The sequence below is a fragment of the Ceratosolen solmsi genome, unplaced genomic scaffold (assembly GCF_000503995.2).
Source record: "Ceratosolen solmsi marchali unplaced genomic scaffold, CerSol_1.0 scaffold47, whole genome shotgun sequence".
NCBI classification, from domain to species: domain Eukaryota; kingdom Metazoa; phylum Arthropoda; class Insecta; order Hymenoptera; family Agaonidae; genus Ceratosolen; species Ceratosolen solmsi.
In genome coordinates, this window is record NW_011948419.1 from 4,569,479 (window position 1) to 4,639,165 (window position 69,687).

General features: G+C 26.8%; 5 protein-coding genes across 5 annotated transcripts; 4 read left to right on the forward strand and 1 right to left on the reverse strand.

Annotated features, from left to right (window-relative positions):
* Window positions 1-4,914: 4,914 nt before the first annotated feature.
* On the forward strand, window positions 4,915-6,703 carry LOC105360580 (GTP-binding protein 10 homolog). Its single transcript, XM_011497521.1, has 4 exons — window positions 4,915-5,011; window positions 5,122-5,425; window positions 5,799-6,017; window positions 6,094-6,703. The coding sequence occupies exons 1-4, from the start codon at window positions 4,964-4,966 to the stop codon at window positions 6,693-6,695; spliced, it is 1,173 nt and encodes a 390-aa protein (XP_011495823.1). The 5' UTR covers window positions 4,915-4,963; the 3' UTR covers window positions 6,696-6,703.
* A 116-nt stretch (window positions 6,704-6,819) lies between these two features.
* Tcs4 (Threonyl-carbamoyl synthesis 4) lies at window positions 6,820-8,725 on the reverse strand. The gene is made up of 5 exons (XM_011497788.1): window positions 8,443-8,725; window positions 8,057-8,315; window positions 7,852-7,980; window positions 7,227-7,583; window positions 6,820-7,125 (listed from the first exon to the last, which is right to left on the reverse strand). Exons 1-5 carry the CDS (start codon window positions 8,667-8,669, stop codon window positions 6,820-6,822), a joined length of 1,278 nt encoding a protein of 425 aa, XP_011496090.1. The 5' UTR covers window positions 8,670-8,725.
* Window positions 8,726-13,941: 5,216 nt separating this feature from the next.
* LOC105360581 (myomesin and myosin binding protein) lies at window positions 13,942-27,912 on the forward strand. The gene is made up of 11 exons (XM_011497522.1): window positions 13,942-14,244; window positions 19,506-19,885; window positions 20,432-20,654; window positions 20,780-21,070; window positions 21,255-21,382; window positions 21,910-22,082; window positions 22,358-22,686; window positions 23,053-23,415; window positions 23,922-24,604; window positions 25,553-26,034; window positions 26,504-27,912. The coding sequence occupies exons 1-11, from the start codon at window positions 14,151-14,153 to the stop codon at window positions 27,840-27,842; spliced, it is 4,485 nt and encodes a 1,494-aa protein (XP_011495824.1). The 5' UTR covers window positions 13,942-14,150; the 3' UTR covers window positions 27,843-27,912.
* A 16,192-nt stretch (window positions 27,913-44,104) lies between these two features.
* LOC105360789 (muscle M-line assembly protein unc-89-like) lies at window positions 44,105-59,517 on the forward strand. The gene is made up of 13 exons (XM_011497789.1): window positions 44,105-44,238; window positions 50,199-50,508; window positions 53,033-53,213; window positions 54,436-54,686; window positions 54,799-54,943; window positions 55,055-55,267; window positions 55,352-55,534; window positions 55,604-55,801; window positions 55,888-56,361; window positions 56,759-57,058; window positions 57,193-58,361; window positions 58,791-59,366; window positions 59,491-59,517. Exons 1-13 carry the CDS (start codon window positions 44,165-44,167, stop codon window positions 59,515-59,517), a joined length of 4,101 nt encoding a protein of 1,366 aa, XP_011496091.1. The 5' UTR covers window positions 44,105-44,164.
* A 101-nt stretch (window positions 59,518-59,618) lies between these two features.
* On the forward strand, window positions 59,619-60,040 carry LOC105360790 (uncharacterized; the record flags this gene model as incomplete). Its single annotated transcript, XM_011497790.1, has 2 exons — window positions 59,619-59,956; window positions 60,031-60,040. Coding segments are annotated over 2 exons (348 nt in total), but the record flags the coding sequence as incomplete, so codon positions are not given.
* Window positions 60,041-69,687: the final 9,647 nt, after the last annotated feature.

Below are 69,687 nucleotides of genomic sequence, written 5' to 3' on the forward strand. Positions count from 1 at the left end.
TACAATTTATCAAATTTAAATTAAATTCAGGAATTTTTGCATTTTAATTTACTATTTTAATTTTTTTAAATATGGTTTATTTTATGAGCATTAAAAAATGAGCGTAACATGAATGTAATTTTATCAAATTAAAACAAATATTTTTTTGGAATGAAATCGATTCGTTCTATAAATCAAATTCACGATTGGAGGCATTTTAATGTCATCTATTGTTATCGATTTATTTTTCAATAATCTATATCTATATTTCTTTTTATTTTTAACAAAATCATTATACGCTTTATTGTTATGTACTGTAGCCGTTTATGTACTCAATGAATTCATATATTTAAACTAAATATGACTAAGATGAAGTTACGTTTTCGAAATGCACTATGATAATTACTAATTAAATACAGATTTGAATTTGTTGATTAAATTATTATTTAAGTTATAATTTAAAAAATTTATCATTTTATTTCTTAATATAACTTATTTAAATTAATATAAGTAGTACTTTTGTTCACGTACTAACTGGCATTGCTGTATTATTTAATTTCTAAATGTTGAATTTTTAAACTCCAAGAAGTTTAATATAATTATGTAAATAGAAGATGTTAAAAAGATCGAATAAAAATTAATTCAATTAGTTTATAAAGTTAATGTTATAGGATTTTGGATAGTTACTTCATATTTTTTAATGTATAAAATACAATTCACTTTAAACATATGAGTGTTGAATTATTTGTCGAAAATTTTATTTGAATATGTAAATGAAGTAGTAAAATTCTTATAGTTTTCAATTCATATTTAAATAAGTATAAGTATGTGTTTATTCGATATTCGCAGGAGATATATAGTTTTCACAATTTCCATATCTAATTAACGAATTATAAGACATAATAAGATCGATTGATATTACTATTGTTACAGCTGAATAAGAAATATTACTTATATCTTAAGTTAGAAGGAATGAAAAACCAAGGTGAGTTTGTGTTTGACATGTTTATCTCACATCTTTCATAAACGTACGTAGTTTGGAATCCACCAGAAAGTCAAGCAATAGATACTTGACTTACTCCGAAAAATATTGGGATCCGTCCTCCAGATAGGCAGACGAATTAATAGATCAACTTCTAATACCGATTATGTCAACCGTGGGCAAAGAATAAAAGGAAAGAATTGAAGCTTAAACATTTTTTCTTTATAAAGCGGCCGCGCGAATAGCGATTGTTCTTGAGACTGAGGCCAAAGAACGGTACTGCACCATGTTCACATCATCAGTCGCGTTCAACATTGCAACCCCGCTAGATTTAATTTTAACGCATTCCTCCTCTAGTCTTCGGATACATCTATAAGTTTGAGAGGCGCGCACGTGCAGCCCCCGGCAATCGCGGTACTTCCTTCTCTGCACCCAATACCATTTTTCTTTACTACTGACAGTTGTAGAATAGTTTGTTTTAATTTAATATCTATCACATTGTGAAAAGAAAAAAAACTTATATAAAAATTTCGTCAATTCAGAATATTAAATAAATATTAATTCCAATGAAGAAATGTTTATTTCAATTTGTTAAAATCAATATAATAAATGTCAAAACATTATGAAATTCAATATCTAACAACTGATGCTTAAGTTACAAATATAACTTTGCACTAAGATTATGCTTCGTTGAAATCATGATGAACATCCTACATTAATAGTCTTTCATACTGAGCAAGATTTCTGTTTGTAAAATGTTTCTTTTTTTTTTATTCTATTCTATTTGTATTTATTTTAATTCTTTTATAATTCTTTTTGAAGACAGGTTCTACTAAAAAATTTATATCTTTTTCTTTGAGTATTGCTAAGTATTATAAAAGAAAAATTATTTCTAATCGTTACCTTATTTATAATGTTATTGTATAATTAGTATAACAATCAATATACAAATTGGCATAGTACGGCAAATATGACAATAACAACACGCACTACATGATTAGTTAACCACACATTAGTTATTATAAGATTTAAAATAATTTAAATATGATTCACTGCTTGTTATTAATATTATTGTACAAGCAAAAAATAAAATAAATTAAAATATTAATTTACAATAATGAAAATAAATTTTTTTGCAATTATATGAAATTTTTTATAGAATTATATATAGAATTTCACAATAAATATAATGTGTAAATTAAAATATATATCCGGATATATATATATATATATATATATATATATATGTACAATTTTAATTATTTTCCGGATATCTGAAATTTGATTATTCATAAAACACAATAAAATTAATTTGAATTTTTAAAACATATTAGTGAAAATGGTAATTGTAAAATTTTAATTGAAAACATTTGATAATTTATTTATTTCTTCTGATAAATATGAATGCATACATAAAATTAGAATTTGTTAATTTTCTATTTATCTTAGTTACTTTTTGAATGCATTAGTATTATATATATATACATTTATGTTTTTAAAGACCTCAACGATAATTCAACGTTTGCCGTATTATTTATTCTTATTGCTCAGAAACATGAGATTCCAGTATACATACTATTCGTAAACACTTTAGTTATTATGATAAAACTATTAAAATCAAGAAACATACAATAAAAGTGTCTATAGGTTTGTATGAGTTTCTAATAAATCTAATTTTGAATTATTGAAGTGAATTTGAAAGTATTTTAATACAAAAAACCGTGTAAATATTCATTGAAACTAACTATTTATACAATAGATTTGTTTTTCTACATAAAATTGATGTATGAGCATATATCAAACATTATTGATATTAGTGATTGAATGATTTTTATTAAATAAAATATCTAGATACATCATCTTTAAATTAAGTGATAAGGCTCACAAATGTTTATTTTGTCATTTCATAAATTGATTATGTATAAAAGATATTAATTTACATATGTAAATAAAGTACTATTAGGGAATATGATAAAAACATTCAATAAAGAAAAACATTGAAAATATACAAAAAACTATACAAAGCCAGTAAAAATTAGTACACAAATTATGGTTATCGAAATAAAAATACAATTTTATTGTTGATTTTTTAATATAATTTTTTTTACTATATTTTTTGACTATATAATTTCTTTTTTTATGGAATTTAATAAATTAATAATCAAATTCTTGAAATTATAAAAAGTACTAGTATACTAATATATATTATATTAAACAAATTGTTTCTATTGTAATATGTAAGTATGTGGAAATGTTTCGCTTGAAGTATTTCATAAAATTATTACAATAAATAGGATAAAAAATATTTGATGCCTATGAAAATATAAATTTATTAGATTAAATAATTCATATCTTTGTCGAGAAATTGAAATAAAAGGTATAAATAGTGCTATGTATTATGCTATATATAACAAATTATATCTGGGTATTTCTAAATTTAATTATAAAGTATGTTTATAATTATAATTATAATAAAATAAATATCAAATTTATATAAATATTAAAATTTTAAGAATACTGTTCATTTATCATATTTAGGAAGATTTATCATATTTAGAAAACATTTTTAAGATTTCAAATTTTCTAAACTGTAAAAATGAAATATATGTTCTTTGCTATATATTATATTTTTAAATTTTCAAATAAGAAAATCAATCTTTTATATTTGAATATTTGAAAACAGAAGAAATACTTTATCACTTATTTTTTAAGTTTTACTATCGAATTATGTATTGATATTTTATATTTAACATTAAGTTTTATATTATATTTGTATTTATTAAATATATTATTGAATATACATTAAGAAAGTCTATTATAATATATTATTTATTAAATTTTATTAATATATGTGAGTTAATAGTAATTTTTTAGTCACATAAAATATATATTTATTGAAAAAAAATTATGAAAAGAGATCTGTTATGTAAAGATCTGATGTAATGATTATAGTTTTCGATAAAAATTAATTTTGATATCCATTTGATATTTATTTTTATATACATTTATATTTATATTGTTGCAATATTAATTTATACAAATGATTGGAAATTTGCTCTACATAATACATAATTAGTCTATAATTTAAAATTTCATCAGAAAATCTTATTGAATATAAGAAAGAAAATATGTAAAATATAAAAACTACCGATGCAAATAATATTTTAATCTTTGACACTAGAGTACTTGTAATATATATATTTTTGTTGTCATCTATTCTTGAGTGATTTTAGTACATATTATATATATGAATGCTGTGTTTGTCGTTTTCTTTTATTTATATTTTTACTAATTTTTAATAATATTAGTTTACTAGTACGATTCAATTTAATCAATTTATATATTTTTGATTTTTTGTTTTTTTTTCACATTTGTATTTTATTATAAATTTATATATTTTTAATTTTTTGTTTTTTTTTCTCATATGTTTGCGCCAATTTTGAAACGCATCTGTCTTATTAAATTTGTTCAATATTTCTATTTAATATGTGCATTTCATGGCGAACTTTACTCTCATTTAAACTTTTTATATATTTGTCTTCAGATATTGACTTAGAAATATTCATTTAAAAAAATTATTGATCGAAGCATACGAACGAGAGCAATAATATTAAATGATGAATCAAGCTATTTTATACAATACGACAGAAACTTTATATTTATAATAACATTAGATTTACACGAAGTACATAGCAAACATTACAAATTTAAATTAACGTATTACGTTTATATATTTGCATTTCTGGCCACCTGGTCTATATAATTAATGATATACATATCTTCTAGTAGGCATATATTATTTCTATGGTACAAATAAATATTTTCCAGTTGAGATATCTATTGAAGTACAGTGGCATGTTTATATTATTAATTTCCATTTAGTACATTATTACTTTTTAATCAATAAAATAAACAGTATAATGAAATGAAAATTCAGAAAAGAAAATGTTAAAAATAATTTTTTAATTAAAATTAATTTCTAAATTTTTTTCAGACAAAAAAATGGTTTATCTTACTTGTATTTTAGGTTATGCTAAAAAGAAATCTATTGTGAGTATATTTTTTAGTTATTCAATAAATTGAGTACAATTTATATTACTTTTCGTATTTTAGTACAATTTATTATGTATTAAAAAATTTAAATATTATCAATTTAATAGCCTATGAGAAATTATCTTATGAGTGGATTCTTTGATAAACTTCGATTTCACATAAGAGCTGGTACAGGAGGTTCTGGATTAAGTAAATATGGTGGTAGAGGTGGTAGAGGAGGAAATATATATGTGAAATCTAAAGACAATGTTTCATTAAAGGATTTATCCAAATATGTAAGAAATAATACAATAGTTGCTGGTACTGGTTATGACAGTTCCAAACATGGATTATTGGGTGCAGCTGGAGAAGATATAATAATCAATGTACCTGCAGGAGTTATAGTCTACCATGAAGATGGTAACTTGATAGGTATAAAAATTTAAAAACATTTTTTATTTAATTTAATTGTTTTTAATAAGAATTGTACAAAATATATTTACACAAATTTGTAACAATTAGATTTCAATGATTTTCAACTCATTATTTTAACATATTAATTAAATGGGTATTTATTATGTGTTTTTTATATTAATTTTAAAATACAAATTGTTTAATAACAGAAATTAAATTTAGTATTTTAAATAATCTAGAATAAAATAAAATAAAGAATGTATAATAAAATTGCATTAAATGTTTAAAATTAATAAATATAATTTATTCTAATTATAAAATATTTTATTTTAAGTATTTATTTATTAAGTTTAACATTAAATATGTAATAAATAATTAATAAATGTTATAGGTGAAGTAAATGAATGTGATAAAAAATTGTTAGTAGCATTAGGAGGAATTGGAGGTTGTGAAGAAACAAATTATACAGGTCAAAAAGGAGAATCTCATAGTATAATTTTAGACTTAAAATTAATATCTGACATTATATTAGTTGGTTTTCCTAATGCAGGAAAAAGTTCATTGATACGTTGTGTATCAAATGCAAAACCTAAAATAGCTGCATATGCATGTAAAAGATTTTTATTTCTTTTATTTGTAATATCATTTTATTATACTTCATACATGTGTAATTATATTATTTGTAGTTACAACTGTAAGACCTCATCTTGGAAAAATCATGTATGATGACTTTCGGGAAATTACAATAGCAGATTTACCAGGACTTATTGAAGGAGCTCATAAAAATGTTGGAATGGGACAGAATGTTTTAAAACATTTAGAAAGATCAAATATGTTACTGTTTGTCATTGACATTCAAGGATTTATATTAAATTCAAATCATAAATGGAGGAATTGTTTAGAAACTATTTTATTATTAAATAAGGAAATAGAACTTTATAAGCCAGAATTATTAGATAAACCTGCTATGCTTATATTAAACAAAATGGATACAGAAAATGCTGAGAAAATTTGTAACGATGTTTTACCAAAATTGAAAAATTTAGAAAATTTAAAAATTGATTTTCCAGAAAGTATGTTTCCTAAAAAATGTTTAAATTTTCAAAATATTCTACCAATGTCTTTAATTAACAAAGATAAACATGAAATTGCTGTTCTCAAAAAACTTATAAGAGAAAATTTAGATAAAATAGCAGAGTTAGCAAAACTGGAAGAAAATGAAGCAATGAAGGAGGAGTTAACAAAAAAACTAAAAAAAGAACTTAAGATAACTACTTCATTTCTTTAAATAAGATATTTTATAACTATATTTAATAAATATTGTAAATAAAATTTTATTAGTTATTTTTATAGTATAATAAATTTATATTCTTTTTTTTTTTGTACAATATAGTTTAAGATTATCAATGGATCTATGATAGTAAATTATTAAATTTTATTTTAAAACGATACCTTTCTATATTTTTACTTTTTACAATATCACACCAATCTTCGCCAATAAGTGATTTTCCTTTAATATCAAGTTTATTTATTTCATCTCTATTTCTTATTATTTCTATATTAGCCATATATTTTTCTATGCCATTCCATGCTATCATGACTCCATTGTCTGTACAAAGATTTGGAGGAGTTCTAATTAATTTAAATCCTCTTTCTAAACAGAGTATATCCAAAGCTTTAGCTATAAGGTTATTTGATGCCACTCCACCAGAAATAATCTATTATTAATTTAAACAGTTATATAATTCGGAAAAAATATATAATTACAAGACAAATTAATTAAATAAATGAACAAATATCTTTTAAATATAGTAAGTACCAAAATTTTATTATTCTCAGGAATAAGTTTTTCATTTTCAACAAATTGCATTGCTCTTTCCAACCTTGTACAAATATGTTTTATGGTTGCCATTATAAGTCCAGCACATAGATTATTTACTCCTGGAATTATCTCATCTAATATGATATTATATTTGTCTTCCTCTTTATCGATATGATATGTGCTTGAACTTGTTAAACAACTAAAACTAAAATTACAGTTTCTGAAATGCACTAAAGGTGTAGGAAAGTGAAACTGATCGGGATTATCTGCTTTCATAGCAGCTAATTCAATGGCTTTTCCACCACTAATATTTGAATATTCAAAAATATTTATTAATTTTAATCTTCTTGCAACCTACAATAAAAATTTATTTTTAAATTAATCAATTCATACAAGTATTTTATATAAACATAATATGAACATATGAATATGTATTATTTTAGTTTAAAATATGTATTATCTTTATAAAGCTGTATTTTATGTTTAAAATATATAAATTTATGAATTTCTATATCTTTGAATATTAATTTATACATTTAATAAATTCACTTTTAATAAAATATTTTATAAAGTTTTATAACATTATGAATTAAATGTATATTGAATTATTACAAATAAATACCTTATCAAAACATTGACCAGGTGTTGCATCTATAGTTTCACCAAGTAATTTAAATTGATTCACAGATTGTGCAAGAACTATTGAACAATGGCCTCCTGACATAAGAAGAACGAGAAATGGAAAATTCACCTACAAAATTAATTTCGAACTTGTTTAATTAATCTGAAACAAATACAGATACTTTAAATAAGAATTTGATAAATACTTTTTCATTTAATCTTGCTGTTAATGCATGAGCTTGCATGTGATGAACGGGAATAATTGGTTTATTATATTTGCTTGATAACTTTAAACTAAAATTTTTTCCAACAACTAAAGATAAGGGTAAACCGGGTTCTAATGTTATCGCAATTGCATCAACGTTGTTTATATCAATATTTGCAGATTTTAAACATTCTTGATACACACTTTCAATATTTTGTAAATGCAAATCTCGAGCAACTGCAGGGTCTATTCCACCTTCTCTAAAAATAAAATGTTTCTTAGACTTTAATGTATTATATTGATTAAAAAAAAAAAAAAAATATATATATATATATATATGTATCTTTCTTATACATATATATGTATAGTATATACCAAATTAATTACGGTAAATGAACATGAAGTTGTGAATTAAGAGCTTCGCCTAAAATCTTGCCATTACTATCAACAATTGCCATACCAGTATCATCGCAACTAGTTTCTATGCCTAAAATAATTGCTGGATTATTTTTAGAAGAAAAATTCAATTTTGTCACAATATTTGAACACTGATTATAGTAGTGCTGTTTAACAAATTTGTTGGAAAATCTTATAAATTTATACACCTGTGTCATTTTCCAATTTACTGGAATACAAATTTAAATATTGTTCATATACCGAAGAAAAATTAATTCAATCATTGAAGTAATTGATAAAACTTTACTTTTAATATTTCATGTAATTACATATAAGAAAATATTTTATAATTACAGTTCATGTATAAAACTATAAAATAGTGAATAACGTATGTACAACGTGAGTTGTATGGTTAAGGTTAGGTATGGTAAGAGTTCGCTTTGCTATTATAATCACCCAGCAGCCAAACATTACCATTACGAAAAAATAAGACGATTCAAAAGAATAGTACTCTAATATAAATTTCAAACAAAGTTGATTAATAAAGTAAACTTCTATTTTATCATTTTATATCTAAAAAATTGCTAAATGCAGAACTTATTTTACTAATTATATTAATTTTATCTACCTGTAAAATATTGATTTTAGTTTATTAGTAGAAATCTATTTGTAATCAACACTTGATTGTTATATTGAAACTTGATTGTTATTAAAGAAATGTAAATATTATAATTTCCACATTCGTAAGTATAATCCTAACATTAATTACATGATATTCATGTTTAATATAAAAAAGTATACTAGGCATGTTTAAAGGGAGTAATCGATTTCATAGTATTTAATTTTTTTTTTAATTTTATGATTAAATTATCTTATAATTCGACTGAATAATTATAAAATATATTTCCATTTACTAAATTTCAAAGATCCATATTTATATATACAAGATTTTTAATTATATAGATTTACTCCAAGTTAATAGAATAGTTTTCTAGTTAGATACTGGTTAAATAGAAATCACAACTTGAATTTGTACGTATGTTTTTCTTAGAATTTTAAACAGTAATATTCTCGTATAAATTAGTACAGTTCTCTTGAATAGCATATCTATAAACTTTTTAAGACTTATGGTAACTTCAATCAAATACAAATAATTTGTTTATCATCAAATTCAAATACAGTTGGTAAGTAAGATACGAAATATTCAAATTATCTATGTAACCAAAAGATGGAGCTAGTAGTAATACCGATAATAGCCAATAATTATAAAGATATTTATAATAAATATTATAATATAATAAATATTATAAACATTTACAAAGGAAAAATGATGAAACGCATTAATGGTAGAATAATTTCTTCTATTGATAAAATTTTATCTTAAGTTTAATTTATATTTAACTAGCTTCGTTGTCTTCATGATTACATCAATCTTATTTTTGAACGAAGAATACGGAGGAATAAAATCATTAAATTTGAAAGTATACTATATTTGTGTAATATTTAATTGTATGATTGACAAGCTCATAAAGTCTAATCTTAACTCAAGTTATTCTAGTTAAATGCAATTGTTCCATCATAATACTTTAAGATCTGGTAAACTTGCGAGTATTATGAATTACAACTATTGATGAACTACTATTTATTTTACTAAATTATCTTTTGTGATTTGTCACTTTAGAAACATATGCTTGCTAAACTAGTCACAGCGTATATCGTTAAAACTAAAAATTTTGGAAATTGGACTCCTTTTTTACCAGACAAACTATATTTAAATAATTTAAATAATACATATAATCAAAATTGTACATATAGTCAAGTATAAAATTTAAATTTTATGTATACATTTAATCTATATTTACATTTTTTAAAACTATTATATAATATGTAATTTCGTGTATGTAATTATATAATATTGTTTATTATAATCGTTTATAAAATATTACACCGATTCTCTTTAATTAAATTCGGCTTATAATTTTGCTATAAATTTACTTTTTATACCTAATCCTGAATAAAATTGATTCTGAAGTTTTTCTTTACTATTTTTTACTATTTCAAGGTTCAATATAGATGCTCGATAATTTCAGCGTTTACATTAGTATTGGTAATCCTATTGTTATCTTCCATGTATACGGATGTTATTTTAATTTTTTATAATCTTTGCTAGATGGAGTCTGATAATTCATTCTTTCAATTGTAAAATCTGAAATAATAATTTGCACTACAATTTCAAAATCTATTCTTAATTTAATTAGAATAATGCCTTAGGTTATTAAATATTACACTGATCGCAAATGTAAATATAATAATGTACTAAAAATGCTACGTTTTAGATTGTCGAGAATAAGCTCGTTATATAGTATATTATGGATTCATTCGAATAATTATATCGTACAATTATAATAAAATAATTAGAAATGAAATTGAATGATTTTTGTAGAATTTGAAATTTTTTAATACAATTTTCTAGTTTCATATTAGTAACAATCTTTTTAATTAAAATGATTTAATATTTTAATTAACATTATTTAATTAAAATAGATAAAATTTATATATTAATAATATGGTATAATAAATTTGCAACCATAATAACGAGTGTTCAAAGTAAAAGGTTTATTTATAATTATCAAATAGATAAATTGCATGTAATCATGTTATTAAACATGAAAAGATTTATTATTCCAAAATTTTTGTATTATTAAGTATTTATGTACTTATTAAATATATTAACTGATTAGTTCGAACAAATAAATGTTTCTTGTTTCAATAACTTCATGTTCAGTAATAATTATAAGCCAAATACCTTATTCAATTATTCAATAAATGATTGAATAATAAACATTTTTATAGATTCCATTTTAAATATATATGCATGTATACACGAGCTCACAAGAAAAATGTTAGAAAGTTGAATGTCTTTTAAACATATAAAAAAAATAGAAATCTTCTAATGAATTAGCGAATATTAGGATTTTATCAATATATAGAAAATTTAAAAGTTGCCAGTAAAATTAAAAGTATATAATTTTTTATTATAATTTTCATGACACTTTTCAAAATTTTATTATATTATTAATAGATAAAATTTTATAAATATATATATTATTGAAATTTTTTCAATTTCTTTATTTGAATTTCGTTTTAATTTTAATTTCATTTTTAAAGTGAAATTTTAATTTCTCATTTAATTTAATTTTTAATTGCATATTTAAATTTCGTGTTACAGTGCAACAAATTCTTATTATCAAAATATTTTAGATTAAAGATTCAATTATTAATTTTTTTGTAATAGTCAATATAATTTATATGTTAAGTATTATCAAACGAGACTATATAAATAAAGTAAAAAAAATATCTAAAAATTTTCATTTCTATGTAAAACATTTTCCATTAATGAAAATACAATTTTAAATTATTGATCGAATGCTCATATACAGGAATAATTTAATCTTCCTAATTTGTGTACATTATTAATATTTTACTAGTAGAAATCTTGAATCGATGAAAATGAGATTCATGTAAATTTTTATTAATAAGAATTATTTTTACAAGATTAAATTTTTAATAGAAGTCATTATTATGAGGTTGAATTACTATTGCTAACTATTTAATACTTTTTTCATATTAAATTTAATTTTCTAACAGAATAATTTTTCAACTTGTATATGTATATTAAATATATTTAATTTAAGAAAATATTATAAGTATATTAATTACATTGAATTGGAATTGATTTTTGGTAAAAATTAATATTTACATAATTTTTTTTATACAATAAGAATAGGGTAGATAGTAAATTGATAATGTTTATGATTTATGAATGTATGATTTGTGAATAGAAGGCATTTATATTCTTTATTTTATCTATATTATCAGATTATTTTTTGCTAATTTACATAGCAGTATTCAAGATAATAAAATTCATTTATATGATATGATATTGATATAATATTAATAAAAATATAAATAAGATATTTAAAGATATTTAAAATATAGAAAACAATAAATAAATCTGACCGAATAAAAAAACAACAATAAATACGCTGTACAGTTTTTACATATGTATTTTACAATATGTACAATATGCAAATGTTTACATAAACATATGTTTTATATCAAATTATTTTTGTAGAATGTATCATTTGAAAAAATTATCAATTTTTATATTAATGAAAATTAATTATTTTAATTATTTTATTTATAAAATTAGAAAAAATTAGAAAAAATGTACAAAATTTTGTGGTTTAGATATATTTTTAAATTAAATAATAATATAATACTTATTTTATATCACTTAATTTCAATCTTAAATATTTTCAAAGTGATTTTAAATCGAAAGGTAATTTAATTTATAAATCACCATAAGTAAAACAGTTTATATATTAATTGTCAAATACAGATAGGTAAGATGGAATAGATGATCCATTAACTATATTCTGAAAGAAATGTTTATTCTTTGCTAACGAACAAATACAATTAAACTAGCAATATCTTTTTTATATCTATTATAACATGGTTATAAAAATAAAATGAATGAATCTTCAATTAATAAATATTTCTCATGTATTAATTTTCATTTAAATTGAATTACGAATAGTTATATTAGTATTTTAAAAAGGTATTCGTAAATGAATAATAAAATTAAAATTTTTAATTTAAATGTAATTTACATTTAAGATATGTTTATAAATTTTGATTGATAAGTAAATATATGTAATAAATGTTTAAATTTTGATATATATATTCTTTTATATAAATATATACAAATATTATTTTTGTTAAATATAGTTTTTATTATCTTTCTTCATTTTAAGTTTATTTAATATTAATTTCTAATTAAAGCGATTAAAAATGAAGATTATCATATTGTTGTATAATAATTGGTTGTAATTGTTTTCAATTGCGTTGTACTACTTCAATCGACCATTTAACTTTATTAATACATATAGTTTAAGCTGTCTATACTTTAAATTGAGTCTATACATTTCATCCTTCTTATTCGTCTATAGGGAATTTGGTCAGTAGATTACGTAGAAAATATTTGGGATTTGAATAAAATCAGCTGTGGCGAAGTGGTTTTAACGTACATGGCTTTAAGTAAAATAAACTTTTCGGGGATAAAAAAATAGGGAAATAAGATGACAAAGATAAAAGAAGGAAGAAAAAGAAAAAGCTGTAGTCATTTGCTTGTTCGCGTGCCTTTCGAAAATTCGGCAACAAGTGCGGTGCGGGAAAAAGGGAAAAGCAGCCTGCCGATGACACGCACTCCCTACCTAGAGGCTTGCACTCTAAAACTGCCGTCGCTCTCCTCTTATTCCTCCTCGGGCCGAGGCTGTACGGCAGTTCGGCATCGGAACCACGGAAGAGGCGTCCGCTCGCGCTATATCGAGAGCCCGACTTCTCTCTCTCTCTCTCTCTCTCTCTCTCTCTCACTCTTACTCAAACACTCACTCATTTTACTCTTTCTCTCTTGGTCTGTCTCCGTCTCGCCCGGCGCAATGTCCAAGGAGGGAAAATAGTGAGCGACGGAGGTCGCGGGGTGAGGAAGGACGGTAAACGAGGAGAATCCGAGACGTCGTCGCCGTCTGGTGCTCTTCTGTTGCGTGCGGCCGGTAACTTCCGCTAGCGGGGTACCTGTCGAAGAGGAAGCCGACGAGCCCGCCGTGAGATCGAGGCTCAAGGCGCCCCGCGATATTATGGGTAACGCCCAGAAGAAGGCTGCCCAACATCCGTCCAGGGGCATCTACGCGCCCAGCGGTACCGTCAAGAAGGTGCACTGGGACGGTCCAGGTAACAAGCGCTTGCTGCGAGTCCGCGAATATCACGAGCCCCGCTGGATTTATTTACCTTCCGCGAGTTCGGCTCTTGTAATCGCCTCATCCACCGGCCTTGTATATCCCTCCCTCCATCCCCCCCTCTCCCCACCGACTTCATCACCTCCTCCGCCTCCAACACCCCACCCCTGTCCATCATTCTTTCTCACTCGCTTGCTCACTCGCGAACTATCGACTTCATTGAGGAAGATGCTGCGAGAGGAAAAATTGCGCCCTCGAGCGAGAACTAGAGTAAGACGAAGAAGAAGACGATGAAGAAGAAGAGAAACACGCAGGGGAAGGCGCTGCTCACGGACGATCAGCGAATCGACGCAACGGAAATAACGAGGCTTTCGGACGGGTATCTTCGTCGGCACTATCCCCGTCTATTTTCTATCTCATGTCTCTGTATGTGTGTGCGTACGCGCGCTTGTGCGTGCACGACTCCGCTTAGCCACACGTTCGCCCCGTGCACCCGTACTTCTGGCTGAGGTTATGGGGTGAAGGCGCCCAGACCAACTTTAAGGTTCGCGCGTGATTTCCCCTGCCGCTTAGCGAGTTGACTGACTGTACGGATCACGCGATTTATTGCGCTTTCCTTTTCATTCCTCATAATCGCTCCGTCGATTATCTTACATCCTTTGCTGCATTCTAAGGGAATGCTCATTGACTTTTTCATGCTTAACCGAAGAGTGTGCTAAAAGTGCCGCATAGCTTATGAAATCCAAGCATTCAGCGTGTATGCGATAGTATTGGGGATTCGATGTTTAAGCCGTTCGATTTAATTTTACTCCATTCACAAAATAAATGACATAACAAATGAAAACATAAACAAAGCAAAAAAAGTAGACATGAAAAGTAGTAAATAATATCAAGTAGTAAAGAAACGAGGAAGAACTTTTCTCTCGATGGAATCGTAGTCCAAATTTTCAGCGAGAGAGAAGCGAGGCAGACGCTCTGCCCGCGTTTCGATGTTTCTTTTTTGATTGTTTCGCCGCGTTATGTCGCAGACGGAGAAACAGGGTCAGATGCTCGGCCCGTTGTGCATGCGATGGGTCGTGCTTCGCAACTGTCACTGCTCGCGAATTCGTGGAAATCGTCTCTTTTATGTTTCGGTTCATGAGTAATCATTGTACAGGCAACTCGGCCTTAATCGATGAATTCAGTTGCTTATAGAGTAAGCTAATTGAGATACTGATATGGGAAAGGATCGTTCACTTCTTAACATTTGATTAATTAGGCTCTCAGACTGATTTATTAGGCATTTTTATATAAAAATAACTTCTTATAACTCGTCTTGATTTGCTTTACTTATTTATTGCAGTGGCAATAAAGAAAATTTTATTTTCATACTTTTTATCTTTATGTTAAGTACTTAAAAACTACATAATTTCTGCACATTTCGTATTGAGTATTTCTGAATAAACACGTGGAAGAATATGATTTAAAAATATTTCTATTTAAGGAAGTTGTCTCTCCGTTTTGATAATTATATAAAGTATTTATACTTTTATTATTTATTCGTTTTTTTTTTTGAACAATTAACTTTATTTTAGGACAATAAAAATTATTCAAACACACGGCAGCTTATTTGCTATTGCATTATAATTAAACATTTATTTTATTTTCTTAAAATATTATAATAAAATTTATATTAGCTGTTGTAAATGAAGGCTTTTATTTTACAATATCTAAATTTGAATACTGCACGAAAAGTTGAATGAAAAGTTGAAGAAAGCCCGAGTGATTTTGTTGGTGTGGGATTCTATACAGGTCGAGTTTAATATAAAAAAAAAATTTTTTTTTAACTAGTATTAATCGGCCGTAAAATTTATTTAAAAACAGTACTTTTAATTAATTCTATTTGTTCTTACATTCTTTGTTTTTAGGTTACATATAATTAAGTAATATCTAAAATAAAAATTTTTGTAGAATTTATTTGGTTTATTATTAATTATCATTTGGCTACAAGTTAATTATTTTTGTTATATATAATTTATTATTTCAATGGGATCTTTTCCACTATATAAGATTAAGAAATTAATTAAAATTATAGAAAAGTAATTAATTAATTTATTGAATATTACTAATTTATTTATAAATGTCTTATTATTAGTGAAATAAATGAAATAAATATAAGTTTATTTATACTTCAAGTGTAATTTTATCAAAAATTAAGATTGCATGTAATTATAAATTAAAAAGAAAAAAAATTAAGAAAAACAGTATTTTGCAACAAAATGAAAAAGTCAATGTAATATTGGACTTTTATTTAGATATCCACTCATATTTGACTAGAGCGTTACAATTTTAGAGCATGAAACTGATGATTTACAAGGCCGTAAAAGAAAATTGGAAAACAAATGTCTTCCTGCGCAATGGTATGTGGATAAAAAGAATGTAGCAGTGGTGTAAATAATATGCGAGCTGCCGAGGAAGCTGCAAAACTTATTTGTCATCCCTCGCTCCTGACCTCTCCTCCTTAACGGTCCTCTTCTTGCATCATAGTATCTTGAATCATGAAAATACAAATCACAAAACACGTGTATCGCATAACAAGTTAGGCATTTATCTAGGCGCCGTAAAATTTGTATCGAGGCGCCGCGGACTAGGCCACTTGAGCCAATTAATGATTTATCGGCAGTCACGGGGGGGACGTTCGCCGAACAAAGCCGACCAGGGGGCGAGGATTCGCGGATTGCCAAACAGCGGTTTCGCGCTTTATTTCGGGAGTGACACGTGCAGCTGCTGCCGCCGGACATTTTTCAAAACAAAAAGACTGAGACGTAGATACTCATCGCTGTTCCTCCTCGCTGATGCTATCGTCGCCACCGCGGCCGTCATCACCGCCATCATTGCCGCCGTCGCTCGACGCCTTGAGGATGCCGAAGGTGCTTTCATCGTGTTCGTACTATCGCGTTGTGCCCTACCTGTATCATCTTATCCTGTCACCTCTCCCAGTCATGTGTTTATGCATCTCTTGTGCTGGACATCTAAGACAGAGCATACTGATGTTCGATTTCACGGGGGATCGGACGATTACAAGCGAAGTGCCAAAACGAACGTTCTACGTGCGACTTTGACAGGAAAGGTTGAGATTAGTGTATTTGAGCTTATCTCCCCCAACGTTTCTGGTATAAAAATTTAATGTTTTTACCTAGCATAAAGTGAAGAACACGAGTCTATACTCATAATAAAGATGTATCGTCTTTATGTATATTAGCACAGAAATCTCACGTCGAATGGTGCGTTTGGCATTTTGTTCTTATCTATTGAATTCCTTAATCTCGTACTACGGCATGTCCGGGATGGGCAATTTATGTATTCGTATAAATACATATATATGTAATCAAATGTGTAAAAATTAAATTTCTTGTTTGCTTTTATTCTATCAAATAAATGGATTTTATTAGTTGAATTAGTATTAATGATTAATCATAGGATTGTAAAAATAGGTGACGTTTGGAAATTATATTTGCTTATTGTACTATCCTATTAAAAACTGCAATTTTAATAATTAATAATTTCTTTTAAATTATCTTAATCGATATACATTTTAATATTTTGATATTTCAGTAGATAACAGTATAATATTAGTGTATAATATCAAATTACTAATAGTTTGTTTTAATTCAAACGCTATCTGATTAATATATATTTGTACAAAATAAATAAATCGAATCGTGTTTAAAATATTTTTTTATATGCATACATTAATTTACCTTCGAAGCAGAGTCTTCTCTGTATATTTATAGTTTTACGTATGTGAGTGTGTAAACACGAGTGCAAATATGTATGTGAAGGACTGTAGTAGGGCCGCAGACTAGCTCTTGTGATTTCAAGCCAACTTGAAGTAATAATGATAAATAAAAGCTTTGGACTTATGATATTAATATGATAACAAAATTTAATAATTATGAGAAATTAGTTTTTCATATTTGTAGCATGCAATTTATAATATTAGCTCAATTTTATTAATGTATATGAAATTCCATTTTCATTTACTAGTAAAATAAAATATATAAGTATATATATATTTTTTAAATAACAAAAAATTCTTAATTCACAATAAAATAATAAAAAAAACTTCTATTGTTTTTAATAATAAACATATTACTATTATAAAATTATAATCGAGTTATTGTTTGTTATTATTTCAGTACGCATGCGTATGCGTGAAAAAGTTCTTTACTTAATTATTTTGCCTATATTTTCTAAATTTAATTCACATTTATCCGTGTAGATTATAATTTAAATATTATTTAAACAATAATTATGTTAGTTCTAACAATAACATACTTAACAAATAAATTAACTATAAAAAGACTTAAAAATTCGCATTATTTTGTAGTCTATTTAAGATATGAATATATTAAGTTTTTTTATATTAATTTTGTAGTAATCGATAACTCAAATGGAAGATCGGTTAATGTGTTACGGATTTATTTCGTAATATTTTATGCAATTGTTTGTAGAATCATATTTGAGTTGTTTCACAATATCAATCGTATAACGTTGACGCGATTCTTTTGTAGGACTTGGCGCTCAATTGTAATATCCATAATAAAACAATTATAAATTAATGAAACAATTGTAATTTAATTATTCATATAACAGTACAGAATTTCAAGTAAAAACAGATACAAAATTCATTGTTTTAAGAATAAAATATTTCGTTGTTAATCAGAGTTATTATTCTTAATAAATATTTGGAGCATTTAAAAAACATCTACGTAACATGTATTTGTAATGTAGTGATTATATAGTTTTTATGTTTAAGATAACAATCATTAATTGCCAGTATTTAATAAGAAATAGATATTGTATGCAAATTTGATAAACCTTTACATCGATATCTGGTACTCTCTAAATGATAATGTAAATGTTTTTGTGTAACAGCATTTAATATCTTTATTTCGTATATGAAACTTTAGTCACATATGTGAATAGATTTAACATATCATTCTCAGCTATTATTCATTACATAAATAAAACATACCCAACGGATAGCTCGTTATCTTAATACCTGTGACTAAATATCGGGTTTCCGACAAAAATCACCGGAGAGTGAATCCTGAAAGGTTGGCAGAACTGACGGAGTCGACTCCACGCTAACCTCCCCACAAAAACATTTACAGGGTACTCAGAGTGAATCACCTGGTGATTCGGTGCGGGAACTCGCGAGGCGCATGCACACCGACTTAAGCCGCATCCTTATTTTCATTTCCCGGCTGCAAGGATTGCCCGCGCCTCCGGGCAAGCCAATCCTCATCCCAGGCGAGGAGGACTCACAGCCCGATGTCGTCGGCATACGGTGGGAGCGCTCACCTTTCAATGGTGGCTCCTCTATTATTGGCTACCACGTGGAGCACCGTAAAATGGGCTCGCCCAATTGGGTCAGGTCAGCACCCGTACTTTGCACCTTTCCCGAGCTGACGCTCAGTGGTCTTGAGCCCGGTTGGCGATATCAGTTCCGCATTAGAGCTCAGAATGCGCTCGGACTCTCCGAGCCCAGTGAGCTCTCGGATCCGCTCACTGTCACACTCCAGAGAACAGCATCAATCGCGCCCCGATTTGACATGGAGCTTAGGGACTTCGTTGCGCTCGAGGGTGAACAGGTTGGTTTTTAATCGATAACCAGCATTTAACTTACCTATATTATTTGATCTGTAATTATTTTTGTAGGCAGCATTGTAAATTTCATAATAACGAAAATGTAATAGCGAGCGATATTCATTAAAAGATTTTTTATGTAAAAGTGCTCTCTGTATGTTTTACGACTTTTGCGAAATTTGAATGTCGAAGAAAGTGAATCTGAAGGAAGTTAAATTTTTTAAAGCGTATTGATCGCTAACTATATATAATCATTATGCATAATATCCACTAAGTTCAATTGGTTTTAAAGTCTACATAAAGCCTTGATCGAGAAAATCTTTGGTTTCATACATTACTTTACTTAGCAGTAATTTACTAAGCCCATAAAACATATATTGGTTCAAATATTTACTGGTGATATTTTCTAAAATTTTGATTTCTAAAAATATATATCGTTATTGGTGGACTTAATAATGTATCAAGTATTTGAAATAAAAAAATGATCAGAACTTTCTGAAATTGAGAATTCAAGTTTCTATTACTATAATAGAATTTTTCGAATATTTTAGGCAGAATTTTCAGTTGTCTACATGGGAATACCTACACCAAAAGTAGCCTGGTTTAAAGATGGTTTTGAAATTTTTAGTAGTCGGCGGACCACAATTACAACTGATAGTGGCAAAAGTATACTTATTATTTATAAAACATTAATAGATGATGAAGGAGAAATTAAATGTTCTGCTACAAACCGAGCTGGTCACATTAGTACTCGAGCGAAACTCATGGTTGAAGGTAATTTAAAAAAATACATCAGTTCATATAAGAAAAAAAAAAATAAATAAAAATTTTCGAATCGATAATTACAGAAAAAGTGTTAATTTAATAATTTTATTAAAAGTTATTTAAAATATTTATAGCACCACCCCATGTCAGATTACCTCGGCAATATGATGATGGGCTGCTTTTCGAACAGGGAGAAACGATTAGACTGAAAGCGATTAACGGTGGTCGACCACCACCTAGTTTAACCTGGTATCATAATAACGAGATTATCATTGTTGATCAGCGACATAATTTTGAATCTATAACAGACAATGAAACGATTCTAAAGATTCAAGATGCGAAACGTCAGGACCGTGGCGAATACTCGATCAGAGCGGTTAATAAACTTGGCGAAGACATAGCATCTTTTTTAGTCACCGTCACAGGTAGGTAAGAGTTTCTAACTCCATGGACGTTTCTTACAGAAATTTTCACGCTATTAAAAACAGGATTACTTAAACAATCTTATAATAAATCGTCTGAAATGAGTAATTTATTAATTCACTTAAAAAATGATATATATTGTTAAAGTGATTTATTAATGTAAAGTAATTTCAAACCTATTATTAGATCGTCCTGCTGCACCCGGAAAAACAATAGTTTCGGGAACATTGGGAAGAACCGTAACTTTGGAGTGGAAGGAACCTGACGATGACGGTGGTTGTAAAATTGGAACTTATATTATCGAGTATTATAGAGTAAGTACAAACATTAAGTTTCATACCCTCCTGAATATAATTTTCTAATAATTGGAATTATGTAACCATGATTTGCTTGACGCATATAACTCGATTACCAATTATTTGAATTATGGAAAATATTTAGATTTCTCTGTGCACTAAAATTATCAAATATTCCTGATATAAACAAATATTTTTTTATATTTAAAGACTAACATTTATTATATTAACGAAAATCACACTTCATATCAATTTTATAAGTTTTCTTCAATTATTAGAAGAGTCATTTAAGTAACATTTATGAATAAAATTTTCTCATTATTAAGCGAATTATAATTAATAGACATTTACAATTCAAATTAAAGAATATTTACAAAATTAATAATACATAAATTAATATTAATTAAATTTAATTCAATAAATTTAATTTGAGTTTATTCCAAATTTACTACATATTGCATATGTACTGAATATCAATTTTTGATATTGTTTCAATTATTATTCATGATTTTATTAAGCATTTAATCGATTATTTATTATTTCAGATTGGATGGGATGTATGGTTAAAAGCCGCAACTTGTAGACAAACGACAGCAACATTAAATGATTTAATAGAAGGATCAGAGTACCGATTTCGTATCAAAGCAGAGAATCCTTATGGCCTTAGCGATCCTAATGAAGAGAGCGATATTGTATTTATACCTGATCCGAAGAGAGGGTATATTTTATATTTTATATTTTATATTTTATTATTAAGTAAAGTGATTATTAATAAATTACGCTTCTTACAATAATAAGTTCTTTCAATAATTAAATATGGTGGTAATAAATTTTTATTAAATTTTATTCTTATGAGTTGGGAATTCAGAGGTATTTTTATAATATATTGAAAACGAATTTCATGCATGGTATTTTAAGCATTTTATCAGCATTATTAATTGTTTACTTATTTTTTCTACCTCTTATTATGTAAATCATGCAAATGTCCAACAGAATAACTGAGCCGAATATGCGAGCAAAATCAGCGAGCCATCGGGATATTCCGCGAGGGCGCACTGAAAGGCGCGAGGTGAACCTTAAGGAGCCCTCTCACAGGACGCGTAGTCTCACCCGCGAGGAGGAATCGAGTCGTGCAACGTTAGCTGCCTATGAGCGTACCACTTCCACTCAATGGCTCAATATCTCATCGAACTACTCCAGAGCCTCACGGACTGACAGCCGCGTCACTTTTGCTCTGGACACAACGAGACGCGGAAAAAACGAACCTAATCGACAGTGGTCCAAAGACGATATTCCCCAGCCTCGTGAACTCGATATTTTGGGTGAGATTATGATGCATTAAGAAGATAAACATCTACGATCGCGTTTTTTCGAGGATTTAAAAATATTGTCGAGGCTCATAAAGCAGATTAAAAGAAAAGCGACTTTTGATTTTTAAAGAGAAGTCTGGAAAGCAATACTTTTATTTTGTATTGTACTAGCCTCGTGATAACTGTAATAAAAGTTTCTATTAATCGTTATTAATATTATAATAAATAAATACGCGTCTTTCAAATATTGTCTGTGCTGCAATAAATAATTATTTTAATTGAATGAAGAAAATTCTGTCGATTAGTCTGTAATTGTTCATATATAGAGTGCAATGGATATTATTTAAATTCTGTTTAATATACCTGGACCCTTATTAGATAGAGCTACATCACCTCAGACAGCAGTGATGACAACACCAAATTTCGATGACTCGGGCGGCCAGATGTCTTACTTAGAATCACGTTCGAATCACTCGTCCCCGACGCGGAATCATAGTCTTGCATCATCAGCGATGGACAATACAACAATAACACATATTAAGAAAGGCACTGAAAGCTGTGAATCTGTATTTAGTTCACCACCGACGCCTAAGCGCAGGCGAAGTAGTGATGCAAGTGTGAGCTTGTGCATTCAGAAACAGGACGAGGAGAGTATGCTACACGATAGCTCGGAATTTATGTTGGTATTATATCCAGGCGAAGAGGATGACGAGTTAAATCAGTCAAGACGAATTAAAAAGAGTTCTGAGTCTATTCTTCGAAACAGTCATGCGTTAAGGAGGCCTCAGTGTAAAATCATTTTATTACTTTTATTTATGATTCTGTTTTTTAAATAAGCATAAGAAAAGAACAACCTTTTTATAGAAATAATATATAATATAATTGAATTTAAATAAGAGTTACGATGTTTGAAATAGCTAAAATATAAGAGATTAAATATCTTTATAGTTTTCTCTTTAGTTGAAAAAATGAACTTAATCCGTAGAGAGTTTTTAATGAAAAATCTTTTTCATTTTATCAAATTTTTTCTTCCATGTTACAAATATTTTTTTAATTACGAAAATTATTATAAACAATACTAAATTTATATGAAATAATGAACCAATTATACACCACAGTACAATCAATTGCTTAAATCACATACCTAACATTTTAAGTGGTTGAATTCATAATAATTGCAATTGTATCATATTAAATTTATGATATAATAAACATAATAAATTTATCTCTAAATTTGTATATTTAAGGGAATAATTCAATGGAGCATCGAAATAATATCGAAGAGCCTGCAGATTCAGATGAAGAAGATCTTATTCCACCACCTATGTCCCTTTCACTTCCTGAGCTATTCAGCACTGGCCATCGTGTTGTGGAAATCATTCGTGAAGCTGTCAGTTCGACTGAGCTTTTGCACGAGCGCGCCATGGAACGCTTTTACCGAGCGGTCGAAGTTGAGAAATCAACCGAGCAGACTCGAATAAAGTTTCAAACATCGGACTTGGGCTGGCATAGATCCACCAGTGGCCAAAGCGACGACACCTATCCTTTATTCAGCGCGAGAACCCGCTCAGTGCGTAGGCGTTTGTCGAATTCGGGCGGCACAGCTACCACGTGGTTACTGAAACGTGATCGTCGAAGATCCAGTGAGGGCCAAGCTAAGGTGCCGACATTCAAGGTGCCCAACGTTTTTATCACAGCGCCTTTGGAAAACGTCTCGTCGGATCCAAATCTATTTATGAGTAACGAAGTGCTTGCTCAAAAGGTAGAGCCGTGGACGATCACTGGCGGTATCGCGGGTAGTGTCGAACGTTTGCGCAGATGGCACGAACCCGGTCTCGATCTTAGTAATGAAAAATCTATCACCGAAATGATCGACAAAGACAGTCCTCAGAGTAAGGAGGAGGGACTTCATAAGCTGCTAGAAATAAAAGTACATATAATTTTATAATTAAATTAATTTCATTAATTTGCAACCTTGATTGCTTTATCATCTCGCACGTTTTGTATTTCACAGTAAATATCTATTGAACATAGCCATAATTCTGTTATTTAACCATACATAATTATCTTTATTCATTTTTTCATAAGTAATATTTAGGTTATTTGCATGAAGAATAAAAAATTGCATAAATACGTTCGTACAAGTTATATCCACCTTTTTTTTTATCTTTTTTAATTTTTTTACACATATTCAGATTTTCTACAATGTTTCTTTTATAGATTTTTATAAAGTATTAATTAATTAATTAATTAAATATGTTAATAAAAAATTTATATATTTAAGAAAATTAAGTTTAGATAAAAAGTACTGTAATAAAGTTTCATGGTTTTACGTAGGAGATAGAAATTTAATATTATATTATACAATGTAATGTATGAAAAGTTTATAATCTGTTTTATTATAATTTTCACATAGTCAAATTTAAATAAAGTATTATAAATTTTATTATAAATTTATTTCTTTAAAAAAATTATTAAATTATTGAAAACTTTATTCGACATATTTTGTTTAATTGAATATCAAGAAATATTTTTGAGAATGTAGAGATAGTAGCTTTGTGGTTAACCTTAAATTTTCGTACTAAAGGGATAATTTTTAAAATAAAGATGTTTTAAATAAAAGTATATAAATATTCATTTATAATTTTATTTCTTACATTAGGTAATCGTAAAATAAATTTATTTAATATTTTAAGTTCAAACACTATGCTAATAGAGAAATAAAAGTAAAGTCCTATTTATTTTATAATTTTAACAATGTCCGTCACAATAATTGTATGCGAGTAAATATAATTTTTTTTACTTTCTTCAATACACAATAATAACAATATTATAATAATAAAATTGAGTAAATTTTAAAAATAAACCTTAATTAAAGGGTATATCAAAATTCGAAGAAGAATACGATGAAGTTGCACCCGATTCTGGTGAAATTCTTGCTGAAGACAGCGTCGAAACGTCAGGTATTTCTTCTGAAGAAGAAAGTACGGATAGTGAGGATTTAAAGCAACTGAAAGCGAGAATAATGGCCATCCCCATATCTGATGAAGAGGACACATATCATCCGCACGGCCGTATGATTTTGCATGTCGATCCGGAAAAACCTCCGCCTGTTCCACCGCACAGGATCCCCTTGCACGATTTTTCGCCACCATTACCAGACAGAACGAATTTATCACCAACAAATTTAATCCCAATATCTCAAAGTAATACCACTCAACCAAAATCAATACTGAAAAAACGTACGGAGCCGGAGTCGGTGCCATTATTAAACCAATTTGGTCGATCTATTCCTCCCGAAAAACCGCTTCGTAAATCATTGCCTCTTTATGATGATTTTGGCATAGTTGTGCCTAATAGGTAAATTGAATAAAATCAATAATAGTCATGAATAGTTTGATAGTTAATTAAATAGAAGAATTTAGAAAGCATAAACATTATTAGTAATTAGAGTCAAAATATATAAAAAAAAACATAAATGATTATCAACATCTAGTACATAGAAAATATAAGAAAAATATTAAATGTATTAACTTAAAAAATAGTTGATGAGTTCTAATGTATTTTGTTTTCTTTTCAATCAAATTTAAATTTATTTATTGTAATTGTTATCTGTTTAAGTTATATATTTAATATGATATAATATTAAAAATTTTCTTATAGAATAGCTATTCTTGAAATTTTTTGAAATTTCTTTTTCCATTGTAGTTATCAGGTATAAAAAAATGGAGAATAAAATATTACTTATATAATAAATATATTTTGTCTTTACAATTATGATTAGTTTACATTGCATTAATTAATATCATTGCAAATTTTATAATTTCAGTATCAAGTCGATGTCAAACTTAGAATTTTCAAACAATACTTCTACTTTAGAACAAAATATTTCATTTCGTACATTGGAATCCTCATCTACATCTGCAATTAGTGTAACAAGTACAATAACAGACGTTGATCTCGATAAGGAAGCTGTAATTTCTGCAGGAGAAGCAGCAGTAATTAAGAGAAAACAAATGAGACATAATTCTAAGACAATGCTTTCATTAGACGATAATGAAGAGGAAAAAGAGGAAAAAATGGCCGTAGTAAGTCATTATACAGAACTTGTTGAGCAGTACTCCAATCCGGAACTTCGACAACGCTCATTAAGCCGTGATAGAGAACAAAAACTATATGAAAACCGGTCAGAATCTAGAGTTACATCACCGATTCCAACAAATCAATCAGATTTTTACAAAGACAAACAATTTGCGACATCTAATAAAATTATAACATCAATTTCACCTAATAAACCGACATGTAATAAAATTATAACATCAATTTCACCGATGGTACCATTAATGTCGTCAAAAATAATTACACCGATTCCACCAGTAATACCAACGACACCTATTCTAAAAGCTAAACGATTAACATTAACAGAGCAAAATTCAAGGCGTGGAAGTTTGACGAATAGAGTAAATAGAGTAGAGCCGGAGACCCCGACTACAAGGGGAAGATCAAGAAAACAAGAGCCAGTTAATGAGGTGAAAAGAATCAGGAAAACTAGTAGAGAAGATTTGAGAAAGATTCCAATACAAAAAAGAACAGAAAATCGATCTTCATCAAGAAATGAGAGTCGACCAAATTCACCGAATGAATCACCAATTTGTAGATCCCGAAATGTTTCAAGGGATCGAGAATCATCAAGACCTGGATCGCGATCTTCATCTACGACAAGAGCAAATGAGTTTAGGTCGGTCAATAGTATTAAATCCTCTAGTGGTATGAAGAGTAGTCGTCCTTCTTCCAGGTCAAGTTCAAAGGATCGATCTAGAGCAAATACACCAACCGAAACGCAGATGGAGCGTCTTCAACGAGCTCTGGAAAATAAAAAGGATCGAATAAGAAAAAACTCTATTATGGACGATACTAGAATGAAAGAGGGAGACAAGGATATTAAAAATATAATGTTGGCAATCAATGCAGAGCGAAAGGTTCGCACGACAATTAGTTATATTACTGACGTGGTTTTGTTGTTAGCTGCAATGTATGTGTATTTATTTAAAAAGGAAATTCTAGCAATTCCTATAATTGGATTATTACTTTATCGTTACATACAGCAGGAAATTCGCGATTGGGTTCCGACTTGGTGGGAGCATAAGAATAAAAGACGTTATCAATGATAATGACTTATGCACACTGTTGTTTTTTCCATTATTTTTTAAAGGAGAATGTTAAGAATGAATTCACATTTTGGCCATTGAGAAAACTTATTTTCACTAATTTCATAAATTTTCTCTCATTTTCTAAAGATTAACAAGATTTATGTGGGTAAATTTTTTTATGAAAAAATGTTATAAATGTTTCATATTTTGTGCTCAAAATATTTTTCTGTTTATTTGTATTTTTATTATGTGAATTACTATTACTATCTGTCTAATATTTAATCAATTTGGAGAAAGTATATTTACACAAATTCTAATAGTTACTCGTGTTTCAATCTCATTTTATACAAAAATTTAATAAATCAATTATTATATTTTCCATTTAAAAATTGCATATTAAAATATATGCAAACAATTTTGATATTTTTTTAACATCCTCTTTTAATAAAGTTTTAATTTAAAAATATTATAATTATATATGTATTCTAAGAAATATATGAATGAGTTTATAAGAAAATTGGTACACAATAGAATTTTTCCATTTTATTTTAATAATTCATTCTAATATCTATGTTAAAAATCAGCTAAATATATGATAAAAATTGGATTTTAAGTACTTCTAGTTCATCAAATATTAAAAATTTTTGTGGAAACTACAATTAAATTAATCGAAATTTTTTCTTAAAAACTTAATCATATGCAAAGTTTGAGTTTTATTTAATGAAGTTCAAGAATGATAAATTTGTTCTTGAATATTATTTCTGTTCCAAAAAAAATTTTCAGTATACATATTGTTGATAATTTTAAAAGAACCAATCAGTATAAATAAATTTGTTAACGTTTATTATTAGATTATTTATTATTTATTTATAAAAATATCGAGATTATATTTAATTTTATAATATTTAAGTTCAGAAAAATTTTGTTGCAACTGTAAATGATGATAAAATAATAAATTATTATTATAAAATTGTACATTGATGGTTAATCTTATTATATAATACATCAATAAATTATTTTCTGTAAAATTTATGTTATAGAATTTTCATTATTACACCAATTGTTTAAATATGCAATATATTGTTTTTATAACTATTAGAAATATCTAATGGTTTATTATTATAGAATTAATTAACATTAATCTGTTTTAATAACTGTTTATTAGCATACATAGAATTTTAAATATTCAATCATTCAATCATATTCAAAAATTCAATCATTATAAAAAAAATTTCAATCTATTCCTCAAGCAAATTTGATAATATTTTATTGAAATATTATTTATACTGTCACTAATATAACAATAGATTTGTACAGATAGAGTGAAATATTTTATAGTATTCCATGTTACTACAGTTATTATGTTTCATTGTCGATTTAAAATGGACATTTCATTGAGTATAAAATTCTTTTACCTATTTTTAAACTTATTCTTATAGTATACTATTAAACAACTTCTAGGCAATTAAAATTGTTTAATTAATTAGTTATTATTGTTTTTACTACTACTACTACTACTAGTAGTAGTAGCATGATTTAATTATTTATATATATATATATTTAGTATATTAAGTAATATTTAAATATTTAATGTTTAAATACCACTTCACTTTTACACATTAGATTCTAATACTATTATTTTTATTTTAGAGTGAAATACTGATAAATATTATTTAAATAATTTAACGAATTTTTTTTTAAAAAATAATATTGAGTTTATTGCATTGATAAATTAATATCGTAGAAAATTTTATTTTTTCTTCATTTAAATTTATGCAAGCCTACAGTTAGCAAATTAAAAATATGATTTTATAGAATTCGTAATATTTTTTATGTCTTCGTAAAGCTTAAGAAAATAACTATATATGTTAATTATTGTGTTGATATTTCATTTTAATTTATTAATTTACTAATTGATATATGTTTGATTACTACGAATTTCTTCTATAAATGAATGCATACTTTTTTAAATACCTACATTATATTAAATTATATTTCGAATTCCTGTATAATAATATGATTGGATGGATAGACTAATCTATTTCAGTTATTTACGAAAAACAGGTAAAAGAAACTTAATAAGTAAAAGATGAAAAGAAACAAAGCTGATCCTTTGCGCACATATATTTTTTATGTAATTACTTTTTCGACAATATATTCTTACCTTTTTTTATATTTTATTATTTATGAAATTTCTCATATGGCAGGCTATCGTGAAACTTTCAAAACTGTAGTCATGGTACTATTACAGTTTCTTTATTAAACAATATTTTATGGCATCAGTGCAACGATAACAATTGATTCGTTTTATTCACTATTAAATATTAATAATAATATAATAAATATATTAATATTTATAATTTTATGATTTTATTTGAAAAATTTAAAATCCTTACACAAAGAAATTAGACATAATGATTTATGAATTGTTTAAAATAAAAAAACTCATTCGGTTAAGTATTCGAAATAAACCTATAAAATTAGTAGAAAGTAAATAATTTAACATATTTAATTAATGATTAACCAAAAACTGAAGAGAAAACCTAAAAATTTTTATATATGATATCAATAATTATATTTTTTTTTATTTTTTAATTATTTTATTTTAATAATTTTTATAACAAAAGTTTTAAACATTTACTGCTGCTTACTTATTATTTATAATTTTAATGTGTAGTTTTTCATGGCAATTATTATTTCATGGTATTTATTATGATAATTAAATAGGATTGGAACTGTACATTTTTATTACAATATTATTTTTGTACCAAATATATATTATTAGGTTATTTATGAGATAAATAGATTTAAAACTAATTGACATATGAAAATAGTATGAAACTTTTACTGGAGCGTACAAAAGATACCTTTTATACTTTTTTAATTTCTTCTATTTTGTAATTTCACTCGAAATAGATTAGTTAATTTCTTTTTATTTGATGTGTTATACATTTATTAATGAAACTACCATTGTTATAATAAAATGAATATTGAAGAATTTCAATTCTTCTGATGTTTAATAAGGAAACAACATTTATTTCATTCTGAAATATAATTATTCATATTTATATGAATAGATAAAGTCATTTAAGAATTTAATTATATTGTGAAATAGATAATCATACATTTTTATTTCTTTGCAGTTATACTATTAATTTTTGAATATCGATATTTTAGATGCTTAGTATTATATATTAAATTTATATTTTTATTTTATTTATTACTAATATGTTTATTCTTAGTATCAGTTAACTTTTTTTAAAAAAAAAAAATTTACAAGTTGATCTTCTTAAAAACTTGAATATTAGTTTTTCTGCCAACAAACCAATAATAAGTAATGAGAACATTTTTAATTTTTATAAAATTAAATACTGAAATTAAATACTACGAAGAATTCTCTGATTACTTCTTCATTCATTATTGTAATTAAACTAAAATATCTTTGAATTTATACGAAATATTGAATACAATTTATGATAAATTTTTGTTTATATAATAAAAAGATTTTAGTTAGTATTTACTAATATAATTTTATGCAATTAGTTAAGTTTATAAGAGAAATAAAAATACAAACATATTCATATACATATTCATACATATAGATTTGCAATAAATATTTATGCTAAAATTAGAAGAAAAGCCGAGATAAGTGTTAATGCATAGTAGAAGAAGATATTAAAATATTGAAACAAAAGGCATTTAATGAAATCTAAGAGATAATTAGTTTTAATAAAAAAGTAGAAAATTAACATGTTAAGGAACGAAACAAAATTCGACCCCACCATTATTGGTAGTGAAAGAGACTACATATGGAAAGGTTAAAATAAGGAGAGGGAAATAGTTTATTAAAAAGAGAAATGATACATAGTCAAGTGAAAAACATAGGGCAAAATATAGATTGATTTAGTGGAGTTAGGCAGAGAGCGAGATAGAGATAGAGATAGAGATAGAGGTAGATAGATAGATAGATAGATAGATAGATAGATAGATAAATAGATAGATAGATAGAGAGAGAGAGAGAGAGAGAGAGACATATAGATAGTGAGAGAGAAAGACAGAGGTATGTATAATAGAGATATAGAGTAAGAAAACGAACGAATATTGGAGGCGATGCGTTGCGACGCTTTTAGATCGGAGCCCTGCTCTCGCGCGGCTGCTTCTTGTCGTCAGATTTTGTGGTGCGGCAACGGTTGCTCACGGGAGCTAACGGATCCCCTTCTCTTCTTCTCTCTCGTTTTATTTAAATAGAGGAAAATAAGTAATAATAGGAGGAGAAGAATAGCTTAACGAAAAAGAGCTGTTGGAGTAGGTAAGCCTCTCGCCGCCATGATCTGAGCGAGAGGGAGAGAAATATAGGTAAGACACGGAAGGAAGAGCTTTTGCGGTAAAGTGAGAGGGAACGAGAAGAGGGGGACAAAAAATACGGAAGAGGCGAAAAGAGACGACGAGAAGTCAGTGTTTTCATTGCTTGCGACGTTTAACTCGCGTGTCCGCCGTGCGTGTGCCTACCTTTCCTTTGTGTCATTCTAGGCGTGAACAGTTATGACAAGCCGGTGCCATCATTAGACGAGAGACGAAAGGGATGACTCTAACAGGTAACAGACGTCTTCCTCTTCATGATTTGCTGGATCATCCAATAGAATCCCTAATGGGCTTCGTATTGTTCCGAGAAAACAATTGTCTTTTAATTTTGGAAATATTTCGTGAATACGTTAGCTATTTCTTATTTTCCTATAGTCTCACATTTTACTAAATGGATTATGATAATGGTATTATGAAACTCGTATGTCAATTTATTCTTATAATTAGCGATTTATCGATTGCATATCAACGTAATAATATGTTTCTTACTTATTTATAATCTAACTAAAATCTATGAATCTAACATTTTGATCAAAATATGCTTACATTAATTTAGATATATAAAGGTCTCGTTTATATGATATTCTAAATTGAATACAATAAACAAAAAAGTCACATTACAAGTTTCTTTATATTATATTCTCACGTAATATTTAACATATTGAACTTATTTATAATTTAAAAAGTTGTGTAATATTGTTAATAATATTTAAAAGTTGATCATTTTTAATAAATTGTATTCAAGATGACATCGCGAATGTGTTTAAGTGAATGGTAAGCAATAATTACACTGTCATCGTTGTTGTTACTTATGTAGATACATAAAAGAAGATATACAATGAAAATTTTGACTAATCATTTATACAGTTTATGTGTCTAAAAGATTTAGAGCGGTCTAACTATCAGTGTCATTGTCGTTATTTTGGGTAGTCGATGAGCTGTCGGACATCGGGAAAAGATTTGCCCCCTTTTAAAGAAAGCCAGCTATTACGAAAGCGCGTATGAAAGTGATCGACTATCTATTATCATGGATAGAAGCAAGAGTAGAAGAGTAAAATGTAATTATTAGTTTTATCTACAATTAGATGAATTAGAGTGATGCTTTCAAAATGCAAAGCTGCCGAGCAAGATTGATTTGAAAAACTGGGGGAAGATACATACGGGGCCTCGCCTGAGTCTTGCCAAATGGATGAAAATAGGCCAATCCTGTTAATCCGGAGAAATAAGCTACGCAAGATAATCGTTCAGCAAATTATTCTTTACTAGATTGGCCATCGATCTTCACGGATGGTGTCAACGATTATTCAGATATTAAGTTATGATATGAAAACGTGAGTTCATTGAATGAAAATCGCAGGTGCGATCCGTCATCCGGAGATCATAGGGTCATTTGGAGATCAATTTTTTTCCGTCGTGCTTTCCGCGTCATCTATCTTGTTTCGTTCACGTAGTTCGCGCTAATATGCGGTCTTTTAAATACGATATTTTTAGAAAAGCCGGTTAGCCAGATACACGCACACATAAGGGCGCCTACCAATACATGTGCGTAAAAACCTCCAATGTCTCAGCGCCAGCTTTTGTATACCTCATCTTATATATTTCTTTTCTTTCTCGGGCATCCTCACCTTTTCATCGTCCTAGATTTTCGTGATTTTGCTATCTTTATTTTTGTTTTAATTGAATAATAATTAATATTTTCCTCTAACTGCGTCAAAACAATATTATCTGAATCAATGACCTACTAAATTGATTAGTCACATGGTAATGAGATTTGGGAATATTTCCAATAATATTTTATGTATTTTTTTACTAATTGAATTATAGTATTTCCTTAATATATATAAATTCTTATGCTTTGCATAACAAAATTTATACTTATGAATATTTGATTATAATTAATATAAGTATGTTAAAATGTTTATTGGGGATTTATAGAATATATTAAATAACATATTTTTAATTCAACGTAAATTCCAAGTGATTTTATAAATATATAGAACTAATATATTGAATGAATAAAATAATTTAAAAAAAAGAATCTATTATTTATTATAATTTATTGTGTTGTATTAATTTTAGTGGTATGTTTAGTTATGTTGTATTAATTAGATTCATGGAAAGTCTTGAAAAATAATTTAAACATTTATTGCTACTTTCTAAAGCAACGAGTTAACATAATTTTATTAAAATGATAAGATCAGGGTTTTATAATATAATTTATTAGAAAATGTATTGTTTAATCGAAGAACTTGAAAATTTAACGCTTCTTTTTAGATTGCACTTCCAGAACGGAAGAATTACCATGGGAGCAAACAGAAGACATAACCGTGGAAGCATTCTGCCGTACTGGCGAAGATCTTCTTATTAGTATTAATTTACGTTCCTCTGTCAATGTTGAGGATTACAAATTTGAAGTGTAAGTATCGTGAAAAAAAATGAATTTTTCTTTAGCGTACTATATCGATCATCGCAATATTCTTAATGAAATAAATAATCCTAACGAAACAATAAAGATTAAAATTTTTCTGATATTCATTCAACTATACTGAAAAAATTTTTATATTTTAATCTTTAATTTGTTTCAATGAAAATTAATTTATCATTTTTTTATTAAGTAATTGATAATAAGTTAATTAATTTCAATATCATATTTTTCAATAAAAATTTGTATTGCTAATGATTTTAGTAATTCTGTAGGGATTTTTAATTTATTATTGATAATATTAATAAGAATCCTTCGATAGAACAATTAAATTAAAAAATATTTCAGAGCAATTAAATAAGTTTTTATATTTAATAATATACTGGGTTCTGATTATTTTTTACGAATTAAATAAATTAATTCTGAATACATTGAGCTACTTTAAATTAGGTAAATTTTTCCCTCTACATTTTCTAAAAAAACTTTTATATTTATAAAAATTGTATTTTAATTTAATTAAAATACAAAAACATGTAAAATAAGTAAAATTTATGAACTATTATTTATGTATTATTTATGACTATTATTTATAATTTATTAATTAATAAATAAACTAGATTATTTATTATTAAATAATAATAATAATTATTATTAAATATAGATTATTATTAAATTATTATTAATATAAATATAGATTATTATTAAAAATAAACTAAATAAACTATTATTTATGAACAATATGTACATCTACATTAAATTTATGCATATTTTGCATTTAGCAAAGAACCATATACATAAAAAATATTTAGCAAGATAAAGTAAACTTATTAAAATATTTACCTGCTGATAAAGATATCTATCATTAAAATCTATTCTTCGGACAATTATATTTATAATATATTGTTTATATACATATTAATAAATCATTTATAATTATTATGGTTTATTATAATTTTTATATTAAAATTTTAATTAATTATGCAAATATACTTAACGATTATCTTAATAATTACTTAAATTCTAGAATATTGAACATTGAAGAACATTATATTAGACATTTTAAGAAGTTGTATTTTTTATTTCAGAAGGATTTTAGTATTATTATTATTATTATTATTATATATATGTATAGTAAAGTACGATTAATAACAATTTTACTCACTAGTAATTATAAATTAGTTCTCAAAATGAATTTTTTTTATTAATGTTTATAAATGAATTCTTTGAATTTAAAACTTTTTAAAAACGTTTAAATTTAGAAAAGATTATTTGAAAGATCATATCACAGTTTAACCTTGGTATTTGGTTTGACTTGATTTAATTTTAAGGTCTCTTTTCAATTTCAAAATCTGAATATAGTTTGCAATATTTTAATTAATTATAGAAAATTATTAGTTTTTTAAAATTTTTTTTAATTTAATATAACTTAATTATAGATTTTTAGTAAAATATAATAAAATGAATTATAATTTTTATAATTACATGAATATCAAACTATTTTACATGTTCAATAAAATCTTTTCTTTTTATGAAATACTGAAAATGTTACGTTTGTACACTTCTAGATATCAAATATTTATTAATATTAGTAAATTTATACTAATAATAATATTTATGAAAATATAAAAATTAGGCTTAAATATATATATATATATATTTAATATTTGTAATCGTTTTATTTATAATTTATTGTTATTATATATAATTTGTTATAATTTATTATCTTCACAATAATTATTATTACTATCTCAGCATTGTGAATCCTCAAGAATTCAGAACTTATTAACATCAATATTGAACTCGTATTATGAATTTATAGTTTATTGACTCGTTATAATATATTAAATAAAATTATATTGTGATTTTAGAATTTAAAAAAAATTCGTAATAAATTAATAATTTTCGTAATAAAAAATTTGTAATATTATTAAAGTATTTACACTGTTACAAGATTTTTCAGTCATATAAATCCGTTTACTGAAAATTTTTTATTTATAATTTTATACTACATATACGGTAATTTATGCTTTTTTTTGGAACTTTTTTTATTTAATTTTGAGAATCTCTTTATTTCGCAAAAATTTGTTTCTATAATGCATTCTAAAAAGAACAGTATAAATATATATTTCGATTGTTTAATGAAAAAAAATTATTTGTTTCTGAATTGTATAGCAAATTCAAAATAATATTTAATCTTTAAATTATAATATTAATTTATAGATCAGTGATTAGTAATAACTAAATTATAATTTTATGAATTTAATTTAAATGTATACAAGCTTATCATAAAATATCCTAATTAAAAAGCACGATATTTTTAAATTATAATTTATTCATTTATTTATTTATCTCATTGATTTAAATATCAACAATAATTTTATAATTTGGATAATTTGAATTTTTATAATTGTTAATTTCATAAATCTATTATGATATTGTAAATTAACAATTACTTGTCAATCTCGAATTGGAAGACGAATAGAGAATCTTTTCAAATATTCTGAATTCTTAGTTAATTTCAAAATCTCATTTTAGTTTTTTAATTCCAGCTATATCCAAGAATTTTGTATTAAAAATAAACTTATAACTTCTTAGTTGAATTGCTTAATATTAAGCCATCGTCCAGACTTGACATTGTGTGAAGTATTTTACGTTTTTTTTTATTTTATTACAATATTTTTTTCTTACAACGTATTGAATATTAATTAATTCTAGACTATTTATTTTATATAAATTAAAGCGTTGATAATTATTTGATAAATTTATAAACTTAGAATACCAATGAAATAAAGTTTATTGTCTTTATATTAAACATATTAGTTTATTTATTCTTAGTATAATTGTTTGAAATTTTAATTCAACCAATATACATATCTAATATATATATAATTTATAAATATAAGATCAATTTATAATAATATAAATAAATATAATATAAGAATATATAATGTCTTATATAAATTATATGTATGGTTAATTACGTATTGAATTAAACAGATTACTATAAATATATTAATAGATTTAGTTTTAAAATTTGTCGAAATATTATTATTTAATTGATATTTGTTTAAAATGATTTATCTCGTCAAGCGCAACTTCATTAAATATGTATAATTGTAATTAGTTTATAATTGTAGAAATTAGAACTATATGAAGATAATAAAAAACTTATCAATAACTGATTTGAATAAATAAGTAACCATTTAGATTTTACAACTTCGTTTTCTAATACTTTCCAAAAAACGAAAATAGTACAAACATTTTTTCTTATTTTTAAAGGCTACTCTATGCGGAAAGAAAATTAATTTATTTTAAATTAAGAATTAATTTTACAAAAGTTAATTAATTCCAGATTACAAATTAATTAAAAAGAATAATTAATTAATTAAAAATAAAAATCAGATTATTTTTAATTGTAAATGAATTAAAAAATAGAAATAAATTATACAACTTGCATTGCATTTGCAATGTCGATTTGTATATTTTTCATTTATTAATGTATGAATCCAGAATTTGGTGATTATAAATGAAGAGGCACGGTTGTAAATTATTTTCATTCAAATTTTTTTAGAAGTTTTAACGCACGACTTGATTTACGAAATAATTTATACATAATATAAAAAAATATTTTCTAAGTGGATAAGTTAATGAAATATAATAAGGTGTCACAACGTATTTAATTTATTATTAATTTAATATTCTATCAATAAGGTTAAAAGTTAGTTTAAAATAATCATAAATTAAATACTTCTAACATGTTAAAGAGAAAGTGAAATATGACTAAGATAACAGTTAATGAATTTAATTGTTAATGTAAAATAGTTTTCATATACTTTTTTAATACAAATTAAATATGATGTTATAATATTAGAGTTTAAAATGATAACTCATACAAATTTTAATAAAGAAGTGAGTATCATATAATCTTTGTTTGATATATCAATTTGCTGGATATATATTTAATGATATTGAATAATAATTTATAATATTGAATAAATATATATTTGTATTTAATACTACATTATAGAAATATATCAATATAATATATATATATTTCATATATAAAAATTAAATATAATTAAAAAAAACTTCAAATAGTATCTTTATCATATTATACTATATTTCTAAATTATTAAAAAACGGTTATACTTTATATAAGCACGGTTAACGAATTTATGTAAATCATTCCTAAAGTACTGATGTAAAATAGTTAGTAATCTGATTTTTCTGATTTTTTTATACACTAATAATAATCTAATGTTTTAATTTGTTTTATAAGGAAGTTTGTCATAAAATTGAATTCTATTATTTACTAACAATTTTTTTATTCTTTCTTTTTGTCAGTTATTTGTGTTCTGTGTAATATAAAGACATTGGATTCATATAAAATTATTTTAAATAAAGTTTTGTCTTTATAAGTAGTTTATGTTCTCATGTATTCTTACATTAAATTATAAAATGGAATATATGGAATGCATGGAATATTATAACTGTATGTAACATGGTATATTCAATCAAATATTCTAATATTCTTGTAATTCTTTAAAAATTTTATAATTTAGTTAACATCAAATATGTTGAACACAAAAAAATATTTTAATTATTTATTTCTTTATAGTATTTACGTAATATTTACAATTTCTTTTCTAATAAATATTTCATTTTTATTAAGGGAATAAAGTTTGAACTATGGCATTTATATTACTATTACTTACACTTAGACATTAATGTAAAATTAATGTTGGAGTTGATATTCTGTAACTACATTGGAAATCCTTATTAATATCGGTTCCAGAAATTTAAGCGCTTATCTCAGAGAGCGCCAGTAAATTGTACCAATTTCAGTGAATTTGGTATGTGTTATTCAGTTGGTGCCAAGGATCGGCGTCGCGAGGTGTTATTTCAAGCCGGAGTCAACTTAATTTTGCGAGGTCGGAATTATTCTTGTCGTGTCATCGTCGGCTATGTCTCTTCAATGCCAGGGACAGTTAAGCTCGCGTTTTCCCGCTCTATTGCTTTCGTAATTTTTCGGCTCGTCTACGCGACCAAGACCTGAAAGTTCCGAGGAGCGGATTTCCCCCTTTCACGTTACCTCGGTTTTTAGCGTACATAGTCGCCGCGGTAATAGAGAAAAAATCTTATTATTATCCAAATCGAAAAAAAGAGCGGGGAAAAATATACAAAAGAAAGAAACAGACAGAAAGAGAGGGATTGAGAGAGAGAGAGAGAGAGAGAGAATTGCGGGAATACCTGCTTAACTATTACGAAATGTAAAGATGCGTTTATACCGTTGCGCTAAATTCTACCCATAAGATAGTATGTCTCGTAAATTACTTTTTCTTCACTTACATGAAGTTTTTAAAAATTGATGTTTCTTTTACATTATTTTAAATTAATGTTCAATTTTAGAGAATAAATTGCATGGTTTATTCATATTGTGGTTATAAAAATAGTTTAGATAATCTTAAAAGCTATAAAAATAATTAAATTTATGAACAAATAATAAAATACATTGAAAAAAATATTGAATTATTATTTTGGATGGTAATTTTAAATCTTTAATACATACTTACAATATTCTGTAGATAACTTTTAAGTTATTAATAAATTATTACTAAACATTTCCAATCAAGTATGTTTTCCATAAATCCTTGTAAGTAAATCATAAATTAACTTTATAGACAACTATAATAACAATTAACTAATTTTTTAATTACAAATTAATTATGAATACTCGTAACATAAAATAATTATAAAAAATCTATAACTTTCAGTTTAATATACTGTATTTTATAAAGATATTTTTGAAAAATTTTTAAATAAGGCATAAATATTTTTTCTCAAAAGCAAAAGAAATGTACGAATATGTCTCAATAAACATATGAATTAATATATTTTATTTAAATATAACATTTTAAATAAAAAATTTTAATTCCATATGTTTTGAGAAATTTTGTTTATATATTTAATTTATAATTTTAACTTGTTATAAATGTTAAAATATAATTATTAATATAAAACTTAATAAAATATTTCTTGTGATAATATAATAATTATATAAATTTATGAGAATAATTAAAATTTTTAGTTAGCCTTGACACTAATGTTTTATAAGCTTTATACTTTTTGCCTGTAACTCTCACAAATGATATTTTCGAACTATTTGCTAGAATGTATACATTAAAGATTTCCTGCATTAGCTGATATAGGTAAAATCTATTTCTCCTATGTCTTCATTTGGTATAACAAAGTATACTAAATCATTATCATAATTTATTAATTGATTAGATAATCTTAAGTATAATAAACATATAAGAAATATTACTATATACTACATAATAGAATATATTCTCTAGAATATAAGAATAAGGATAATATTATTAAGGATAATTATATAAGGATTAATTGAGAAATAGGTATGAAAAAATATTTAAAAACGAATTAACAATAAAATTTATGAAAAATAATTAATTAAAGGTTTATATATAATCGTAAAATTTATATATAATTGATAAAACATTATAACATTTTATTATTCTTTATAATCTACTAAAATATATTACTAATTTAGATTAAAGCTATTTTGATTAAAAATTTGACAATATGATAATGTGAATTGCTACATTACTTTCAATTGTAAATTGAAATTCTCAAAAAAGAAAACTTTTTAATTACTTCAGAGTAATGGTCATGGAATACAAAGCTATGTTTCCATATATTTTAGAGATTATATTAATTTTAACAGTTTATATAATACTAATAATTTGATTAGTTTTAAATATGCATAAATTAATACACACATAGGTACGCGCGCGCGCGCACGCACGCACGCACACACACACACATGAGAGTTAAATTAACGTATATTTAAAATCTATATTATGCACAATATAATCATGTCAATAATAATTGGACAAATATTGTTTACAACTATAAAAAGTTATTTTTTCATTACTTAAATAAAAAATTTTCAAAAATAAATATAAATATATTTATAATTATATATAAAAATTTAAACCATATATTGAATTTGTAATCAATATATATTAATTAAAACTATTATAAATTAGTATAAATTAATTAAAACATCGAATTACATTTTAGTTATATATTATATTATTCAATTACTGATAATAATAAATATTCATTAATCAAGTGAAATATATTCATAATCTCTAAGAAAATATGGAATATAAATAACATAAAAAATCGACGTATTTATAATAATACAAGATAAATATTAAATATTGTAAGCAATACAAGAATTAATCCATACATATAGGTTTTCAAGTATTAATACGTGAATTAGAACAAATCGACACAAAATAAGCTTTGATTTACTAATTATTAATTTTTTAAAATATTTCATATATATTATAAATATTATAAAATATTTTTCACTACATATAAATTAATAAATAATAATCGAAAATAAAAGATTTTGTATATAAAAAAAATAATTTGCAATTGTATTTTACATGCATAAATTGAAATTGTATAAATAATTCTTTCAAATAAATATTTTATTATACATTACGTTTTGATCTATTTATTATATTTCATTAAAGGAATTTTATATTTATGCCTACATATTCTGTACCTTCTAGTTTTTGAAATAACTTTCCTTCAAATTTGTAATAATTTGAATTTTATTTTGTATTATTTTTCTGTTATATCAATATTATAGTTTATTTTTATATGTTACTTTATCCACTATATTCTTTTTTGTCCTTTCTTCTCAATATTTCTACTTATGCTCAATTTCTTTTGTTATTTAACTTGTGCTTCTATAAATATTTACGATATAAAATTAATATACATATGTATATATTTATATATTAATTATATATTCTATTTAAATGAAAGAATATTAATATATATGGATTTGAATTGAAATAATTCTCCATAAATTTAGGCGGTGATAAATTTATGTACATATTCGTGTATCGTAAATTGTAATACAGTACTCAAATTACTTATGCAGTACTTGAATTAGATATTTTAAAAGGCTATATTTTGTTTAAAAAGTAATGTTGATTTATTTTTAATTATAGTACTGACTTATTTTATAATATTTAAATTAACATTATAATATTTTGAATAAAACTAATTTCTAATGGTATATTTAAAAACTGTATATTCTTAAAATTGAAATTTTTTTTTTGTTTAAATTCCAAAGAATTTTAATTGTAAAATAAGAAATATACGTTTGTTTTTTTCTGCGTGTTTGAAGGCTGTTGTTGAATGATATTACGTCAACGTTCCATCCAGTTTGTTGTAATATCAAAGCCAATAAAATTTTTCAAGTTCAAAATCCATGACGACGAGCATCCAGGTTCTTGACCTATTTTATGCATGCCAGAGTATACAAATGTGTTAGAATATTAGGTACAGTAAAAAATTTTACAATGAAGGAATTATCGTTTCAAAAAATTAAATGTTTCATATTTAAATATTATATGTAAATATTGTAAATTATAATCAATTAATTTATATATTATGTACAAAATTATTTAATTTGTATATAAACTGAATTATTATTTTATTCTTTAAATGATTATTATTATGTTTTTATAATTAATACTTACATATAGTACACGGTATTTTAAGCAGCTTATTATATGATAATTTTTTCTTTAAGTTAAAAGTAGAGATTTCATTGCTACTAAGAACAAAAGTATTGTATTTAATAGTATTGAATGTTAATCAGTTAATACATGTAGTCATAATTCATACGTAACATACACAATATGTATGGAAATTTGAAATAAATATATTAAAATTAGAATCAAAGACAGCAAAGTATCTTGTTCATAACGGGGCTAAAAATATAATTTCATTTACGTTTATTTTATTTCCAATAAATAGTTTAAGAACCAGGTCTCCCTGACTCACATGTACACAGAGTCTCGCATCTAAAAATAGATACAGACTGATGCGCATTGTTTCGGCTATACCCTTCAGTACTACAACAGCATCGCATTGGTTTGTAAAAACCTTGTGGATTTCAATGGTAAATTAGCCGTAGAACTTTCATTAGATTTGTAACTTGTCAGCTTTTGACGAAACGCTCAGAAAGGGTCGCAACATCTATTCGTCGAATATCAGCAGCGCCGCGACGCGTCGAAATAGGCCGGGGCCACTTTGGTGGCGCGACGCGCACTCATTTAACGCGACGCTCGCGCCTTGCTTCCTTCACCCTTGACTGTCTCGACGTTAAATCGCGTTCCAGCAGGCGGCTACCGACTTCCGGCTCAAATCAGTGATCTCTTATCCAGCTGAAGAAAGTGTGCGGTTAAAGACCGAGTCGTTGCGGCTTCGGTCGAGACGGTGAAGGTGGAGGAATGCGGGAAATTGAGCATGTATCGGCGGAAATTGATATTCCTTGTTTCTGATGGATCCACGTTACAATAGCTTGACGCAAATAGAGGCAAGATGATCCTTAAAATCGATTGGCCTCAGATTTTCTACATTTAGAAAATCTACGCTACAAGTGATGAAGGCAATCGATGGATCGTGAGGGTTTCTGCGATCGTGAAATCATAGACGACGAGTCATGGGAAGTCAGTGCTGTAAATGCGACAAGGAGAAAAACTATATCTTGGATCAATCTCATCGATCTAGATATCGGTAATGTTATTTCATGATTTAACCTTCGTGCTCTTTAATTTTTCAAGTAGATAAAACTATTCGAAGTTAGTGTATGAACCTTTCATTACTAATATTTACCAGAATCGCTCAGTTTTCAATATTCGTTTTTTCAGTGACACTCTATTAATTCAGTTTTTAAAAACAGATATTTGTACATATTAATAATTTATTTCTTGATCTTTTTATAACCACCATTATAAAGAAACATTTAATTATAACTTTTCCAATTCTAATTATTTGAATAATGTTAAAGATTACAAAATTTAGTGAAAATTACTTAAATTAAACAAAGTTATTAATTTAATAAGTCGTAGTGTAAAAATAGAAAAAAATTTTGGTACTTTGTAGAATTCATGTATGGCTCGATGTAATAATTTTTAACTAAATAACTTAGATCAAACGATGAGTAATTGTTAATTAGTTCTTTATCTGACTTATACCTTGGCTAATGCTAATCGTTATTCTTAGACAACAAAAGGTATTTCGGTCATTTTTATCTATAAAAAATAAGTTACATGTTGGTTACAGTCCAATTGGAAGTTTTTACGTTCCATTAGAAGTATTCGTTTCTATACAGAATAAACAAACTTATTAATCATTAGGCAGAAATATTTTAATACGTATTATCAAAATCATTTTTCTAAATAAATTAAAAATAGCTTTATCTCTCAAATCGTTTTTCCAATAATTAAATAAGACACTTTTTAAAGTTTTCGAGAAAGTAATTTGGATATATAAAATATATTGTAAATAAATTAAATGAAGTACATATGAAATATTCACAGGATTATAAAAATATTATTTACTGTACTGTATTATCAATTATTAATTTAATAATATTAATTTGCTGAACTATCAACCAAATATTTGTTCTTTAAACGAATGAAAACAGATAAAAAAGTTATGTTTTTTAACTTAAATGGGCAATATTAGTAACTCAAATCAATCACAATAAAAAAAATTCATAATATATACTGGTGAAACTATACAAAAGTTTTGATAGATAAATAAAAACGGTACGTTAATCGTTAGAACATTAAAGTAGAATTGAAGGTCCAAATAATTCAGTTTATTTATGGAAAAGTGGTTTAGTACTTATATTATTTATATTCTATTTATAAGTTATTTATATAAATGAAATCAGAAACAAAATGTATCGGACATATTATAGGCGTCATTGATATATCAATATAGTACATTTAAAACTATAATTTTAAACTAAATTAGTGAAATATTTATATAAAGTCTATTGAAGTATTTAAATTCAAGCAGTTACTTGAATGATAAGTTTTAAACCGAACTTTTGAAAAATTAACAAACTATTCAGTACTAAAAGAAGAAAATTTTACGGAAAATAAAGGGAGATGCGTCGCCGAAAGTCGATAAAAATGCACTATACGCGTAGTGAATAACAATCGGCGTAAATAAAGGTCCACATGGGCAAGCCAATAGCTTAAAAGCGCGCGAGCATGCGGAAAAGAAAATTCATTTAATGAAGATTCACAGCGCCGGCGCACAACGTCTAGAAATATCGCAAAGCATTGCTCTAAGCTTGTTCATGCGCGTACAAAACTGACGTAAGCTCACCACTTTACACACATTGTGACATAACTATATAGATAAATCTGATGATTCGAAAAAGCTTAATCAGTTAAAATAGGAAAACGAAACAATTTTAATGTTTTCCTATTTCGTACATTGTTAATGAAATATTATTATTAATAGTACGAGTTTCAAACCATTACATTTAGTTGCTACTAATTCAAGTACTTGCTTTATAAATCTCGTATTTAGTGAAACCATTAGTAAACTATACGTTAAGTTAATTTTATGAATTTAATTTTATCTGAAGACATTAATATTGCATATACATATACATAAATATATCACTCATAATTATTGTAGCAATTGTTATAATAATAAAATAATTTTAAATATTCACTTTAATATTATAATTCGTAGGAAAATTTAATAAAAATTAATAAAAATCTCTTCAATACATAAAGAATAGTGAAATATATAAGAAAAGTATTAAAATATTAAATAAACGTTTCAAAATTATTTTATACATACGACACTTTTACAAGAATGATTCATATAAAATTTCATTAAATAATTTTGAGCGCATAATTTATTTTTTATAATTATATTCTTTTAACATATGTACTTTATCTTATTTCAGTAAAAGATATAAAAATAAATGAAATTATCATTTCTAATGTTAATTAGCTTAATGAATTGAAAATAAATAATAAGTACGATAATAAATGCAAATAAAATATTAACTTACAATGATTATAATTATTCACTTTATTAAAGTTGTAATTTAAAAAAAAAGATTTCGTATATTAAATTAGCGTCACCATATTATTTAGTACATTTAAAACTATTTTACAAGATTTTATTATTTTATTATATAGTTGAAATAGCACTAGTATGTTTTATTATAATATAATTATAATGTGAATATAATTTTAAAATCAAATATGTGTGAATGTAGTCCACTTGATTGTATAGAAAATTTCTTTATAGATGTTTCATCTTTTTTGTTCATAATGCCATAATGCACCTAACCTTGCGGACTGTTAAATAATAATATAAGAAAAAATTAATTTTCTTTATAAATTATAAAATTATAGAGACTTGCAACTTCTAAAAATTTCAGCATTGACATTATTTTTTTACGTATTTATTGTTTTGATTAATAAATAGAAATGTTTCTACAAAATAAATGGTATAAATACTATTGTATATAATATGTTATGAATAATTGGAACCAATTCCAAATACTTTTATTATAACTTATAAAAATAATTTTTATTTTAATTAAATTAAATTACTTACTATTAATATGAGAGAGATGCTAAAATATAAAATTAACGATAATATACAAAATTTTTTTAGAAAATGCTATTATATTACAACTTAATATAAGACAATAAATTCAAAATAAATGATAAACAAGTATCCTGATTTTGAAATAAATTGCTTTAATAACGATTAAAAGTGATAATATATTATAAATTTTTTATTGAATAAATTAGTGATTTTAGCGGTCACTACTATATAGCTGATATTTAGTATGGTGATCATAATAACTATTCTACAAAATTGTTATATTACATACAAATACATATTATGTCATTTATATAAAGATATAGTATAATATACTATGTCATTTTTTCTACTATAATAACTTGAAAATATAATAGAGGTTTTTATTTGAAAATATTAACTCCATGTTTTGAGAGAGGGTTATAAACTTCAGTTATGTCACGACGAAATACATATTATCAGAATTAAGAATAGTTAGTTGAATTAAGATATTTTCTTGAATTTTCTGCAGTATTATTCTCTAAATAGCAAAGACTTAAAATTTTAAATATGAATTTTTCTTTGCTTTTATATCATAAAGATTATATTTTTGATACTTCTATATAACGATAATAATATATAATAATATAGAACATACATATCAGCTCTGACACATATCTGAATAATTTTATTTGAACTGTTTTAGTGAGACCTATAATAAATGGTAATGATATAATTATTATATTTATTATTTATTAAAACTAACAGAATTTGAGATTTGAATAAATATTTTACTTCAGTTAAGTTTAAATTTTCTTTTATTTTATTCGGACAGAAAAAAATATCTTTTTCCGATTTTTGCGATAATACCACAGCTCCCTATCTATCATCATTACAGCTGTATTATCTCATCATTTATACAATAAGCGATTTAAAATAATTACAAGTACGCATACGCGATAAACTGAAAGCACCTCAGCTTTTTGACGCTAAAAAATAAAGGAACAGAAAATAGAGAGAGAGAGAGAGAGAGAGAGAGAGAGAGAGAGAGAGAGAGAGAGTAGAAAGGAGTAGGAAGGATAGTAGAAAGTGTGCTTTCTACTATAATGGGCGAGCGGCGAATTTCATACGTTCATTACGCGTTCAAGGTTGGCGTTCACTCGGATGCTCTGATGCCCTGAAGTCATCGGACTTACGGAATTCGGATGATTTTGCCGAGACGGCAAGAATTTGTACAATGCGAACTTCAGTCTACCGAATGACAAACATATTTATCAGAAGATGCGTCCCCAATAACTGAACTTTAATAAAATAAATTATGCTAGTAAAACTGCATCAAATATAAATTATTCCCTACAATGTTTATATGGTTTATTGTATAAATTTTGCAAATCGTCATTCGATATTTTCTTTCTCAAGTAGCTTTGCAGTAATTGTGAACATATTTATAGAAAAGCGAATAAATTATTACTTCATACATCTAATTAAGTTTATACAAATAATCGAATCATTCAATTATGGCCTATTGATCTATCTGTTAAACTATTCCATAAGTGCTAGTTACAAAATGAGAAAGGAATTCGTATCAAAGTAAATGTGGGGTTCTACTCTTTTTCATAAAAACAACAAAAAAAATATGAATAAAATTGATTAATTTTTTATTGATTTTTAATTAAATTAAAATTTTTTAAGTGTATAAAATATAATTATTTAAGTAGAATGTTTTATACTTTTATTTGAAAATAATCGTTCTAGTTATTTGATTATTTTTATTTTTAGAAATAATTTTCAGTTAAAATTTAATATTTTTAAATTCTGGCTATTTAAGCAAAACATATACAAATATGCAATCTCATTATTAAATTAAAGCAGGTAATTTTATATAAAAATAACTATAATTTGAATAAAGCTTGTAGAAATATTAGTCGAATATTTTTCAATTATTATATAATTCTAAGTAATTTAAGAAAAATAATAACATTAAATAAAATTCTTATAACGATATTATCACGTAATTGTACATGATTTGAGTATGATTTGTTTATTGATATTGGATATGCTTATATTATAAATTATGTTTATATTATAATTAAAAATCCATTAGGTTCGATGAATATTCTGAAGTTTAAATAATATAAAAATAAAAGTATTTAATAGTAAAATAAATTTATAGTAGTTTTATCTTCTCAAGATATTACTTAATATAAAGGTTGATACTTATAAGATTTCGTTAACTAGCTTAACTAATATTAACTTAACTTTATATATATATATATTTTTTTTTTTTGACATAAATAAAAATATTACAATGAGCCTTATGTATGAAAAAGTATTAGCTTTTCGTAAATATATAAACGATATATATAATAGTAATTGTATATATTATTTCTATTCTTGTACTTGAAAATATAAATCTTAAAAACAAAGTTTTAAATTAACGGGTAACATAATGCTTTATAATATTATTTAATTTAATTACTTGAATTTAATATTTTCGATTGTTTGTTCTGAAATGTAAGTATGGTACGAAAGGAATATGAGGCTTTATGAGATATGTGTATTTTATGAAATACAGTTAATCGACTAGGATTTGATTTACATCCTTAATTTAATTTATTATCATTTCAAAAAATAAATATATTCTTTTGGAAATATATAACTTATTTTATGAGACCAGATATGTATGAGAAGAAATTATGTTAATAGACAATTGCAATACATTTATTACAATAAAGTAAATAATCATTACTGTGATTATTATTGATAAAAACTTATTATTTGATAATAATAAAAATGTTAAATGTTAATTTAACATGAAGAATACGTATGCATTGATATAAGTAAATAATGTACATTCTTATTACTTCATATTCTTTTATTCTTATTATGAAATATCCAAAATTGATTTATGTGTAATAAATCATAAAATACACGTAAAAACAATAATTATGTCTTAAATATTAATACAAAGTAATGAAACATACTATTTAAGATCTAAGAGTGTAAAATGAGATTGTTTTCATTTTGATTAAATATAATTATACATTGTATTTGTTCCAAAACTTTCACAGTGAAAAGCTTTATAGAAAGAAGCCTATTTTTGCTGATCATATATTGTAACTTAGGTATCGAGGGGAGCCACCCATGCCCAGTAACCGCTTTCATGTTGAAACCCGGGGTAACGTGGTACAACTGACTTTACAGCACGCAAGCAAAGGAGACGCGGGTCATTACGCTCTTGTTGCGAAGAAACTACCACATGACAACGAATCCGAGCGGCTTTTCGCAAGACGCGTCTACATGAGTGTCGATGAGCCCTCCTTCACCGAGGAGGGCGAACCACCCTTCTTCTTACGACGGCTGACTGATCTTACCGTTAAGGTTGGAACAAGGACGCGTTTTCTGGTAGAGATACGTAGTCCCATCGATCCTAAGGTCGGTCTCACTTATTACCGTTTTAACATAAATTTTTCATATAAAAGCCATTATATCTAGCTTAAAATATAAAGGCTGTATTTTTTTAAAAATTTGTATGGTGTTCAAATTCAGCGGTTAAATAATTGAAATAATTAAACTGACAACTGTAGACACTAGATTGCAGAAAATTTATAGATTTATATATTTTTGAAAATTAGATATGTATTGATCCGTATACTAGAAACGACTGATTATAATATATTAAAAAGAGTGTTTTAATATAAAGCTTTAATCTATTAGTATTTCTCGACTTGCGAATTTATAAAGTTAATGTTTTGTTAATCATTTCAAACTTGTACATTAAAATTGCTGGCTATTCGAAGTTAATTCTAAATTAATGTACAATAATTACATAATATCTTATTATCGTATTACACAATAATAATAATAAATTTTTAATAAGAATTTAAAACTAATTATTAAAAAAATATAATTCATGTTAAAAAGGATTGATTATATTATTATTAGTTGAAGAAGGAATATTTTTTTAAATATAATTACTGTATGAAAATAATGATTCAGGATTAAAATGTAGTGAAGTGCAAGCTATGTAAATTTTATGATAATAAAAGTAGACAATTAGAGAAAAAGGTTAGTTTAGATAAGTCATCTAAATTTGGCGTATGCATAGCGTTCGCCTAAAGTAAAAGTAAACGGGGAGTTTACAGTACATTTCGGTTTTCATATTCTAAAATCTCGAATGCTGCGCCAATGACTTCCGCATTTTCTCGGACGCGTGTCTGACCGATGAACTTACTTGCCGACCGCAAATTGAAGAGGTCCACGACCCTCGCGCGCACTATTATTATGTACCGCTTTCCCAGAGAATGCACTTTTGCCCAGCTCACGGACTCCATAAATGACTTCCCTGGAGCCACCCGAGCAAAAAGAAGCTCGCACTTGGTATTTGAGGGAACACGCGCCACGGTTAATTGATTTAATTTTAGATTCGATGCTTTTATTTTTTGGACAAAATGTAAGCGCTTTATCTAGCATTCCTTTTTCGGGATTAGATAATGATTATAAATAACGGAAGGCCTACTTAAAGATTTATTGATTTTGAGACATCTGATAGGTAACGAAGATTGATATATGAATGGTATTCTTGGGTTTCAATTTTAAACGCTTCTAAGTTGATGATGTAAGATTGTTAAGATGAAAATGTCTTTACAATAAATTATTTTGTAATATTATAATGTTATAAATTCATATACTTACTGTATTATCGTTAAATTATTTTTAGTATTTTGTTATCCTGAAATTTTGAAAAGTATGCTTTATAATTAACTTTCAATTTTTACATGAAATATTTATATTAAACAAGTGTTTTGTTCTCTTTGTTTAGAAGATTTTCGTTTGTATAAGCGAAATAATAATATTATACGACATCGCTTTAATTTTATAATTAAAAATTGGTTTCATTTAAATTCTTTTGATTTATTAAAATCATTTTATTTTTTCATCTTATCTTTACTTACGTTTATCAAATAGTATAAACAGTTAGTTTATTAATCTCACATTTATATTTATCTGAGTGAGAAATTTCGAATGTTGGAACATGTTGAAAACTAAAACTATTTAGTTTGGAAATTAAAGATTTATTTTAGTTAGGATGTTCAAAAATATTCTAAAAAAAGAAATTCATGATTCATATTAATTTATTTGCACTGGAATTTATATTTTTAACTTTTTATAGAATATAATCGAAATAAACACTGCGAATATTGGCCTAGAAACTAACGAATATAGTTGATATATATTTTATTTAATATATTATTATTATTTATTATTTTTTCACATCCTGTGTTGAGTAATTGCTATTAGTTAACAAAGATCTGCTAAAAGAGAGAACGGTTATATTTCAACGATTTTATGATTATACTATGAAAATAAAAGCAGATTTTTAAATAGATTTTCAATTTATTGTACTTCCTACGATAACCTGAACAAATTGATTTGTGAGTCATAATGACATTTTTCAAATAATCATTGAAGTAGTAATATTTAAAGATAGAATATACAAATTTATTATTAAGAAAGGCTTTTTAAAATTAATGTTAGTGAATTTTCGTTGCTTCATGAACTATCTGCATATATATATATATAATTATATGTATATTTAAAATTGTTATAGACAATTAGTATTAATATTGTAACATATTCTTCTAGCAGATCAGAAAATTTGGCTATTTACACGCACATAAAATTTAGTCGAAGCAATGCAAGCAAAAAATAAATAAATGTAAAAACAAATTTCATTTTGAGTGAAAGTAAGCCACACCATATACTTATGTATCTTCGATCATCAACGAATTCATATAAGCCGGGCATTACAATGACTGTAATATTAAATAATGCTCTGATGCGTTTTCTCAGCTGGGTGACGTAATTAGATTTACAGCATTCGGCTACTTTCAAGAAAGGGTCGGTTAAAGGCTATTACGGAGCTCGAATAGTATCTTTAATAATAAACCAATTTTAGGTGACTTGGCACAGAAATGACGTACCGATCCATACGGGATCGCGTCTTTCCATCGTCCATGAGGGCAACTTTTATTGTGTGGATGTTGCACCGGTCACCGTCGAGGATCAAGGCCACTGGACTTGCATGGCAGAAAATCGTTCGGGACGCTCATCCTGCACCTCGCACCTCAACGTCTTAGGTAAATATATGTTGGATAAACACTTGTGTTGAGTGAAACGTACAATCTCACGTGCTACTAATGACGAATAGCGCTTTCAATAAACGAATTCAATTACCCAATCATTGTTTTCCTCTTGTGTATTTTATAAATATTAATAGGATTTATCTTGCTGATACAAATGTACTTTGATAAAAAAATAATTTTAATTTTAATAAATTTTAATTTACTTATTATTTGCAATTTTATGTGATGTAAGGCAAGTACTTTAATTAATATTTAATTATATATTTAATAAATATATTATATATATTCGATCGATCATATATCAAGCGATAACTATGAAAAAGCGTTATGTTTGATATGGATATTTAATTATTTAAAATAAAATAGTAAAACTTAATAATTGTGTATTATAAATACGTTGATTTAAAAAATAATTTAAATAGAAAATATATTCTATTTAACTACTATAAACTATCCCAAATACATATTAAATATCAAAATATCTAATTATGTAAACTAATATTATTAATAAAAAGCTTGCTTTTATTGACTATAGTTTTATCGCTTGTTTAGCGGTCTATATTGAATGGCCTATTACTAGATAATCTTAAATATTTTAATGGTTTGCTGAACTGAATAATTGTATTAAAAATTATATTTTTTATTTTTTCTAACACACATTTATAGGAAAGAATCATATAGAAGAGATTTATTGATATATATATATATATATATATATATATATAATGTTAATATTAGAATTAGATCGTTATAAAAATAAATGCATATTATTAAAAAAATTTATCGCTATGACTGTCTGAATTTGCATATAATATAAAAGCTGAAGTGATAATGCAATAAATAAATCGACAGTTTTATGATTTTTTTTATCATTAATATAATACAATTGTATTATAAATTAAATTTGTCTATTCTTTAATATTCATTATTAGTATAATTAATATGATATTAATATAATGTTCTAATATACAAATAAAATATTTATAGAAAACATATTTATACCAAATTTTGTTTAAATCTGTATAGAAAAATTGTAATAAATACATTTTGTTTTAATTAAAGCTTGATATATGTAAATAACTCATTTAGGCTTTAAATATTATTAATTATATAAACATTTAAGTTAATTAATAATTCGACATCTTTTTATTTTTATCTTTTTCAAAACGTTATAAAAGTTATTCTCACTGTTCCAAACATTTTATATATGTTTTAGTTCCAAAAGCCTATAAAAAGCCACAATTTGTAAGTGAACTTCGTGCGTTATTGACAGAAACTGGCACTGTATCATTAGAATGTAAAGTTATTGGAGTCCCCACACCAGTTTTAAAATGGTTTAAAGATGAGAAAGAAATTAAAGCTGGCGATGTTTTTGCATTGACTGCTAATCCCGATGATCCCACATCTTTAGGAGTATACAAATGTGAAGCAGTTAATTGTATGGGTACTGCTTACTCGTCATCTAAAGTGAGTGAGATTCATTAATTTGATCAATTTGCACTATATAGTATCACAAATAAAATATTGATTTAGTTGTTCATACCTCTTTAATAATAACACAATTAACTTCTTTTTTCAGGTTCATATTGTCGGTAGAGGAAGCAGGGAAGGATCTTTAAGACCGGCTGATAGTTTAATAGTAACTGGAGATCCTCCAATTTTTAAAAAAATTTTAAGAGACGATTCCTGTAAAATTGGAGAAAGTATTTTACTATCTTGTCAGGGTAATAAACACCATAAAACTTAGTGAATATTTAAAAGAATAGATTAAAATTTTTTATAGCAAAATTTAAATATTTATTTCCAAATACATATGCTATTATTGTTTATTTTAGTTCAAGTGCCACCTTGGCCTAAGGAAATTACTTGGTACAATAAAGAAGGACGTGTAGAGGCAAATGATCGCTACAAAATTATAGAAGATGGACTTGGCGGTTATTCAATTCAAGTACATCCAGCGGAAGCTATAGACGAAGGCGAGTGGAAATGTGTTGCAACCAGTGAGGATAATGTTAAACAATTTACAACATGTTTTGTCGCAATGTCCAGTAAGTTTATGTCCAATAAACTTTTTAATTATAAATAAATAGTTTTTTTTTATATCATACATTTATTATATATTTTATTGGTAGTTCCAAAAAACTATAGAAAGCCTCGATTTATGGAGAGCTTAAAGGCAGTATTGACGGATGAAGGACTTGTATCATTTGAATGTAAAGTGGTAGGTTTTCCAACTCCTTTATTAAGATGGTTCAAAGATGGACAGGAACTTAAGCCTGGTGATGTTTATCAATTAACAGGAACTAATTCTTTAGGTAATTATAAATAGAAACAAACATAATATAATAGTATAAATCTAATAAGATATAATTTATATTTTATAGGATCATACTGTTGTATAGCAAGAAACTGTATGGGTTATGCCAAAAGTACAGCTGAACTCACTGTTGAAGACATCCAGAATCAATTAAATGAAGAAGAACGACTACAACTTTTAACTACAAATCAACCACCAAAATTTATAAAAGGTTTAAGAAGTGCCGAAGCCAGAATTAGTGACAACTTTAAATTTTCCGTACAAGGTGGGAAAATGTTCAAATTATTAAAATGAATTTTTGTAATTTCATTTGTTTAACAGTAATTACATAGAGTTTTTAAAATATTTTAGTTAGTGTTTTGCCTGAACCTAGTCTAGTGTGGTATCGCGACGATCATCCAATAAATAATGAAGAGAAATATCGAGTAGAACAAGAAACACTCGGCATTTGTCATTTAGAAATTCAAAAACTTGAATTTTGCGATCAAGCCGAGTGGAAATGTATTGCCAGTAACGATTTTGGTCATAGCATAACTTCCTGCTTCCTCAAACTCATCATTCCAAAACATTACAAGAAGCCTAAATTTTTGGAGAATTTACGTGCTATTTTATCCGATGGCGGCGCAGTTAACCTTGAGTGTAAGGTTATTGGTATTCCACAACCTATATTAAAATGGTATAAGGATGGAGAAGAACTTAAGCCTGGTGATATTCATAGAATAATTTCTGGTAAAGATGGAACATGTTGTTTAGGTACTTATACATGTGAAGCAATCAATTGTATGGGAACCGTATGTAGCTCAGCGTCTCTTCTTGGTTTTGAAGGTAACGTATTTCAATTTCTTAGGTATATCAAAAATCTATCATTTTATTTTTGTTTTACATTATCAGTTGATTTATTAATTTTATTGATTTCACGAAGATTCAGCCATAATCTTTATTCAATTAGAAATTGAAAATGAATGAACATAATGATTAAATAATATTTATATAGTGTATATTTATATACAATTATTGATTAAAAGACATTAATTTAAAAACATTATGTACCTTCATCATTCATAAGATAAGGGACAAAACTATTATATTTATCTATGTTAGATATATTATAGTTATATATATATATATATATATATTAATTTTGTTAAAATCAATTGAATCATCTAAAGCTGTCTATATTTTAATAATTTTAAATACTATTTAAAAATATCTTATTTTTTAGATCGCGTTGCTTCAGCTCAATTATTTGATGTTACATCACCAATACTATCTCAAATAGAGCGTGAACAAGAACTAGCTCGAAATCTTTCATTATCAACAATTCACGAGGAAAGAACATCACAGCTTGTAGATACAGCACAAACTGATCATTCCGTGACTGTTGATGATCGAGGTGAAGTTTCTTTTAGTTTTGATGGAAAAGAAGTTTCGGTCAGCCTTTATGAAACTCCTGATCTTACAGAAGAAGAAGCTTTACAAGTAGTTGAAATGTATGCAGATCAACTTTCTGAACACATTACAGGTTTGATATAATAATTCTAATTATATAATATAATAAACGTTTATGTATAGTTTATGTACTTTTTTATATATATTTGTTTATGTATCTAAATTTTAATATTACATTACACAAGATTTAATATCATTATTTTCTAGAACATAATGTTGTGGAGTTACCACCAATGCGATTTGTTAAAGAAACTTCTACATCTGGAAATTTATTAATGGAAGCAGTAGTTATTGATGTACCTCCAAATTATTTTGCTAGTGTTGAAGAAGGAGATGATTTATGCACTGACGCTGATCTTGAAGATATATCGACCGTAGATGGTGTTTCATTTTCATCTCCACCGTTAACTGAATCAGCAGAGGAAGGGAGAATACCCATTCGTCCACCAAGGAGGAAATCAGGAAGCGTTTTTTCAAAAATACAAGACCAACAAGAATCAGAAAGTTACCATAGTGCTAAGGAACCATTAATTACGTTAAAACAGGACAAAGATCATTTTGAAATGGACATTGACAGTGAAGTATTTGCGGATGCTCTTTCCTCAGTTAGTATCAAAACCGATAGTATTGCAATGGATAATAAAAACAAAAAGCGAACTATTTACGATGACTTTAGTTTCGAGACCAGTGATAAATCGTTAGATTCTGTTTCTGAAAAATCTGTGAAATCAAAAATTAAAACAAACAAATTAAATAAAAAACAACGATTAGGAGAAAGAGATAGTTTGGAGGAGCTTTTTGTATCTATAGAAAATAATCAAGCAGATAGAAAATCAATAAAATCTATGGTATCAAGTGATAATGAACATGAAGAACGCATTAAGAAATTTAACAAAGAAAAATTTGTTGATTTGCTCCGACAAATTTCTGATCCTGTTTTAATTGTAAGAGAAACTTTAATAGACTCCGACTATTGCATTCGAGATGAGGAAATCATTAACACGATTGTAACCAATAATATCGTAGTTCCCATTCAAAATCTTTGTGAAATAATAACCGACATTGAGACAAAAGCTTTGAAGCATGCTGGTGACAGATCGTCAATTCAAAATGTGCGAATTTCAATTTTAGAAAATATTGGTGGACCAACCGAAGAACTGTTAAGAGCCTTAGAATTAATAGGACGTCAAGAAAATGAGGGCAATATTCAAATAAATTTATCAATACTGGAATCACTAGTTGATCCAATTGATGAGATTATTTTTGGCTTAGCAAAACTGGAATATGAATTATCTGGTCGAAATATAACTGAAAGTCCAGTTATTTTTGAACGAACTAAACGAATAGCGAATAGATTAGGATCTAATCTTCAATATGTAAATAACGAAATGAAAACACCAATAATTATAACTTTACAGAATATTCATCAAATATTGAATGCATATTTAAATAGTATTATATTGAATCAAGTAAGACTAAAAATAATTAATTTTTTTCATATTAATAATATTGAGTATTTACAAAGATTTACTTTCTGCATGATTGAAATTTTTGATAATTCATCACATTTTAATCAATATCATATAAAATCAATTTAAAAATATAATACCTCGTTGAACTAATAGTAATATATATAAATTTTATATATAGAAACATTATTAAAATTAAATTTACTAAAATTTGTAAAGTAGGTTTGTTTATAAAAGCATTTGACAGAGGCCATTAATTAGAATGTAAATTAGATTGAACTTCTATTTTTCAGTATTTAAATACATTAGTAAGTTTTTTATTTTTAATATTTTTAGTTTGGTGGATGGACAGAAAATATTGATGCCGTACTTGTTGAATCGCTTTCACGACCTTTAGAAGATTTAGAACGATCATCTAAGTATTTGTTTCAAGGAGCATATTCCGATAATTTATCAGAAGTAATGATGAAAATGTCTCATTCATTTAATGAAATGCTATCGAGATTAGATGCATTAGTTGTTGCGCTTGAAGGATATGAAAGTGATTATAGAACAAATTTTGTTATTAATTTAAAGACATCGTTAGTAGCAGCTGCTGAAGAATTATCAAAATCTGAAGATAAACAATTTGATTGTTTTGATAATGCTCACCATTTATCAGAATTAATTCTTGATAGTCTTGTTGATGTTCAGACAGCTGTTAATAATGTTCTATATGAAATACAACAAAGAAGTTGTGAAGAAGAAATTAAACGTTTTAGCATGTCATCATTAGCATTGAACTTAGCTGAATTAAGAGAAGGTGTATCACTTGCAGTGCATAAAACTACAACACTAAAAGAAGATGAAACGATTCAAGCAATAATAAATTTAAAGGAACCTTTAATTAGTTTGAAGTTATCACTTACAGACGTTTGTGCATCGGGGGAAATTTCAATCACAAAAAATATTATTCCTTCTCTGACTTCATTACAAAAAGTTATCAATACTGTAATTCAATACATAAAAAAATTTAAATCTAAAAGTGATTGTTCAGATACAATTAAATCAATATTTACTATAATTGAAGAATTAAAACAACAAATTCCTATAACAAGGGAAAATCTTGGAGAAAGTAAAAATGCTTTAATAAGTGTTGCAAATGAAAATTGTGAATTACAAATAAATAATGAATTGCAGCAAAAAATAAATGATTTACAAATGACTTCGGAATTAAGTACAGTTCATTTTGAATTGGGCATAATTCTTGAGAAAAGCGAAAATTTAGACAATATTGAGAAACCTATTTTTTCCAAAATCTTCGAATTACGACAAAGTATTGGAAATATAGCCATCGAAGTAGATAAATTAACTATGAAGATGGAACCAAATATAAACAGATATGTAGAAGAATTATGTAATTTAAAACAACCATTATTTAAATTACAAAGTCTTTTGTTCAATTCAGAGAGTGAGATACAGCAAAAACGAATAATTATTCAGTTATTAGAACCATTAAAAAGGTATGCAGTTACATAAAATCTATTAGTTTTTAATATGTTTTGAATTAATTAATCGTGTTATAATACCTTTTCAGCTTACAGACATTATTAATAAACTTTGATGATAAAATTGTTTCGACGCAGAATATTAATTCAGTTATAAATATAGTAGACGACATGAAAAAAGATATAATATTTTATACAAATATAAATAACAATCAGAACACTAATGAAGAATGTAATATACAATACAAAAATATTTCAAATATTGAAAATAAAAATATACAGCAAAACAAAAGTGAAAATACACAAAATTCAAGTACGGATAATAAGATGGTAAAAAGCTCTGATCTTATATCCATAGAAAAATTATCTAATGATTCTAAGGTGTCAGAATCGAATAAAATATCGGCCCAGCTATTATCAAATGTAAATACAGTAGCAGCGATAACTCCAGTTTCCGAAGTTGATAGCGAATCGACACAGCTAACTAAAAAAAAATTAGATAAATATGTAATTTATCCAAAAGAAGAATTTGCTGTAGTAATATCTCAATCATTACAAGAAATTCAACAGCAAGTATCAGACATTTTGGAAGAGTTTGAACAAGAATCTGTAATATCACCTCATCCAGTTTCACGACTAGCAGAAGCTCTTGAAAATCTTCGAAGAACTATTATGACAGTTAAATCCAATGTTTCACAAATAGCTCTTGAAGTGTATAATAAAAATTCTGAAGTATCTCATATGGAATCTTGTGAAAGCACTGAACGAATTTCTCTATCGTTAAAGGAATTATTGCAACCAATTTTAGAAATTCGTGAGGCGTTAATTCAAACCCAAGATCACAGAGCACCTGAATTATTACTTTTAAATCGTCTTGATCAACCAATTCGAGCAATTGAATTTAATGTATTGCAATTAGCTTTGGAAGCACATTCGCATACAGTAGAAAGTGATAGATCATCGAGTCGAATAAGTTTGGACACAATGGCCCGTGCACTAGAAGATATTGAATCTCAAATTCCCGTTGCTCTAGATGAAGTAAATTCACGTCAAGAAGTGTTAAATATCTTACAGAATGTTTTGAAACCAGTTGAAGTAATTAGAGAAAGAATGCACGAAATATCATCAGATACATTAAAAGAAAGCGATTTAGAATTAGATATTGCAAATACACTCAATGATCCGATCAATAAATTTAGAGACGCATTAAGCGAATTATTTTATCAAGTTGATAATGCAGATTGTAATGACGATAAGAATAGAGAGGCGCCCTTACTTTTGCAGTTCCTAATTGAACCGCTTGTTGAATTGCAAAGTTCATTATCTGTTGTTAGAAGTAGTAGAAAAACTTCAATTACTGAAGCAGCTTTGTTGGGTGAACGAAAGAATGTTATTTTGCTAGCTATTAAAGAAGTAAGAAATGGTATCGATAAAATTCGTAATGTCATTAATAAAACACGAAAATTAATTCCAATAGAAAACCTGATACTTGCAACTATAAATACATTAGATTGGGGTATGGTTATTGTTCAAAATCAAGTGAGGTAATTCAGTTTTGCTATATAAAATAAGTAAATAAATATGAACATGTTTTCTATTTTTTTTTAATACTTATACTTATGATTTTTTTTCAGTAAAGCCAATTATGCACAGCCACAAAGTTGTTTAACAACTTTAAATACAAGAACTATTGTGCCGTTACAACAACTTGGAGAAAAAATTGCATTTATTGAAGAAAAAATGGATCATACAACATTAAAATTTATTGTCGAGCCTTTAGAAACATTATCTAAACAAGTATATGTAGCTCAAATGCAATTAGAATCATCGGAACAATCATTGGATGAAGAAGTCATTATCGAAGGTTTTCTATATCCGGTTCAACGTTTACTTTCATCTTTAGAATCTATGAAACATTTTGAAAATTGTGATATTCATGTAAATGATATGAATCTTTTACTAGAATTAGAACAATGTACTTCAAATTTTGGCTCAGCATTATTAACATTGCAAAATGAATTAATACAGGAAGGTGCTGACGAAAATGCTTCAATAATTGAAACATTGACAGCTGTTTTAATTCCATTAAATAATATAAAAAGTATTGTCAAAGCAATTTCAGAAAGTATAACAAATAATTTATATACTGAAGGTAATGATACTGTAAAAAATGACAAAAAACAATTATCTGTAAATAACAATGATAAGATAAACGAAGAAAAAGATAATAAAACAGAAATTTTAGTATGCGATGAATCTCCAACTATATTAACAACAGTCGATACATTTGTTGATGAATTTATTGAGGTATCAAAAAGAGAACTGGAAAGTTTAACTACATTAAAATTCGCTACAATAGAAACGATTGAACAAAATGAAAATGAATTACTCGATTTTACCAATGAAATAATAACAAGAATTGCTACAAAAATAAATGATGAAGATTTAGAGAAATATGATGAAGTAATACCATTGGAAAAATTAATGGAAACTTCAATATCGAATAACAGTTATTCAAACCATTTATTGCATGAAAAATCTGAAACATATGCTTTTAATAGTCCAGATTCGGAATCAGATTTTGTTACAGAAAATCGTGACAGTACAACAGTATTGTGGTCTTTAATTAAAGAACCTTTGTTTAACTTAGTGAAATCTATTTCATTAATTATTGAATCCCCTTTATTAATTAGTAGATTTGATAAAGGAGATGTAAGTATGCACCAGGGCCACACAATTATAGAACGTTTAATAGATTTACAAAAATCTATTGCTGATCTGCAGCATATAACGAATGAGGATTTTGAGCAAATGACTTTTACTTCGTGGCAAGAAAATAGCTTGCCGACATTAAAAAATTTAGCTTCATCTTTAGAAGTATTAGGAGAACATTTACCTATATTATCAGAGCATAGTAATACAATGGAACACAAAACAACTTTTGTTGAAATATATAGTAGCACTAATGTAGCAAACGCATTAAAAACATTAATCACGCCATTACAGAAATTAAAAGAATGTTTAGGTTCAATAATTGAAGAACAAATTTCCTATGAATCAGGAAATATAAAAGATTTAAGTGAAAGTAAAGTTAAAATAACTAAGATTCAAGATGAAACTATAATCTCACCACCAGAACAAAAAGTTACTATTAGTGGTTTACCAATACAACATTGTAAATTATCTGAAGAAATAGTAGATGATGAAATAACTGAGATTCATGATTCTTCTGAACAAACTATTATGAATTATCAACAAATCGAACAGCCAATTTCCATTGAAAAAGGTAATGAATTAAAACATGTATTAAATAAAGAACCAGAAATCGAGATAGATGCAAAGCGTAATGAATCAGTTCAAGATCCTTTTATTGCAGTTAAAAATTTAGAACTTGTTCAAGTAAAGGATTTGCTATTTACTAATCAGTTGGAAACTATTGAGAATAAAATAAATCAAACAAACGATATTTCAATGACCTTAAATAAAATTACGTTGAATTATCCTGAGAGACAAAACTTTTTAAAACAATTTGAAGCACATCAGAAAGAAAATATCGATCACAACACAGAAAACACTATGTCAATTCTATTAGATAATGAGAATCTACAAAATTTAAAATCTATACCAATAGAAATGCAGAAAATTCAACGACTAAATTCATCTACCATAAACCTATCAGAATTTGAAACTGGAAATCTTGGTAATATAGAATCTTTATGTCCACTAAAATTAGAAAATATAAAAGAAATTATGAAGAAATCAAATACAGAATTGGATAATACATCAGCGATCATAAATGCTAATAAAAAATTAGCAACACAATCATTTGATATTCAAAGCCAAGAAGTGCAATGTCTATTATTAAAAGCAAATACAGATGTGGAAAAGTTGATTTCTGAAGAAAATATTGAACAGTTGAAAGATTTAGATAATAGGTTAGTAGAAGAAAATAAAATTTTTATGACTAAAAGTGAACAAATGCAATTACCAAGTGAAATTGCAATTACGAGCACACAAGATATTTTAACTCCTATACAATTAGCAACAGATGAAGTTTTAATCGATAAAACAATATTTGATATTGACATTCAAACCATAGATCCAATTATCGTATCAACTGATAAAGATCATCAGCACAACATGCAGACAAAGCCAATTAATTTATCACTAGGAAATCAAGTATCTTTAGATAATTTAGCAGTTGTAGAAGTAAAACAAGATGCAAATGAAAATATAATTCAGCAAGAAGAAATAAATAATATAAATGAAATAACAAAATCAATAATTCATCCAATATCTGACAATATAAATACGGAATTAAATAAAATGATAGTAGATATGTCAAATATTAATAAATTAGATGAATTAAGAGACATAAATATTGATAATGGAATAAGAGTAGAAAATCACAAAATCAATCTTCAACAACAAGACACTAAAAACAATAAAAATTTTATAAATGAAGTTTATAATAAACACGAGGAATATAAGGATTCTACGGATAATAAAGAAAATTTTAAAATTGAAATAGCTGACAAATTTGATAACAGAGGAACTTTTGAAAAAAATGAAGAATTAAAATATATAAATAGAAGCGAACTAGATAAAGTGTTAGAAGGAGAGCAATTAGGGAAAGGTGAAGTTTTGGTAGCTTCACTGATTGAACCTTTAATAAAATTGCAAGAATCAATAACACTCATTTGTAAAACTCCGCCCCTTTTCCAAGCAATACAAACTTTAGAAAATATTATTAACCAAAATAATATAATTTCAAAATATTTATTGAATATAGATTTATCTATTACTGAAATACAAAATTTAAATAGCAGTACAGAATCAATGTCATCAAAAACATGGCAACATGATAATGTTCAAGCGTTAACAAAATTATCTTCTTCTTTAAACGAAGTTGCAGAAATAATGAGTATATCATTAGACGATAATATCATGCCAAAAGATTATATGCATTTGAAGGAATTTACTGGAAAGGCTGATATTTTAGATGCATTATATCCTCTTCTAAATCCTTTACATGAATTACGTGATCGTTTAGCATTTATTAAGGACATGCAAATGCTTTCGGATTATGAAATAGAACTTTCAGATTTAATGCATGTAAACGATAGTACTGAAGAGATGAATGAAAGCAAAAAAGCGATAATTATACAAAGAAAAGACGAAACAGACTGTAATAAACTAGAATATTATGAAAAAGAAGATAAAAAAGAACAACTAGAAGCAAGTGAACCAAAAAAATGTAGGTATGATGAAATCGGATACAAAATAAAATATGTGGACGATAATGATAAAAAATTAACAATAGTGGATAATACAAATAACCAAATAGAGAATATGATAGGCCAAAAGCAAGTATTAATTGCAGAAGATACCGACAATAATGAAAATATAAAGAAAGTAAAACATGAAAAAATTAATGAGAACATGATGTTTGAATCTATGGAAACAGATACTGGACAAAGCCGAGAAAAACTGTCTAATGAACAGAAACAACAGCAATTAGTAGAAATGCAAAAAGGAAAATCGAATAAATTTCAAGAAGATAAAATTCAAAAGGAAGATGAAACTGCCATGTCAGAGGAAATGTACGATGATAATAAAGATAATAAACAATTCTTATTAGAAAGTCAAGATAAGGAAAACGATGAATCTCAAATATTGGGTATGGAAATCGAAATTCAACAAAATAAAAATAATCTGGCAGATGCTGCCCAAATAAACAATGAAGAGTTAAAAATATTGAGAAAAATAATTGCAAAACTAGATTCATATGAAGAAGAGAAAACAATTAGCGATAGGATGAAGTCAGAACAGAAAGAAATAGAAACAAAAGACACAAAAGAAAAATTGCGTAAGGAATTAGAAGGCGTAAACGTAGAGACACTGGAACAAGAAAGAAAGCAGGACGTGGAAAGAAAAAAGGAAGCAGCAGCAAAGTTAGCATTCGAACAAAAAGAAAATCAAAAACAAGCGAAAGAAGATAAACTAGGCAAAGCGATAGATCAATGCCAAGAAACTGAAAAACTAGAAACAGAAAGAGAAAATAAGGAAAAGCAGGACGCTGAATTAATAGAATTGAAAGGACAAGGGAGTAAAAAACAAGCTCACGAAGAAAAATTGTTTAGGGAACAAGAACAGCGAGAAGCTGCTGAGAAACTAAAAAAAGCAGGAAAAAATAATGAAAAAAACACAGCTGAACAGTTCGAGTTGGAACAAAAAGAAATATTGCATAGCGAACAAGATGAATACGCAGAAGCAGAGGAATTGGAAAAAGAAAGGGTAAGGAGAACAATGGAGGAAGCAGAAGAGTTAGAGCTCGAACAAAAAGAAAGTCAAAGACTCGCCTTAGAAGACAATCAGCGTAGAGAACAAGAGCAACGCGAAGAAGACGAGAAACTGGAAAAAGAAAGGACAGAGAGAGAAAAGGAGGAAGCTGAAAAGTTAGAGCTCGAACAAAAAGAAAGTCAAAGACTCGCCTTAGAAGACAATCAGCGTAGAGAACAAGAGCAACGCGAAGAAGACGAGAAACTGGAAAAAGAAAGGACAGAGAGAGAAAAGGAGGAAGCTGAAAAGTTAGAGCTCGAACAAAATGAAAACACAAAACGGGCCGATGAAGAAAAACGACATAGAGAACAAAAGAAACGCGAAGAAGACGAGAAATTGGAAAAAGAAAGAGAAGAGAGAGAAAAGGAGGAAGCTGAAAAGTTAGAGCTCGAACAAAAAGAAAGTCAAAGACTCGCCTTAGAAGACAATCAGCGTAGAGAACAAGAGCAACGCGAAGAAGACGAGAAACTGGAAAAAGAAAGGACAGAGAGAGAAAAGGAGGAAGCTGAAAAGTTAGAGCTCGAACAAAAAGAAAGTCAAAGACTCGCCTTAGAAGACAATCAGCGTAGAGAACAAGAGCAACGCGAAGAAGACGAGAAACTGGAAAAAGAAAGGACAGAGAGAGAAAAGGAGGAAGCTGAAAAGTTAGAGCTCGAACAAAAAGAAAGTCAAAGACTCGCCTTAGAAGACAATCAGCGTAGAGAACAAGAGCAACGCGAAGAAGACGAGAAACTGGAAAAAGAAAGGACAGAGAGAGAAAAGGAGGAAGCTGAAAAGTTAGAGCTCGAACAAAAAGAAAGTCAAAGACTCGCCTTAGAAGAAAAACGGCATAGAGAACAAAAGAAACGCGAAGAAGACGAGAAATTGGAAAAAGAAAGAGAAGAGAGAGAAAAGGAGGAAGCTGAAAAGTTAGAGCTCGAACAAAAAGAAAGTCAAAGACTCGCCTTAGAAGAAAAACGGCATAGAGAACAAAAGAAACGCGAAGAAGACGAGAAATTGGAAAAAGAAAGAGAAGAGAGAGAAAAGGAGGAAGCTGAAAAGTTAGAGCTCGAACAAAAAGAAAGTCAAAGACTCGCCTTAGAAGAAAAACGGCATAGAGAACAAAAGAAACGCGAAGAAGACGAGAAATTGGAAAAAGAAAGAGAAGAGAGAGAAAAGGAGGAAGCTGAAAAGTTAGAGCTCGAACAAAAAGAAAGTCAAAGACTCGCCTTAGAAGACAATCAGCGTAGAGAACAAGAGCAACGCGAAGAAGACGAGAAACTGGAAAAAGAAAGGACAGAGAGAGAAAAGGAGGAAGCTGAAAAGTTAGAGCTCGAACAAAATGAAAACACAAAACGGGCCGATGAAGAAAAACGACATAGAGAACAAAAGAAACGCGAAGAAGACGAGAAATTGGAAAAAGAAAGAGAAGAGAGAGAAAAGGAGGAAGCTGAAAAGTTAGAGCTCGAACAAAAAGAAAGTCAAAGACTCGCCTTAGAAGAAAAACGGCATAGAGAACAAAAGAAACGCGAAGAAGACGAGAAATTGGAAAAAGAAAGAGAAGAGAGAGAAAAGGAGGAAGCTGAAAAGTTAGAGCTCGAACAAAAAGAAAGTCAAAGACTCGCCTTAGAAGAAAAACGGCATAGAGAACAAAAGAAACGCGAAGAAGACGAGAAATTGGAAAAAGAAAGAGAAGAGAGAGAAAAGGAGGAAGCTGAAAAGTTAGAGCTCGAACAAAAAGAAAGTCAAAGACTCGCCTTAGAAGAAAAACGGCATAGAGAACAAAAGAAACGCGAAGAAGACGAGAAATTGGAAAAAGAAAGAGAAGAGAGAGAAAAGGAGGAAGCTGAAAAGTTAGAGCTCGAACAAAAAGAAAGTCAAAGACTCGCCTTAGAAGAAAAACGGCATAGAGAACAAAAGAAACGCGAAGAAGACGAGAAATTGGAAAAAGAAAGAGAAGAGAGAGAAAAGGAGGAAGCTGAAAAGTTAGAGCTCGAACGAAAAGAAAGTCAAATGCAGGCCGAAGATGAAAAACGGCGTAGAGAACAAGAGCAACGTGAAGAAGACGAGAAACTGGGAAAAAAAAGGGTAAAGAAAGAAAAGGAGAAAGCTGAAAAGCTAGAGCTCGAACAAAACGAAAATAAAAAACGTGCCGACGAAGAAAAATGGCGTAGAGAACAAGAGAAACGCGAAGAAGACGAGAAACTGGAAAAAGAAAGGGAAGAGAGAGAAAAAGAGGAAGCTGAAAAGTTAGTGCTGTTACAAAAAGAAAGTCAAAGACTCGCCGAAGAAAAGAATCAGCGTAGAGAACAAGAGCAACGCGTAGAAGATGAAAAACTGGAAAAAGAAAGGGTAAAGAGAGAAAAGGAGGAAGCTCAAAACTTAGAGCTCGAACAAAAAGAAAGTCAAAGACTCGCCTTAAAAGAAAAACGGCATAGAGAACAAAAGAAACGCGAAGAAGACGAGAAATTGGAAAAAGAAAGAGAAGAGAGAGAAAAGGAGGAAGCTGAAAAGTTAGAGCTCGAACAAAAAGAAACTCAAAGACTCGCCGAAGAAGAGAATCGGCGTAGAGAACAAGAGAAACGCGAAGAAGATGAAAAACTGGAAAAAGAAAGGGTAAAGAAAGAAAAGGAGGAAGCTGAAAAGTTAGCATTGACACAAAAAGAAAGTCAAAGACTTGCCGAAGAAGAGAATCGACGTAGAGAACAAGAGCAACGCGAACAAGACGAGAAACTGGAAAAAGAAAGGGTAAAGACAGAAAAGGAGGAAGCTGCAAAGTTAGAGCTCGAACAAAACGAAAATAAAAAACGTTCCGACGAAGAAAAACGGCGTAGAGAACAAGAGCAACGCGAAGAAGACGAGAAACTTGAAAAAGAAAGGACACAGAGAGCAAAGGAGGAAGCTGAAAAGTTAGAGCTCGAACAAAACGAAAATAAAAAACGTTCCGACGAAGAAAAACGGCGTAGAGAACAAGAGCAACGCGAAGAAGACGAGAAACTTGAAAAAGAAAGGACACAGAGAGCAAAGGAGGAAGCTGAAAAGTTAGAGCTCGAACAAAACGAAAATAAAAAACGTTCCGACGAAGAAAAACGGCGTAGAGAACAAGAGCAACGCGAAGAAGACGAGAAACTTGAAAAAGAAAGGACACAGAGAGCAAAGGAGGAAGCTGAAAAGTTAGAGCTCGAACAAAACGAAAATAAAAAACGTTCCGACGAAGAAAAACGGCGTAGAGAACAAGAGCAACGCGAAGAAGACGAGAAACTTGAAAAAGAAAGGACACAGAGAGCAAAGGAGGAAGCTGAAAAGTTAGAGCTCGAACAAAACGAAAATAAAAAACTCGCCGAAGAAGAAAAACGGCGTAGAGAACAAGAGAAACGCGAAGAAGACGAGAAACTGGAAAAAGAAAGGGTTAAGAGAGAAAAGGA

What these genes read in the sequence shown, in the direction of transcription:
- LOC105360580 (XM_011497521.1), top strand. Translation starts at nt 4,964, where the DNA reads ATGGTTTATCTTACTTGTATTTTAGGTTATGCTAAAAAGAAATCTATT. An exon ending in ATGCTAAAAAGAAATCTATT is followed by an intron (nt 5,012 to 5,121) that starts GTGAGTATATTT and finishes TCAATTTAATAG; the next exon opens with CCTATGAGAAATTATCTTAT. An exon ending in TGAAGATGGTAACTTGATAG is followed by an intron (nt 5,426 to 5,798) that starts GTATAAAAATTT and finishes TAAATGTTATAG; the next exon opens with GTGAAGTAAATGAATGTGAT.
- Tcs4 (XM_011497788.1), bottom strand. Translation starts at nt 8,669, where the DNA reads ATGACACAGGTGTATAAATTTATAAGATTTTCCAACAAATTTGTTAAA. An exon ending in CAGCAAGATTAAATGAAAAA is followed by an intron (nt 7,981 to 8,056) that starts GTATTTATCAAA and finishes TTAATTTTGTAG; the next exon opens with GTGAATTTTCCATTTCTCGT. An exon ending in CTGGTCAATGTTTTGATAAG is followed by an intron (nt 7,584 to 7,851) that starts GTATTTATTTGT and finishes TTTTTATTGTAG; the next exon opens with GTTGCAAGAAGATTAAAATT.
- LOC105360581 (XM_011497522.1), top strand. Translation starts at nt 14,151, where the DNA reads ATGGGTAACGCCCAGAAGAAGGCTGCCCAACATCCGTCCAGGGGCATC. An exon ending in TCGTGAACTCGATATTTTGG is followed by an intron (nt 22,687 to 23,052) that starts GTGAGATTATGA and finishes GACCCTTATTAG; the next exon opens with ATAGAGCTACATCACCTCAG. An exon ending in GGCATAGTTGTGCCTAATAG is followed by an intron (nt 26,035 to 26,503) that starts GTAAATTGAATA and finishes TTATAATTTCAG; the next exon opens with TATCAAGTCGATGTCAAACT.
- LOC105360789 (XM_011497789.1), top strand. Translation starts at nt 44,165, where the DNA reads ATGGGAAGTCAGTGCTGTAAATGCGACAAGGAGAAAAACTATATCTTG. An exon ending in TCTCATCGATCTAGATATCG is followed by an intron (nt 44,239 to 50,198) that starts GTAATGTTATTT and finishes ATTGTAACTTAG; the next exon opens with GTATCGAGGGGAGCCACCCA. An exon ending in CTGCTTACTCGTCATCTAAA is followed by an intron (nt 54,687 to 54,798) that starts GTGAGTGAGATT and finishes TTCTTTTTTCAG; the next exon opens with GTTCATATTGTCGGTAGAGG.